Source organism: Mustela erminea, chromosome 1, assembly GCF_009829155.1.
Source record: "Mustela erminea isolate mMusErm1 chromosome 1, mMusErm1.Pri, whole genome shotgun sequence".
NCBI lineage: Eukaryota > Metazoa > Chordata > Mammalia > Carnivora > Mustelidae > Mustela > Mustela erminea.
In genome coordinates this window covers 124,424,601-124,496,689 of record NC_045614.1, presented here as the reverse complement: position 1 = coordinate 124,496,689, position 72,089 = coordinate 124,424,601, and the positions used below count along the sequence as shown (strand labels likewise).

At 40.5% G+C, this 72,089-nt stretch overlaps 2 protein-coding genes across 2 annotated transcripts; both read right to left on the bottom strand.

Annotated features, from left to right (window-relative positions):
• Nucleotides 1–6,486: 6,486 nt before the first annotated feature.
• On the bottom strand, nucleotides 6,487–10,600 carry GHSR (growth hormone secretagogue receptor). Its single transcript, XM_032361602.1, has 3 exons — nucleotides 10,523–10,600; nucleotides 9,366–10,291; nucleotides 6,487–7,161 (listed from the first exon to the last, which is right to left on the bottom strand). Exons 2-3 carry the CDS (start codon nucleotides 10,159–10,161, stop codon nucleotides 6,857–6,859), a joined length of 1,101 nt encoding a protein of 366 aa, XP_032217493.1. The 5' UTR covers nucleotides 10,162–10,291; nucleotides 10,523–10,600; the 3' UTR covers nucleotides 6,487–6,856.
• Nucleotides 10,601–41,151: 30,551 nt separating this feature from the next.
• TNFSF10 (TNF superfamily member 10) lies at nucleotides 41,152–60,723 on the bottom strand. The gene is made up of 5 exons (XM_032341155.1): nucleotides 60,484–60,723; nucleotides 54,427–54,564; nucleotides 51,548–51,590; nucleotides 45,168–45,272; nucleotides 41,152–43,468 (listed from the first exon to the last, which is right to left on the bottom strand). The coding sequence occupies exons 1-5, from the start codon at nucleotides 60,706–60,708 to the stop codon at nucleotides 43,017–43,019; spliced, it is 963 nt and encodes a 320-aa protein (XP_032197046.1). The 5' UTR covers nucleotides 60,709–60,723; the 3' UTR covers nucleotides 41,152–43,016.
• Between the last annotated feature and the right edge of the window lie 11,366 nt (nucleotides 60,724–72,089).

The following is a 72,089-nucleotide window of genomic DNA, read 5'->3' as shown; positions in this document are numbered from 1 at the left end:
GGGGGAAGTCAATCTCTGAACTGCAGCCGTGTGGTTTGCCATTTATCACTATTACAAGAATAATATACATTCTTTGTAGAAGCATTTGAAACCATGGGAAAATAGAGGAAAATATTTCCATGGACCAGATAATACTGTTAATACTTTCTATGCTGGATCTTTTCAGTCTTTGGTTCTGTGGACATCTTTTTTTCTTTTCTTTTCTTTACAGGATGGGACTTTTTTTTTTTTTTAACTTACAAATATCAGATAAATGTTTTCCCACATTATTAAAATTCTCCTACAAATCATTTTTAATGCCTGCATGGTACTCTAGATTAGAGAAAGTGAAAGCACTAGAACCTAGCTGGTCTGGGATCAAATTCCAGCTCTGCCATTTCCTGGTCACCTGACAAAACTCTCAGTTACCCCTTCACCCCCCCCCCCCCCCCCCGCCACGGGGATAATAATAAAACCTCCTCCTATGTATGTTGGGATGTTTACGTGAGAACAGGAACTGAAAGCCCTTATTACAGTACTGTATAAATATTAAGTGTTATTTTAAAAAGTTAACTGTTATCATTTCTGGAATTTATTTAACCAATTCCCTATTCTCCGACATTTGGGTTTTTTCAGGTTTTCAAAATCATGAATAAGAAGCAATGAGCACGGTTATGGAAAAAATCTTTGTGTACCTCTGTAATGATGTCTGGATGTGAAATGCCTGGATCAAGAAGTATGCAAAATTTACATGTATTCGATGCATACAGTCAAACTATTCTTCAGGAGATGTGTGTTAATTTATAATTATTTTGATGACCCCTTGAATGAAGCTGGCTATGGGATCGGGAGTTGATGATGAGCTAGGAGTCAGGAACCAAGGAACAAGCCACATTGGAACACTAGCCTCAGAATGTGAGACCTGCCAAGTCCCAGGGAGGCCTGCTGACCTCTCCTCTTTTGACCTCAGGATACCTGCCACAGGAATAAATGTGAGAGAAGGTGAGGGGAACTGGCTGGCACTGAATTCAAGGAGAGATGGACAGAAAGGATTGGAAGATATTGGAAAGGGCCTCAGCAGATCAGTAAAAATAAATCCCATGTTGGATAAGTTTACTGTGTTAGTAATCACTGCCGAGTGTTATTTATACATTTTAATTTAGGTACTGCCTTAAAGTTGTAATGAACTCATGTTAATAGCATATATATATATGATTTTGTGGTATGTAGAATACATTGAAATTTCACACCCTGATTATGCTTTATTCACTTCAAATGTTCTTCTTAAGTAGAAGTGATGGTGGCAATAGGTAGTAGGGTATTTGAAGGTCTTTTAATCCACAAATTAAAGTTGGCCAATTTATTGGTCCTCCCATTTTAGTTTTCAATTTTATTGGTACCTGGAATCCATATGCCTAGAAGCTAATGCCCAGGAGACATATAATCCAGTCTTTAAACCTTCATTTATCCAACCAACATTCATTATATGCTGACTACTGCATATAAGAGGTATAGGAACCCTTCCTTTGACTCAAAGAGCTTGTGGTCTTTGGGCCCCATGTTGCAAACTGTCACACCATTGGCTCTGGGGCGTGACAGGTTGTCAGGGAAGAGAGGTGAAGAGGGCATGGGGGTCACAGTCCCTCACAGGGTCCTTGACTTTTCTTAATATGGAAGCCACTTCTTCTTTTAGAAATTGCTTAACTCATTATTCAATATTGGAGCCCTTGGGGAAATAAAATTCACTGTAGCAAACACCTCCTCACAGTGGCAGAATACATATTTCAGAAATTAAAAGACAAAATAGAACTGAATCTGGGAGAGAAGTAGAGCTGAAATATCCCAGGCACCAAGATTTATAACTGTGCATGGGAGAAATTTTCTATAGGCTTTAAAAATATATTTATTAAGCCATTGTTTGGTTTAAGACATCCAAATGAAGGAAAAACAGTGTTTAATTTCACAAAACATGACAACTATAAACCCTTTAACATTCACAAAAAACTTAAGTAAAAAGGAATCACAAATCAAAATGTCATTAGTGACATTTATGACACATTGTAACAACACACATCAACAAAGATGTAAATTCTGTAATACCTAGAATAGAGCAGGTGTCTGAAATAGGAGACGATGCTATTTGGGTATGTTTATATGAGCAAGGGCTCTCCTGTAGGCTAAATCTGCAGTGCTCCAAGTGTTAGCTCTGAATGTTTTGTGGTTTGAGCCAGAGAAATATTTGGATTGGAGATGTTAAAAATCATAGAAAATCTTTCAAATTGTTCTCTTCATACTGCGAGGAGAGGTTGGGCGTGGGGAGTCTTCTTTTGGGAGGAACATCTGTAAAGTTTCGGCAGAACCTCTGAGCAGTTACATGAAGCAAGTTTTCTGGGGGCTTCACTGTTTTGCCAGTTTGGGGGTTAGTTGATAACCCCTTGTGTAATGAGTATACTATATCATAGCATAAAATAGTAACTGGAAATCTAGCAAATATCCAGGCAACTGGAAGGGCCATAAACCAGGAAGCTTTTTTTTTTTTTTTTTTTTTTTTTTTAAAGGGGATGATAATTCTCTCAACCAATATGGCTAGCTTCCAACACCCAGCAAGAGTTTGCATTCAAGGGGCGCCTGGGTGGCTCAGTGGGTTAAGCCTCTACCTTTGGCTCAAGTCATGATCTCAGGGTCCTGGGATTGAGCCCCACATCAGGCTCTCTGCTCAGCAGAGAGCCTGCTTCCTCCTCTCTCTCTGCTTGCCTCTCTGCCTACTTGTAATCTCTCTGTCAAATAAATAAATAAAATATTTTTAAAAAAAGAGTTTGCATTCAAAAGAAAAAACACAAAATAAGCCTCATGCAAACTTTCTCCCTCACCTTTTTCAAACTTTTTCTTGGCAATCATTTATTGCCAAGAATCAACATAACTGAATTCATTTAATATGAATAAATAAGTGAGCTGAAAGGGGCCAGTGCTTGCCACCAGCACATCACTTTCTGCCTATTTTGACTGACAGTTCGTTCTCTAGATAAAAATTGTGTTATCAACTCACTGAATTAACATGGATTAATAATAATCTAGTTAAGTTATAACTGGAGAGATCCTGGCCGGTGTTGCAATTTAAATTGCAAAGAAATCAGAGGAGGATCTTTGGATACACATTATTTTTATCTTTAATGATGTTGTTTACATTAGATACAGTGTTTCTGAAAGCAGAAAGCTCTATTCTACTCATTTAGACAATGTGAAAAAAAACTTTGATGTATGTATATATGTATGTCATGTTTTAAAGATGTACATAATGTTTTTTAAAAGATAAGTGAGTCTTTTCAGGCACCAGTCTTGCAAAAAATCTCACAGATTGTTTTTTTTTTAAAACTATATATAAGTATATCAATAACTGAAAAACAGCAAAAAAAATTATAGCTAAATTGTAATGGTTTCACCCTCTTAAGAAAAGCATTAGAGTGAAAAAGCTGGAGTTTCAGGTCAAATCCCATCACGATGACCTTCACTACAATAAGAAGTTGCCTATAAAGAATTGGTTTCCAAGTCTGACCAGTCACTGAAAGTGTTTCTAAATGTCATTGCCACAAAACTGTAACTTTAAATCATCCATGGCAAGAATGTTTTCTTTAAAGAAATTACTGAAAATTTCGTACTCATATAACAGTCACCTTGTATAATGAAAAAGACCCTACCCCTGATTCTGTGACCTGGGGTCAGGTGTGGTGGCAGATACCTCATTGCTGATATTACCAGGAAAATGGAAACATGAATTACAAGTGAAACCAATTCCTTTACTTTCTTCACATTAACAAAGCAAGCTGTGAGTGTCTTTATCACTGGCAGACATGCTAATCACATCTACAAATTTGACTGGTTTGTATAGGAACAGCCCATTTTAAATTTATTTTAAGCCAAATACACAAGAACACAGGGGAGATAAATAGGCAGCCCTTAAAACGCTAGAGCATCATTTGATCCATGGTCAACTGGAGATGTTTCTTTCATAGCCTAAAGTATTTATTATTACCTACTGCATCATAACACAGAAGTGATCATGAGCTCATTAAAGATAAAATCCTTGGCTGATTAGTCTCTAGAGCTTAGAACATAGCAAGCAGATACTAACTGCTTGTGAAATGATGGACTTTCAGAAACAATTTTCCTCCTTGTAAGTTCCTCTTTTCCCTGAGTCTTAAACATTTAGGATGACACAAAGATGTTACAAAGAATAAAAAGGCAATGATGGGAGGGCAAATTCAAGATCCATTTCTCTAAATATTATCTCTGAGTTCTCTCATCAACACCAGTAAAGGACATTGGTGTCCTTGCTATGTAAACTATGCCCCATAACTGATTTAGGCTGAGACTTTAGACCTGAACTCACCAGAAAGGGGAGACCATTGAATAGGCAGGCAACTAACTGAAAGTTAGGTTTGGTTTTCTCCAAAGCAACCAACTGTCTGATGGAAATCAAGCTTTCTTTGCTTATTTTCTCTCAGGTAGGATATACTTGTAAACAAAAACTCTTAGATTTCAGGAAAGTGAATTACCTCTTTGGGATTTGCTGGGCCCTATTTAAGATAATAATGCTGAATGACCTAATTAGTACTTCACAGGCTTAAATGAATGAGAGCATTTTTTAAAATGTTGATGCTGGGATGCCTGGGTGACTCCATGGGTTAAGCCTCTGCCTTCAGCTCAGGTCATGATCTCAGGGTCCTGGGATCGAGCCCTGTGTCAGGCTCTCTGTTCAGCGGGAGCCTGCTTCCTCCTCTCTCTCCCTCTGCCTACTTGTGATCTCTGTCTGTCAAATAAATAAATTAAATCTTTAAAAAAATGTTGATGCCTTTTCAAGAATTAACCGAATAAACAATTTGCTAAAGTTCTGAATTCAGATTAACTGGATAGTGCAGTTTTAGTGACAGGAAGGATTTTGAACATACCTTCCCCCAGAAATCTTTCTAATTATGATTATGTTTTTCATTTTTCTAATATAGTCAATTATTTCTGCATAGTAATCTTTATTTTTGGTAGAGGAGAAAAATCATTCTTGGCAATAATCTCCCCAACTGGTTCATTCAGTTCCACAGTTGAACCAATAACTTATGTAGGAATTCCTTGTCTGACTTAATAGTGTACAGGATTGTGAAGAAATCATTTTTAGAACAATATGCTTAATAATGCAAAAAGTTGACTATGGGAGGAGCAAGGTCAATAGGAAAGAAAATTTTAGTTTTATGACCAAAATGCTCAAAATTTAGCTGGAGGTGTCTAATCATTCATAAGTATGATTCAGAAGGAGACTGGGTATATAAGTAAACATATCCATCAGATAAGCAGTGGGATGTAAATAGCAAAACTAATTTGGAGACAGGACATGGCATAGGCATTTTGAAATAAATGGCTATAATATTTTTAAAAGCTTTGAATATCAATAAGCAGTAGCATTGAAGGAATTCTGAACTTTTCACCATTTGAAAAATGTCTATGTTCACTAAGTTCTTGTCAGCTTTCCAGAGTAAGTTATAAATTATCCCTTTATTCACAAAGCAAAGCCTAATGGTTGGCTTAAGCATTTTTGTTAAGCCAAATAAGGCAGTTTGTGATTTTCTATAATTTTTATAAAGTCTCATTTCCTGAATATTAACACCTATAATCCAACCTAATTTAAAAATTCGTCTTGGGGTGCCTGGATGGCTCAGTGGGTTAAGCCTCTACCTTCAGCTCAGGTCATGATCTCAGGGTCCTGGGATTGAGCCCCGCATCAGGCTCTTTGCTCAGTAGGGAGCCTGCTTCCCCCTCTCCCTCTGCCTGCCTCTCTGTGATCTCTGTGATCTCTCTCTCTCTCTCTCTGTCAAATCTTTAAAAAAAATTTGTCTTATATTTCATATCCATTTTCTTTGGAGCATGAAGAGCAGGGCATTTAGGTGTAATTTTGAGGATTTATTGCGCTAACATCCTACTACATTCACTATAAAGAACATTTCAGGGAATGAGTTTTATTTGTAAACATTTTTATAAGATTAACAATAATTTTACATATACTCTAGAACTACACTGTCCACTATGGTAACCATTAGTCGCATTTGGCTATTGAATACTTGAAAGGTGACTTGTGCAACTTGAAGAACTGAATTTTTTATTTTAACTCATTTTAAATGTAAAGAATTATAGTAGTGATTTTAGTTACGGGGAAACTTTTAGGTGTGTTTAGAAAGTTAGACTCATGAATCTACTTTCTCATCGGCAAATTTTACGAAACCTAAATCCATTAAGTATAAGTGGTGAAAACTTCAAATCCAAATAAGGTGTGCTGCAAATGTAAAGAACATTTCAGAGGCTCTGTACCCCACAAAAAAAGAAGGTAAAATTCTCATTAATAAGCTTTATATTGACTACTTAAGTGCCTTGCATTATATTTCTCTTGGACAGCACTGATCTGGAGCTATATGAAAATTTCTAGTATTTAAAAGTTATGTTTTAAATGTTTTATTTTAATGTCATTCTCTTAATCAAAATTTGTTATCATTATGAAAAAGTAAATCAGATTTAGTATTTACTCAGTAAGAAGTGCCCTAATCGTTCTCTCTGCCCATTCTCCTTTCTCCAAGTTGCAGAATCCTTGCTAGCACCACCAGCAGAATGCAAAATCATAAGACAGTGAATATACAGAAATAGTACATGAGAGCACTGATGAGTGTGCAATCAATCCAACTGCTCACACAGTACAAGTTCCATCTTTTCTTTCTTCCCAATTGTTTCCAAAGCTGTGTATTCCTAATTCCAAAATTAACCTTCAACTTCTTCCCAAGTTCTGCTGTGCTATGGCTTCTGGTTTAGAATAAGCGATGACTTTGCTCAGCAATGTGCATGGTCATGTATTAATACTAGATTCTGTCCAGGCCCGAGAGCTTTCATCCTTCAGAGTGGAGAGCTTCCTCTGGGAGAAGGGTTCAAATCCCAGAAGCTTGAACACTGCCACCCGGTACTTCTTGGACATGATGTTGTACAGAATGGGATTGATGGCAGCGCTGAGGTAGAAGAGGACAAAGGATACCAGATTGCAGTATTGGCTGATCTGCGCAATCTCCAAGGAGCCAGGCTCGAAGGACTTGGAAAATAAATATCGCCCTACATGGAAGGGCAGCCAGCAGAGGATGAAAGCAAACACCACGACAGCTAAAAGGACAACAGGAGAGAGAGTGTGAGCTCAAGAAATGTCATAGCAAGTCACATTCTATTTTGAAGCCATGGTTTTGTTTTATGTATAGTATCACCGTTGACTTCAGAGAAACATTATGTTCTGCTTGTCCCTATTTCTACTTTTTACCAAGATTGGGTCTGTCTGTACTAACAGTTCATCCATTTTTATTGAGCTTCCTAATCATTTCTACTTAACAACTATTTGAGTGGTTTTTATGACTAGACTGACCTATTGACTCAACCATTTATTCACAATAGTCTCCATTTCACCTGTGCCAGATACTACCAAACAAATACAAAGTACAGGGCCATACTCAACCACAGCTACATAGCAGAGTTTCCTGTGGGCACAGATTCCTTGTATATAATACAGACTTGTAAAGTTAGGATCTTTAGGAAGGAGACCAGGACAACTGCTTTTCTCTTTTCTTTTTTCTTTTTAAAAGTTTCACGAAAGACTGAATATGCAGTCAGGATGGAGAGTCACTGAAATGCATGATACCTTGCCACCTACGATAGACATAAGTAAGTTACAAAAGACCATAACACCCACTAATATTAATTATCATCCATCCGAGTCTTCATTTTACGCAGGGAAGAGAATTTTTGTCCAAGCCCTCTGAATTTCTAGATAAGTTTTTAAAATGCAGAAATCAAAGGAAAAATGACAGAAAATAATACTTCAGTCCTCGTACCATTTTAGCAATTCCCTTCATAAGGTCAAGGCAAAAGAAAATTAACATCGGTGTTGAGACACCAGTGAGGACAATGAACAGCTTAAAAATAAAATTGGAGGAGATTATTAAACTTATTCTCAAAACTAAGTTGCATGGTAACAACTGTTGGCCACCGTAGCAACAGGAATATTAGAATTCCCAGGAGGGCACTAGCAGGTTTACAATCTTTTAGTCATGTTGTGAGAATCACTGGCCTAGCAAATAAAATTTTTTTTGCATTCTTTGAAAAAGCTGTATCACCTTAATATACAAGATTCCAGGAGCTGTAAAATTACAAACACAAAAATCAACCTAGAACGACTTCTAAGAAGCACTAACTAAGCAAATAAATACAAAATGTTGGACTATAAGGAGGAATAATAAAATGTACAGAATCCGGCTTTGAAAAAGCCAATAGAATTAATGTTTTGCGTGGATGTGAACACATTTTGTATTACTTCACCTGTCCATTAAACTTGTGTAGCAAATATGCAGTACACGCCAGTCATGATGCTATGTGTTTTTTGAAGGACCATTTAGGGAGAGATAGTAAGTCCCGTCAGCTTACAAAGTCTTTTTTTTTTTTTTTTTCCTCATGTTGGGAGAAGCCTACCTATCTCAGTTATCCTGTATTATCCTGGACTATCCTACAGGCAGAAACAGGGGGTCATGAAAACAAATGCAGACTCCAGCAGGGATTTGCCATTGACTTCCTTTCAAAGCTTTCTAAACAGCAGCAGGGTAAACAGAAGGAATGCAATTACCTGGGGAAAAATGCAGGTCAGAAAGCACACCACAATGCTGAGAGAAGGGTGAATCATCTCTGGCAGAATTATCCACACTGATCATACCTTTGATTCAATTTACCACCAAATGCTTTCTAGATCCAATGGCTACTCCTCCCCCAAGCCCATGCCTGTTTTTGTCATGCAACTTAGGTATCCACAAATTGAGGCAGGAAGCTTAACCTCGTCTTTAACACTTAAAGACTACAGGAGACTTTTATGAAGTATCTCAGTTTTGAAGCAATGTCTCTGGGCTGATAAAACTCACTGAAGGGAAATATAAGGGGGGGGGCACCTTTCCCTGAAAAAGGAGAAATCAGAAGAAAAAGACACTAAGAAGTAGAGAGAATAGAGAGTGAAAACAATGATAAAGGGGATGGGGGAAGACAGATAAAGACAGAAACAGCAACAAACAAACCAACAAAACCAACACACACACACACACACACACACACACACACACACACACACACACACACACGGAGTGGGGCGGGCATACACCACGGAGAAACTGAGAAACCAAAGAGCAAGCTCAAGACAGAAACTGATGAAGACATGCAGATAGAGACCGAGAAGAACAGGGGAAGGAGGTAGAGGCTCAGGGAGAAAGGGAAGGGAGGGAAGGCGAAGGGAGAGGGAGAACCCGGGAGAGCGCGGCCGAGGGCGCCCTGAGACCCACCCAGCATTTTCACGGTTTGCTTGTGGTTCTGGTCCCTTAGCGAGGCGCCCACCGCCGCCTCGCCCCGCTTTCTTCGCCACAGCTTCCTGCCGATGAGGCTGTAGAGCACAGTGAGGCAGAAGACGGGCAGGAAGAAGAAGACGCTGGATACCCACACCATGACGGTGAGCAGTCCCGAGCGCACCGCGAACTCTGTGGCGCGACACTCGTTAGTGTCTCGAGGGTCGGTGCCGTTCTCGTGCTCCACCCCGACCAGCACGAAGATGGGCCCGGCGCTGCAGAAGGCCACGGCCCAGATGATCAGGATGACCAGCTTCACCCGGCCCTTGGTGACTACCACCTTGGCCCGCAGCGGGAAGCAGATGGCGAAGTAGCGCTCGACGCTCAGCGCGGTGATGGTGAGCACCGTGGCGTAGGTGCAGCTCTCGCTGACGAACTGGAAGAGTTTGCAGAGCAGGTCACCGAAGTTCCAGGGCCGGTACTGCCACAGGCGGACTAGGTCGAGGGGCATGCAGAGGAAGATAAGTAGGTCGGAGAAGGCCATGCTGGACAGGTAGAGGTTGGTGGTGGTGCGCAGCTCGCGGAAGCGCGACACCACCAGCATGGTGAGCAGGTTGCCCGCGATGCCCACCACAAAGAGTGCCACGCAGGTGGCGGTGACGCCGGCCAGCAGTGGCGCGGGGAAGAGCGGCAGGAGCTCGTCGGTCAGGGAGTCGTTGTCGGCGGGAGCGTCCCAGCTCAGGTCCGGCAGCGTGAGGTTGTACCCGGGCTCCTCGCTCGGCGTCGCGTTCCACATGCTGCCGCCTCGGCTTAACTGGCTCTGGGATACGACTGCGCTCAGAAGCTGGCCACGGCTGGCCTCAGAAGGTCCCCTTAGGCGCGGGAGAGTGCGAACGAGGAGCCGCCGCTGGGTCTCAGGGAGGATGCTTGGAGAGGAAAGAGAGGGAAGTGAGAGGCAGAAGCTTAGGGAGAAAGTGAGATTGAGAGCTTGGGGCGAAAACGGGGGGAAGGGAGGGACACACACACAGACACACACGCACACATGCACACGCACGCACTGGTGGTGAGGACAGTGTGACCCACCGGTCTTTCTGGCACCTCTGTTTTTCCCCATGATCTCACCCAAGCTAGCCCCTAGCTGGACCGTACTCACGTACCTGTCACCGGGGCAGCCCCGCCAGTCCTGGCTCGCCTGCGCCTGCCTCTTGCTCCAACCGCATCTCGCAGTTCTAAAGTGTCCTGGCGCGCGGCGGCCTCGGAGACCCCGCACTGCAAAATGAGAGAGAAAGGAGCTCTCTTTCCAGCTTTGAGCGCCGTCTGTTAGTGTGGTCCAGAAGGGCAGGTCACACCCGGAGGTGGGGGCGGGGATGGTGGGAGTGGCGGGGAGAACAAGGTCTTCGGTTGCCAGAACCCGAGTTCTTCCTCAAAAAGGAGTAAGAGTTGGTAATGGACCTGGTGGGAGAGGAAGCAACCGTGCCCCACCCGACTTGCAGAAGGGCGAGAGGACGGGGAATAAAGGACCCAGTGTTTGTATGCTGACCTGAGATGGGACCGGTGCACACCTGGGAAGAACCTCGGGCAGTTCTAGAACCTTTGGTCTTTTTAACAAAGAGAAACAGGCTCAGAGTCGTGTGCCACTTGTCCAAGGTCACTCAGTTATTTGGGGGTTCAGGGACTAAACTTGGGTCTCCCTCCGGATTTGGACTTCTGAGAGTGAAGGGCAAGATAATGTGAATAAACTCTGTTCTGAATCCCAGCCCTTTGTACAGTCCTTCACCTCGGCGGTGGTAAGGGGTATGTTGTGTAAGAGATTATTTGCCTTCTGCAAATCTCCGGGTGGAGCAAGAAGGAGCAAAAGGAACGGGACCTGGTGGGAGAGTGTAGCAGGCAAAGCAGGAGGAGCGCAGGCTGTGAGGCTGGCAGGTAGAGGGTGAACAGTAAACATTTTTTTGAGGCATCACTGAGTTTTGTGTAGCTGTGTTCGCATGGGCAAGGTCAACAACCTTTTTATTTTAAACTGCGACGATGTTTTGAGGGCCACTGGGAGTGGGTGTCAAGTGACGGGGACACAGCTGGATCTCAATGAAAAAATATATGGGCTGCATTACTGTTATTGGGTTTGCTGTTGAAGGGCAGGATCTGTGCCCGGTGGAAATGCGTCCGAGGCCACTTGCAAGGTGACGCCCCTGAGGGCGACCTGTATGTCCCCTGCCCGGAGCTAGGAAATCGACAGCCTAAGATCTGAGGCTAGCGTCTGCCAGGTTCTCACGAACCCCCTTGGTCCCTTCTGGCCCGGCATCTTGGCAAGAATCCAAGAGCGTGTTCAGCACCGCGGCCAGCGGCCGGTCCCTCCTCACATCTCTCCAAGACTCTGGCAGCTGCGGCCAAGACATCTCACCTCTTTCCACTTGCGCCTCAGCACGTCAGTCCTGCTCCACGCAGATTCCCGAGAAAAAGGCACATGAAGCGGCCGCGCCTACCGCACCTATTGTGCTCACCTGCCCCCGGCCTAAATGAGAATCCTTTCATTGTGTTAGAGAGGCTTTCCTGAAGCACTTTAGTGGATTTGCACATGACTTTGACAGATGTTTTACATCATATCTAGTCAATTGTTAATGCTTAGAAGTCCACAAAGATCTAAGTCTGGATATTTCCACACATACATGAAAGATTGCATGCATAGTGAGAGACTGCATGAAGGAGGTTTGACACAGGCAAGCTACTAGAGAACACACTGCGGAGGTGCGTTACAGATATTGTACTAAACCGACATTTTAAAAAATTTACTTCAAACTACTAACTACTATCTTCAAAAAGATTACAACTAGGTCAGGCCACCAGTTACAGTCGACTTCAACACTTCCTACCCTTCATTATCAGTAGATCTATGTGTGCAGACAGATCTTTAGAAGGAGAAAATAGACTGGGATAAATAAAAATAGTGTAGGAAGTTACTGTCTAAGAATAAAAATCAGAAGAAGACGGTGGGGGCATATTTCTAGCCTATATAGGGCTGAAGCAATTGATGATAGATGGAGAAATCTTTTTCAAAAATCTATGGTGATAAATATTGGGCATGTTGACTAAAATAGCTAGCTGTTTAACTGCACCCAATCATTTTCTAAAATACAGACAAATCTGGATTATGCGAAGAAGAAGAAACAAGGGATAATATTGAAATTGGTCCTTTCATTCACAACACATAATGTTATATAATAGATAAAATTGTCTATAAGTGTGTGCTAGGCAGGAGGAATAACAAAGTAAATAACACCCAGACAGGTCTTGTATTTATTTACTTATAGTCTAGAGAAAAAAATATAATTAAATGAGCAATTCCAGTACAGTCTGTACATGTATTTGAAGAAGCAGATACAACAAGCTCTGTTGAAATATGGAGAAACTACAAACTACAGAGAGATTTAGAGAAGGCTTCTTAGAGAAAGTGGTATCTGAGTGGGATCTTGAAAGTTGAGTTCTGGGGCACCTGGGTGGCTCAGTAAGTTAAGCATCTGCCTTCATCTCAGTTTATGATCCAGAAGAGTGCCCAGATCGAGCACCCCATAAGGCTCCCTGCTTAGAGGAGAACCTGTTTCTCCCTCTGCCCCTTCACCCTGCTGGGTTATCTCTCTCAAATAAATAAATTGAATCTAGAAAGAAAGAAAGAAAGAAGGATGAGGTTGAGTTTTGTCAGATTAAGCAAAACATGCTCAACTGTTCAGGCAAGGACACAAAGGCACACTGGAGCAAATAAGCACAGCATCCTTGTCCTTTGAATGGTGTATTATCATGGATTTTTGGATTTTTCTTATAGTCAATGAATGCCAACCAATTATGGTTATTTCTTTTTTTCTTTTTGATGCCCCAATTCTCAAAATTTAAATGAGTCATGTCAAAAGACTCTGGGACCAGCTTGAAAGGTTCCAGAGTCTTTTGACATGACTCACTTAAATTTTGAGAACTTCCTTGCTTTGTGGTACAATAAGATACCCCAGCCCACCTTATAAATTCCCTACTCTAGATCTGGGCGTAGCTGTTTCTCCAAGAATTTCTGGTACCTTCTATTGGGGATTGGCATTTAGAGACCTAAATTTGGCCAGTAGCGGTGGTTATTGCCTCTGGAGTGTTAGGGACCAAACCCTGTATGTGGACAGAGCTAAAATATGTTTGTTTTTTTTTTTTAATCGTGAGATGATAATGATGATGATACAGTAGAGAAATCAAAAGTGCCTTTATCAAGTAATTAAAATTAATACCACTCATGTGATATTCTGGGAAGGACAGAAAGTCACTTATATAATATGCCAGGTAGGAATGTACAACCTCAATCTAATCATAAGGTACAACAGACAAATTCAAACTGAGGAATATTCTATTCTAAAAATTCTCCCCAATAGTCAGTTTTTTACAAAACAAAGAGAGACTGAGAAAATATTCCAGACTGGGCCCCCTGGGTGCCTCGGTCTGTTAGCATCTGCCTTCCACTTAGGTCATGATCCCGGGGTTCTGGGATCAAGCTCCGGGGGGAAGGGGAGGCAATGATTCCCTGCTCAGTGGGGAGTCTGCTTTTCCATCTCCCTCTGCCCCTCTCCCTGCTTGTGCTCTTTCCCTGTCAAATAAATAAATAAAATCTTAAAAAAGAAAGAAAGAAAGAAAAGACTAGAGGAGACCAAAGAGGTGTAACCTCTGACTCTAATTCCTGATTCTAGACTGGAAGCTAAGCCGGAGGGGGGAAAAACCTGCAGTGAAGGACAATATTGGGTCAATTGACAAACTTCAGAGTATTGCGTGTTGATTAAATAGAAGTATTGAATCCATGTCAAGTTTACTGAAGTTGGTAATTATGTGAAAGAAAATATCCTTGTTCTTAAAAATATACACTCAACCATGATTTGTATACATGCTTCTGAAAAATATATATGTGTGTGTAGATAGATAGAGCAAATGATAAAGCAAATAGAGTGAAATATTAATAAAGAATTGAGAAATGGGTTAAAAGATTTTCTTTATACTATTCTTACAACTTTAATTTTGAAAATTTTCCATATAAAAATGAAGAAGTCATGTTTATATAGATACTTCAATTTCTAATTATTTACTCAATCTATTTGATTTTGTATTTACACTAACCATCCTGGTTTCTAACACCATAAGCATAATTATTTATTATAATATTCACTAAATTATTTCAAGTTGATAACATCAACATTACCACTAATAGTTAACTTGACAAATAAAGTTTGAGATTTTCTTTCAGTTTTCTTTGTCCTTGAAATATATCCCAAGTGTATATGGCTACTATGTTCTAGAATTACTTGAAATTATGGTTTTCTATTTGTGATTATGTTACTAATTTGACATATGGTTAGACTTATTTGTTCCATTTACTCTCAATTTTAGTATTATTATATTGTTTAAAGATTTTATTTATTTATTAGAGAGAGGAAGAGAGAGAATGAGCAGGGAAAGGGACAAAGGGAGAGGGAGAAACAGACTCCCATGCTGAGCAGGAAGCCTAATGTGGGGTTCAATCCCAGGACTCTGGGATGATGACCTGAACCAAAGGCAGACAATCACCTGAACCACTCAGGCACTCAATTTTAATACTATTTTAAAATTAAAATTTATTTTTTTAAAGTAAACCCTACACCCAATGTGGGGCTCAGAACTCACAACTCAGAGATCAAGAGCCTCATGCTCTACTAACTGAGCCAGCCAGGTGCCCTAAATTTCATTTTTTAATATGTAAAATGTGTATATGATTTGACAGTTAAAACTTTAAAATGAAGCATGGTCCTAAATTTAAAACTTCAAACCAAGGAATATTCAGGAAAACATTACTTATTTTCCATATTCCCCAATAGACACCATTTAAAAAATTTAGCTTCTTGTCTTATGTGTGTTTCTCTCTGTGTGTGTGTATGTGTGTGTAGCCTGCATAAAAGTTATTATGCTATATACGCTCTTTACTATCATGATTTTTTAAGATATTTTATTTATTCATTTGAGAGAGACAGAGAGAGACAAGGAGAGCATAATCTGGGAAAGAGGCAGAGGGAGAGGGAAAAGCAGACTCCTCACTGACCTGGGGGCCTGACATGAAGCTTGATCCAAGGACCTGGAGATCATGACCTGAGCTAAAGGCAGATGCTTAACCATCTGAGCCACCCAGGTGCTCCATACTATCTTGATTTATTATCATAACAGTACATCCTAGATTTCTCTCATATAAATACTTTTTAAAGTGGGTTTATAGTACCATATCTTGAGAAAGTTACAGAGTTTCTATTATGGAGATGTGCTTTACTTCAATTCTTCTAGTGTTTTACTGTTTTTATTTGTTTGTATGTTTCAATAGTCTTTTATGGTTATAAATAATGTTGCATATGTCATTTTTATGTCTACAGGTATATTACAGAATAATATAAAATAAAATTACAGTTTAATAAAAGAAGAAATGGACCATGTAATTCACTGAATAGCACAAATAAAGAAAGCATAAAAAGGCAGTATATAGTGTCCGAGTATTGATTCAGAGCTCTGAAAACCCATATGGAAATTTAGTATAAAATAACAAGTATAACACGACATTTTTAAAAGTGGGATTGCTGAATCAAAAAATAAAAGTGTCTATAGTCTGGTTATACAGTAACCCCCATTATACATTCCAAGACCCCTAGGGGATACCTGAAAGCGGGGATAGTATTGAGCTGTATATATACTATGTTTTATTCTATACATACCTATGATAAACTTCAGTTCATACATTAAGCACAGTAAAAGATTAACAATTACTGCTAATCAAATGAGGCAATTATAATAATATGCTGTAATAAAAATTATATGTATGCTGTCTATTTCAAAATATCTTATTAAACTTCTCTCTCTTCTTGGGATGAGGTGAGATGATAAAATGCCAGTGTGATAAGGTGAATGAGGTGGCCATTGTGACACAGCATTAGGCTACTGTTGACCTTCTGCCTACACCCAAAAGAAGGATCATGTGCTATGGACTGCAGTTCATCGTGGGTGACTGAAACCACAGGAGATGACACTGTCACCTGGGGGAATACTGTAGATCGCCACGTTTCTCTCCATGAGGTTATACTAAATTGTGTCTCCATTAATATTGAGTAAGAGTCCTTGGTTTCTCCCAACCTCTACAACAGTTTTAGCAGCTCTTAGATTTTTGCCAATTTGTTGAAAGAGAAATGGTTTCTCAGTGTGTTTTTAATTTATATTCTTTTCATTAGAAGTGAGGTGAAACATCTTTTAATATGGTAAACCTGGTGATTCACAGACCTGTACCCCTGGGGATAAAAACATATGTTTATAAAAAATAAAAAATTAAAAAATAATAAATAAAAAATAAAATGTTTAAGGGCTATATGCCTTTCTTTTTGTATGAGATTCAGGCTATGACTTTCGCTCATTTTTCTATTGGGTTGCTGTTTTATTTGGGGCCCCTGGATAGTGCAGTCTGTTGAGTGTGGGACTCTTGATTTCTGCTCAGGTCATGATCTCAAGGTTGTGAGACTGAGCCTTCAGTAGGGTTCCTAACTGGGTATGGAGACTGCTTAAGATTCTCTCCCCCACTGTGTGCCCCTGCTCTGCCCCTCTCCTTCTCTAATTAAATTAAATTAATTTAAATTAAATAGATTTTTAGGGGCTCTTTTTGTATTAGGGAGACATCTCCTTGAAATAATAAAAATTTAAAATATTTTCTCCAGTCATTCATTTGTCTTTTAATATTGCTTATGGGATTTTTACTTTGACATTCAAAAGTTAAAAATTTTGATGTCATCAAGTTTGTCAGTCTTTTTTATTGCTTTTTTTAAATTGCTCCTGGATTTTGAATTATATTTATAAAAACTTTACTCATTGCCAAGTTGTGAAGGAATACGTCCATGTTTTCTTCTATTATTTTGTGCTTTTGTTTTTTAACACTTGTATTTCTGATCCACTTGCAATTTATCCTGGAACATGAAGCAATATATGGATCCAATTTTATCTTTTCCAAATGATTATCCAGTTGTTTCAACATTGGTTATTAAAATGTCCACTTTTCCTTAATCATTTGAGTGATTCCTTTATCTCATATAAAATATCTGTATTTTCAGGGTCAAGATTCAACACCTGGACACTTATACTGCCTTTCCAAGCTTTATTTGTGCTTTTCAATAAATTATGTCCTGCCCTGTGTCATTTCTTCTTTTGGTGAACTGGAATTGTATATTTTTCTTGAACATTTTGCTTGATTATATCTTATTTCCTGTACTAATTGGAACTAGAATTGGCTACATCAGGAAAAGGGAGAGACTGAAACATGATTCAAGTTCATGGATTTATTTTTTTTTTCTAATAGAAATCAGAATATAGAATGTGCACGGCTAGTATGATGTGATTGGGAGGAGTGCTCCTTCTGCTTTTCTGCTCTATCATATTTTGTGAGTGGCTTTCAGTATCAAAATTGCTTCATGATCCGAGATTGCAGCTGGAACTATAGCCATTCAAATGATTTCTAGGCAATAAGAAGTGGAAGAGGAGAGGAAAATGGTTTACTTAGAAGGCCAACTCAAAAAACTCCCACTTGTATCACATTGGCTAAATCCTCTTCAGGAGAGCCTGGAAAATATCCATTTATAGTAGGACACATTATCACTCCCAAGGTTCTAGATTTGGGTAAGCAATTTGCATGTAATCTCTGTCATATTTCCCAGCCAGATTGTAATTTCAGAACAAAAATATTTCTTTCCTTAAATGGCCCATAATACTTAAGTATATAGTGTCTTATATGTAGAAGATCATTTAAAATAAACATTTACTGACTTGATTAAATTTATATTTCATTTGAAATCATATCTATAAACACAGGACACATAAGAAGGCTCATATAGAAATTTAAGTGTAACCTTGTACCTTCAATAAAATATATAATTTTTTTCACATTTCATTCAAACTTTGTGTGCAATGTAGTAATATATTTGGCTTTGTCACTTTTACTTTTTCTATCACATCATGTAGCCTCATTAAAGGAATATCATGCACATATTTCAGGCTAAGAAATGCACTCTTTTCAAATAAGCAAACTGTAATAATTGAGATTTAATATCAAGTACATCAGTAGAGGAGAAAAATTACATTTCAACAAAAAAATTAACCTTAGCATCCAGGCACCTAAAAAGCATTTTCTAGCTATTAAATGAGATACATTATCATGAAGGATCACTGTGAATAATTAAATAATTATGCATTTTAGAAATTCAGCTAAAAATATTTATGCTTTTCTGATTATTGAAGTAACATATACTGCTTCAGAAAGTTAGAGAAGCTTACTAGAAATTTAAAAAGGCAACTTAAGAAAGGAGTTGGATTTACTAGTATGGAGTTCAGAGCTAGAGATAGAAATCTGGGAATAGTCAGCAGCAGGTAGCATTTAAATTTAGGATACCAGATGAGATAACCTAGGGAGGGATCAGCTAGAAAAGAGAAGAGGTTTAAGAGTCTTGAGATTTGGAGCCCTTAAACATTTAGAGATGGGACTAACATAAGGAGGAACTAGCAAAACATACTCATTAGTGGTCAGTAGAATAGAATTACAAATTTGGAGGATGTGATGTTCTAGAAGACAAATGAAGAAAGTATATCCAGGAAGAAGGAGTGATCAATTGTATCTGATACCTCTATGGGTGAAGTAAGATGAGAATTGATCATTGTATTTAACAACATGGAGGAAGTCGTTAATTGGTGATCCTGATGCCATGTTGAGGATGAATCTATTTAGTTCAAGTAAACATAGGAGAAAATACTTTGGAGACAGTGAGTATAGTTTCCAAAGAGTTTTATTATAAAGGAAAGGAAGCCAAAGGAGTGGTAGGTAAAGGAGGATGTGGTCCAGGGAATTTCTTTTTAAAGCAGTGAACAATAATAGTAGTTTGTGTGCTGTTGAGAATAATATGCTCCAAAGGGGGAACTTGAAAGTGTGATAAAATATGAAGGCGGGCGGGGGGGGGAAGGCGGGGAAGGATGGCTAGAGTGGTATTTCTAAGAAAAGTTGGACCTAGTAAGGACTGAGCAAAAGGGATGGCTTTAGTGGAAGTGTGGGTTAGTTCATTCCCAGGACAGGAGAGAATACAGAATATATGAGCACAGATGTAGGAGGGTAGGTAGGTGTGCAAGGTGAGACTCATGGGAATTCTTTGACAGCTTCGTTTCTTCAGCAATATAGAAAGCAAGGGCAGCAGTGGATAATGGGTGGGGAAGGTGGTAGTGGAGGACGGAGGAAAGAGATGCAACTATGCAATAGTGGTCTATGAAAGTGGGAAAGTGAACTCATGAGGGTGATATCGTCTGATTTCTGGGCAGCAGGAAGGGCCCACTTGAGGTTAATGATGATGAATTTAAAATGACACCATTGACATGGCTCTTTGTTTTCTCATCTTTATGTTCAGTTGCACAGGTGCAGAAGTGGAGTGGAAGGAAAATTTCCTTTAACCAGAGTTGTGATTTTGTCAGGACAGATGAGAAAGCAAAAGAAGGACAGAGATGTGGAGGTTCTATCCAAGGAATTGATTAGAAGTATTGACAATTGAGTTTAAGCTGAAGGAAAGAAGAAAATACAAGAGGAGGATAAGGAACTGCGAAAAGATGATTAGCTCAGTGAATTATCTCTTTGTTTCCCAGCTATCAAAATTTCATGAATGTGTCTTAGTGTAGGTCTTTCTCTATTCATTACGCTTCATGATCTCTTAGCTTTTCAGTTTATGTCCTTCAGTTCCCAAAAATGTTATTGAATTATTTTTTGTTATTTACCCCCCCTCCACTTTCTCTAGTTGCCTTTTTAAGACTCCTGTAATTCACATATTGGACCTCTGGAAGAATATTTTGCTCTTTTTATTTCTCATTCTTATTATATAAATACAATATAATCTCATAGTGCCCTAAAAATGTTAATTCTAATTTTTGGAAGTTTTCTTTTGCTTCAATGTTTTGTTTTTTCTAAGTTCTTATATTCCAATATAATGAAATCCTATGCACCCATCCTCCACCTTCAAATTTTGCCAATTTTGCTTCACCTGTTTCATCTACTTTTGCATAAATATCTTTCAGTACAAAATAAAACAAAAATCCCAAATGCAATAACAATAGGGGAAGTATTAAATAACCCTACAAAGAAATATTAAAAGAGTGAGAGAACCAGTAGAGGAAGGGAGCCCTGGGAGCAGTGGATTTTATGAGACCACCTCTGAAATGTGTGAATGACATCTCTTGGACACTAAGTGTATTTGTGACCTTTTAGAGGTAATATTTTATTCTTTTAAATAATTGACTATAATGCTCATTATTTTAAATGGTAGGGAATAATGGCAAATCTACATACAACACTATATCTATCTATCTATCTATCTATCTATCATCTATCTATGTCTCATGATGATGTGAAAGAGTAAGATCCTAATATTTTAAATCTACTTTGTGTTCATGATATGACATAGTACTCTACACTTGTAATTCATTTAACCTTTTAGCTTCAAAATCCCCAACAATGTATCAAAAGCATGAGGGAAAACCCCCAACCGCCCACAGTAACCTCTGTGTAGTAGGATTACAGGTTTTCCTCTATTCTCTTCTAAATTTTCAAATTTCTACAGTGGAAAAGTATTACATTTATAACAATAGCATATGTAACACATACTTTTAGATTTTCTTATTTTTTTAAGATTTTATTTATTTATTTGACAGAAAGAGACAGAGAACAGGTGGGGGGAGGGATGAAGGGAGAGGGAGAAACAGACTCTAGGCTGAGCTGGGAACCCAGTGTGGGACTCAATCCCAAGCCCCTGGGACCATGGCCTGAGCTGAAGGCAAACATAAGCCACCCAGGCACCCCTGTAACATGTACTTAAATCCCTTTGTCTATTTTCTTAACAAGGAAAAAGTTGAACCATAAAATATGTGTTCCAAGGATAAGAGTGGAATGATGGAGTTACCCTCAGCGTAGTCTCCATTCTGAAGTCTCCCTTAGCTACTTTTCCAGATGATTTTCTTGGCCCTGTCTGGAAGAAAAGTGAAGGGCCATTCTTGGGCAGACATTCCTATAGCCCTGCTCCTCAAGGCTCCCCTGAATGACCCCCTTTCTTCCTTGCTTCCACCCTTTGGCTCCATGAAGTCTGTCATACTGACTCTGCAGTGTGAGGAACACAGGACACCCAGTCTCTGATGGGGTAGTTGTGCAGCGTGAAGCACAGTTCAATTGCTTGACTCAACTTTAAGCCATTTATTTGGTTCTTTCAGTCATTAGAATTCTCCTCTGGGTCCCTTTATCTCTCACTGTGCTAAAATGTGTGTGTGTGTGTGTGTGTGTGTGTGTGTGTGTGTGTGTTTCTAACCATTTTTGAGTATCCAGTTCAGTGACATTAAGTACATAGTCACGGCTGTGCAACAATCACCACCATCCATCTCCAGAACTTTTTTCATCTTCCTAAACTGAAACTCTATACCCATTACATACTCTCCATTCCCCCCTCTCCCCAGCACCTGACAGCCACCATTTATATTCTATCTCTATGAATTTGACTATCCTAGTAACTCATATCATTGGAATTGAGCAATATTTGCTCTTTTATGATTGGGTTATTTCATTCAACATAATACCCCTGAGTTCATTTATGTTGTAGCATGTGCCAGAATTTCTTTCCTTTTCAAGGCTGAGTAATATTCTATTGTATGTATATACCACATATTGCTTATTTGATCATCTGTCAATGGGCATTTGAGTTGCTTCCACCTTTAGTCTATTGTAAATAATGCTGCTATGAGTATTGGTGTACAAATATCTGCTTGAATCCTTGCTATTAATTCTTTTAGGTATATGCCCAGAAGTGGAATTGCTGGATCATATGGCTCTTTTTATTTGTTTGAGGAAATGCCATACAGTTTTCCTTAGAAGCCTCACCATTTTACTTTCCCACCAGCAGTGCATATGGTTCCAACATCTTCGTGGCCCTGCCAACACTTAGTATCTGTTTTTTGGTTGGTTGGTTTGTTTTCTTATTTTATAATAGCCACCCTAATGGGTGTGAAGTGGTATTTCATTGTGTTTTTGATTTGCATTTCCCTAATGATGAGTGATGCTGGGCATCCTTTCATGGTTTTTTTGGCCATTTGTATGTCTTTGGAAAAGTTTCTATTCAAGTCCTTTGTCCATTTCTTAATCAGGTTGTTTGTCCTTTTATTGTTGAGTTGCCCATTTGACTCTTGAGATTGTGTTTTTTCTTACTAATTTATCCTCTAATGATTCTAATAGCATAGGAAAATAAAAGGACAGATGAAAAGTTAGTAAAGAGAAGGATTCCATCTTAATGGCTATAATTGTTACATCCGGTTCTATAGAAGCAAGGCAATTTCAAAGCCACAACAGATGGTACATAGCAATTGTACTTGACTGATGGAGTTATAACAAATTCCATTAAATTAAAAATCCCACTTAGCAGATGCCTTCAACAGTTGTTACCCACTCTGAAGCTAATTTCTGTAGTAAAGACATTGTTCTTTTGGAGTTTCTAATTTGTAGTGTTTGGATCTTTGAAGTTTGAGACTTTCCACAAAATGTTCTATTAGTATTTTGATAGTGGTTCATTTCAGAAGAGTTGAGGGGCAGAAAAACAGAAGGGTAAAGATTACTTTCATCTCTGACAAAAAGGCACAATGGACGTGGGGGATTAATAAAGTAGAGAAGATTAGTAAATAAGATTTGATTATATGAGTTTCTCTGTAAAAGTCAACAATGCATCCAGAAACTGTTTTACTCTAGATTGTAATATACATTAATTTTAATGGAAGTAAAAAACTGTTATTTTTCTGTCTCCCCAAGCTTATTTAAATAGGATTCTATTCATAGTTCAAGTTTTCTAAAAACCAGTAATTACTTATTAAAACTGGTAAAGAATACAAACAATTACTATTTGGGAAATTCAATTTTGTTAGGTCAAAATACTATTTAATATGAAATTAAAATGATATATTAAAATATTTCATTCTGTAAAGCCTTGAAAGTACTTTAGAAGGCAGAAATTTCCCTTGAGCAAATTATGGAACATTCCTTTTGGGAACACCAATGATGAAAGACAATATGGGATTGTAAACAGTGCAAAAGAATGCAAAGAAAATCACCCAGTCTATATTGCCTACTGGACATTTATTACTGAGCACTCATCATCATCATTTTTTTTTAAAGATTTTACTTATTTATTTGAGAAAGAGAGCCTGCTCTGAGAAGGAGGGGCAGATGGGGAGGGGTAGAGAGAGAGTGATAAGCAGACTCCCTGCCGCACAGGGAGCCCCATACAGGACTTGATTCCAAGACGCCAGGATCAATACCTGAGCCGAAGTTAGCCACTTAAATGGACTGAGCCACCCGGGCATCCCCACTCAGCATCATTTCAAGCTTACTGTTTGTCTAAAGCAAATTCATCATCTCCAACCTGATGGGTGTTCCTAATATCCATCCATCCCTCATCTCCATACCTCATTGCTACCACCTAAGTCCAGTGTACTATTCAACACCCACATAGGCAGCAAGTTTTTCTCAGTCTAATTCTCCGTAAGAGTTTAGTTAAACTAAACTTTTTAAAATGTTGCTTTCATCTTGTATTCTTCCTATGTAAACCATTTGTAATAGCTCATTCTTTAATCTCACACCAAGTCTTTCAAACTCTGGCTTCTTCATGTCCTCATAATTTGGCCTTTCCCTCCCAATCCAACAAGAGTTGTGCTTCCCCACAATGTGCCGTATCTCCATAGACCTCTCCCCTCACTGTCCTGCATCTTCCTGCCTTTTGCATCTGGCTTCTTTCTCTAAATCCTAACCATTGGAGTGCTGACCCATTTTTCACTCTCAATTCCTACATCCCTCAAAGTTTGAACTTCTCAGTATACTTCCTAATTATACACTGTTTCTGTGATTTCATACCTGTGAGTCACCTATTTAGTTACATTATAAGCTCCTTGAAGTGTTTCATGGGAACCCCAGTAAGTTCAGATGTGGTTCCAGACACTTCTCACTATTTCTTCTGCCAATGCCCTGGTTTGAGCTTCGATTTTTCCCCACCAGAATGGCTGCAACAGCCAAAGTACTTACCTCTTTCTGTTCATTCTTCCCATTGCACAATTCATTGTCATCCGCAGCCAGTGGTCTTTTGAAAAGGCAAATCTAATCCTGATAGTCCCTTGTTTAAAACCCTTCACATGGGTTCCCATTATTCCTAGGCGGCTGGCATGTTTTCCCAGGATCTCTTGGAAAACAGATTTCCCTAAAATACAGATTTCAGATTGGAAGTCTCTCCCTCTTACTCTCTGCAATCCAGATACAGAGATCGTCTCTCAGTTCGTCTCAGGGTTGGCTGGTTTTCCCTGCTTGTAAAGATCTCTCTTTCTTTCCTTCTGTTCTACTGTTGATTTTGTACTCACTTATGTGATTATTTGTTTAACTTCTATCTCTTCCACTAGAATGTTAAGGCTCAAGTGAGCAGGGCTCAGGTCTTTTGTGAGTCATTATTGCCTGGGACTTAATAAATGCTTAATAAATATTTGTTTAAATGATGCACTTTTTATACTAAGACAAGCCTCTTCTAACCTAGGGCTTTGCTTTGGATCTCAGTAAACACTACGGTTATCCCAGAACAAAGTGAGAGGTCAAAGTTAATTGACCAATTTGATATATATGGGATATATATATATATACATATATATATATGGGGGGGAGATACTATGAGAAATTGGCTCATGTAATTATGGAGGCTAAATCCCACAATCTGCCATCTTCAATCTGCAAGCTGGAAACCTAGGAAAGTCAGTGGTATAATTCAGGCAGAATCTGAAGTCCCAAGAACCAAGGGAGCTGACAGTATAAACCCTAGTCCAAGGGAAGGAGCTGATGATATAGGATGTTCTAGCTCAAAACTGGCAAGGAAAAAAGTGTGAATTCTTCCTTCTCTGCCTTTTGGTCTATTCAGATCCTCAATGGATTGGAGGATGCCGACTAACAATGGGGAGGGCGATCTACATTATTTAAAACTTGCCATTTTCAGAAGATAGTTTAAAGCAAATAAAAGGAAGTACTGCAGTTGACTCTAGATCAGAGTTGGCAAACTTTTTCTTTTCTAAAAATCAGATAAAAAATATTTTTAGGCTTTGCCGACCATATGGTCTCTGTTACAAGTACTCAAGTTCTCAACTCTGCCATTGTAGCGTGAAAGCAGAGATCAACAACACATAAAGAAATCAGTGGGGGTGCGTTCAATAAAAGTTTATTTACAAAAACATGTGGTGGGCCAGATTAGTTTGTAGCCCACTCATCTAGATTAACTAGAGTTATAGAGGTAGGAGGTATTGATTATCCCTCAGAATTCTCACACTCTACATGTTGGCTAAGCCCATCCTCCTGGGAGTGATGGAGTCAGGGGCAGACATATGACCTCTCTGGCTGGTGACACAGGAGAGGAAGTATGCTGAGGGGCATCTGGGAAAAATCTTGCCATTCCTAATGGGCAGCTGCTGTTCTGCCCCTTTTGGAACATTGCCTTGAGTAGCTGTGATGCCTAGAGTCTGCTAGAGCCACCAGCCCAAGGCTGAAGCCAGCACGGAAGAACGCAGAACCAAGAGATGGAAAGAGCCCAGTCGACCAACACTGGAGCCTGCCCCACCTCTGGAATTTCTGTGATGAAAGAATTTTCCTCTTCTGAAAGCCTGTCATGCATGGGGTTTCAATACACTGAACTGAGAGTATTCTAATTGATTCAATTACGCTTCCCACTGAATTTCTGTTAGTTACAAATTTAATACTGAATTACTGACTCCTCCATACAGGGAATTTCTTGCCTCTTTTAAGAGACATAATCACGCAGTGTTTTATCTTTCCCTAAAAAATCACCAGGTGTTGAGGTTGCCATCTCAAATCAGAAAAAAAGGAACAGTATTGCCCAGTTATTCTTTAAACTTTTTTCTCCTCCCACAAGGCAAAGAGCCCGAAAGCACCAGCCCTGCTTTTGAGACAGATTCCTTTTAGGCTCTTTCTCTGACCCAGCATAACAGACACAGTTGACCCCCCACTTTGCCGCCATTCCATCCACTAATCTTCCCTTTGATCAGAACCTTGATTTTGTTCAGTGACCAGGAGACCACATAGTTTAGAAAAGGGTGGACCTTTCCCCAGCCCTATAGAGGATGATAATTAATCTAATCCAATCATGGAAATTCCACTTTCCTTGCCAGGGAATGATTTAGGAATGGACATGTCTATAATTCTGAAAGTGAGTGTAGAAGAGTTTTTCTCAGTCTTAAAAAGGAGTGCAAGGGGGCCTTTGGAAGTTGTAAAGTACAGTTGCATGGTCAAGTTCGGTTAACTCTTGAACAACAGGGCCGGGGGACAGGGGGCGGTGGGGGAGGGTGGAGAGGAGCTAGGGGCTCCAGCACTCCATGTGTAACTTTTGACTCCCCCCAGACTTAACTACTAATAGCCTACTATTGATCAGAGAACATAAACAGCCAATTAACACATATTTTGTATGTTATATATATTCTACACTATATTTTTACAATAGGGAAGCTAGAGAAAAGAAAGTGTTATTAAGAAAATCATAAAAGTGGGCGCCTGGGTGGCTCAGTGGGTTAAGCCGCTGCCTTCGGCTCAGGTCATGATCTCAGGGTCCTGGGATCGAGTCCCGCATCGGGCTCTCAGCTCAGCAGGGAGCCTGCTTCCTCCTCTCCTCTCTCTGCCTGCCTCTCTGCCTACTTGTGATCTCTCGCTGTCAAATAAATAAATAAATCTTAAAAAAAAAGAAAGAAAAAAGAAAATCATAAAAGAAAATACACTTTCAGTATTACTGTATTTATGTATTTTGAAAAATCCATGTGTGAGTGGACCCGTGCAGTTCAAACCTGTGTGTTTCAAGGGCCCACTGACTTGAATCTGGGGCAGCCCTCTTGCAAGGCTGTGGTGAAAAGCCAACCTGCAGCAGAAGAATGAAGAGAGAACCTGGGTCCTCGGGGATGGCAATGAGCCCCTGACTTAACCAAGACTGGAATCACCCACCCTCGGGCTTTTTACGGTATTGGCGCCGTAACTCATAATTGGTAAAATCATCAATTGGTGAATTGATCTTCTGTTAAATGCTGCTGAAACCAACTGGAACATTCCCTGATATGTTGCCTTGGGCAGACTGTGTCTGGATTCCTGCACTTGCCTGGACAGGTTACGAAGAAACAGCATGAAGCTTGTACTGCATTGATCTCTCTCTTGAGATAATATATATGCTCTTAATTGGGAAATGATTTTATGGATACTGTGAAGGCACTGTGGCTACAGATTATTTTAAAATAAAAGGCAAGCCTAATGAATAAGTCAGGTTGTTTGACCCTCCTCGGACAAATTCAAAACTGTATATAATTTAGATGATAGGCTATTAAATCAGTCCCTTTAAAATGTGCATCAGGAATTATATTAAAATAATCAGGTCTCCTAATAAATTTAGAAAAGTCACTATGAGGGGCAATAAGGTGGCTCAGTCAGTTAAATGTCCCACTCTTGATTTTGGCTCAGGCCATGATCTCAGAGTCATGAGATGGAGCCCGAATTGGGCTCCGTGCTCAGCTGGGTGTCTGCTGGAGATTCTCTTTCTCCTTCTCCCTCTGCCCCTCCCCCCACTCCCACCCTTGGCTTGCATTCTCCCTCTCTCTCTCTGTCTCTCTCTCTGTCTCTCTCTCTCTCTCTAAATAAATAAAATATTTTTTGAAAAAGTTGCCATGAGATAATTTGAGCTTTTGTCATTATTTCACTCGGATTTTTCTGAGGCAAGCTTGTTCTGTTGTTTGGCATTCTTCAACTGTTAAAGCAAAATATGAGACCAAGCTTTTGGTAAAGCAGTTTTGCTATTATTGCCCCATCTTTACCAGCAGAAAATATTTTATTTGTTTAAAAACCTCTTCTTTAATGTTCGGTAACATTCTTGTTTTTTTTTTTTCAAATGTGTTTGAACACATTTTAGAGTTCCCAAGATGTGGTGATTATGACTTTATAATGCATTGCCACAAAGAACAACAAAAATAGTGATCTCATTTGTATAAAGAATATAGAAAATCATCATTCTCTATAAAACCCCAAGGAATGACAGTCTACATTTCCTTTAGTGGATGTCCATGGAAATTAAAGAGAATGTGTTATGTCCTTACTATTTTGTTTAATTCTTTAGTGAAAAATTTTGGAGAATGAAACAAAAGTAATCATATACTTTTGATGATAAATAGAATAATTCACTATGACCAAGATAATATAAATGTACCATCTAACTTGCTCCATATTCTTAGATTTAAGGAAAACTTTTTCTAGAAGGGATCAGCATAATAAATGACGGGGAGGACTTTGCTGTTGAATCAGACAAAGCTAAGGTCAAGACATGGATCTTTAACCTACTAGGAGCTAGAGCTCTAGCTTGAGCTCCTCTTGGCTTCTTCATATGTAAATGGATGATTATCCCCATCCTTCCATTTTAAGGCTTTTACAGGGATTAAGTGAACATGCAAACAGGAGTACCCACAGTAGAGAGAGTATTCAAGAAACGGTTTCTCCTCCTCTTCCAAGTATTATCCCGCTAGGGTGAAAGGTGCCTCCAAGGAGAAGGCTGCCCCAAGAGCAGCGCATTCCGGTCACTTTCCACTTCCGGTTCCTGCGATGCGCTTCCTGCGAGGTGGGGTGGAGGGGAAGGGAGGCTGGAGTTTCCTTTCTTCCCAATCTTCATCCACTGTGTTTACTCCTCCCAGAGGGGACTGGAGGACGAGGGAGGGTGGACTGCACTCAGATAGCATGGGGAACTTTAGAGGAAAGGGACAATTTTATAAAGAGAAGGAAGCGAAGGATGCAGAAGCCAAATTGTCTGCTTCACAGTTTATCCTGAGGAATCGTTTATCTCACTTCATGTAGCAATTAGGAGCAAACGGAATTGAGTAAGTTGAACCAGGGGCGCCTGGGTGGCTCAGTCGGTTAAGCAACCATCTCCTGGTTCAGGCTCAGGTCATGATCTCAGGGTGGTGAGACTGAGCCATACTTGGAGTCCAAGCTCACTGTGGAGTCCTCCCTCTCTTCCCCTCCTCCTCTGCACTTCCTCCTCTGTCTGTGGTTTTGCTCCAAGAAACTTTCCTGGGGACACCCTCTCTCTCTCAAATAAATAAATAAAATCTTAGAAAAATAAGTTGAATCAAATTCTTAAGGCAGAAAGGCAACTTACTTTTTTTAAAAAAGATTTTATTTATTTATTTGACAGACAGAGAGAGAGATCACAAGTAGGCAGAGAGGCAGGCAGAAACAGAGGGAAGCAGGCTTCTCACTGAGCAGAGAGCCCGATGTGGGGCTCAATCCCAGGACCCTGGGATCATGACCTGAGCCGAAGGCAGAGGCTTTAACCCACTGAGCCACCCAGGCACCCCGGCAACTTACTTTTTAAGGAAGTCCATGATGCATCTCTTCTTAAAATAAAGAATCTTGCAATGTTTTGAACTTATTTGTCTGCTTTATAAACTTGGGAGGTTTGTACATTGATTTTTCTCAAAACAGTATTTGGACTTGAACTGTTTTCTACTTGAACTGTTTTAAACTAGGTCATTTTCTTTCTTTCTTTCTTTTTTTTTTTTTTTTTGGTGAGCGAGAAAGAGTTCATGTGTGCCACGTAGGAGGAGGGGCAGAGGAAGAGGAGAGATAATCTCAAGCAGGCTCTATGCCCAGCACTGAGCCTAAAGTGGGGCTCTATCTCACAACTTTGAGATCCTGACCTGAGCCAAAATCAAGGGTCAGATGCTTAACCAACTGAACCACCCATCCCCTTTTCAATTTTGACAGAAATATGATTTTGCAGGGGATTTTAGGACAGGTAGGAATCTAGAGAGCAAACTGATGGTTGCTCCTCGGGAGTGAAGGGATGGGCCAAACGGGAAAGAAGAGTGGGAGGTCCAGTCTTCCAGTTAGGAAATGAACAAGCCACGGGGATAAAAGGCACGACGTACAGAATACAGTCAACGCCAGCGTGATAGCACTGTAGGGGACAGATGATAGCTACCCCTGTGAGACTCACATAACGTGCAGAATTGTTGAACCCCTCTGTTGTACACTTCAATTTAAAACAAAAGAACAAGCAGACGTCTGAAGTGGAACTCGACATAAAAGCAATCGAAATGAGGTTGCTGTACCAGAGGCTTTATTTATTTCAACTTTTCATTTTTCAAAAAGAAGCTTCTCGAGTGCTTACGACTTGCCAAGTGGGGTGGTCTTAGCACTTCACACCTATTAAGTGTGTCCTCGCAGCCTCCCTGCAAGGTGGGTGATAGTGTCTGAGACACAGGGAGGCGATGACGGGACTATGGAAGCCACGCTTCCTTGTCCCCTTCACTTTTGTTTTATCCAAGTAGAGAAATTAAAGTCATTTATTCCCGCCCACTTGGAAGGCACGTTGGACTTTGAGGAAAATGAGGGAACCTCGCCATCTGGTGGCTTCTTATGGTATGTGACAATAAGGTGACCCCTTGCTGCTCTCAAGGAGGTAGATGGTGCGATCTCCCCCTTGCTACCCAAACCTTCAAGGCACCTCTCAAACAGCTGAGCTGGCCTCGACTGAAGGGTCCTTGTCCAGATCCATCCTAAGGAAAACTGAAATAGCAGGTTTTTTCCATATTTTTCCTGGGAAGAGGTTTCATGGGACAGAGTCCAGCAACAATGGGCCATAACCCCCCCGCCCCCCAACCCTGATTTCATTTCATTTTCAAAAAGATCAAATATTCAGTGTTCATGCCTTCTAGGAAGGGATTCACAGTTGGCCAGAAAATTCTTATGCTAAAATACTGACATCATAGTTGCCTCCTATATCTTGGGCTTTATCTCTATAGAAGAGAAAGGAACACACAGGCATCCCTTGTTTTAAACAAGTCGTGGAAATAAAATGTCACATGGAAGCTGAATATTTGAATTTCTAACCACAAGGAATCTCTGGGCACATTGTTTTCTTAAATACTTGATTCATAAAGCATAGCTCTTGAAATTTGAGTTTCTCAACCCTAGATAGTTTCTGTTCATGATTTTCAATTGCCTGTCTATATGTGTGCCCAGCTAACCATATCAGGATCACTTGGGAAAGTTAAAACACAAATAAAAAAAGATCCCTGGGCTTTTCTTCAAAGGTTCTGACTCAGGGGGTCTGTGGTGAAGCCCAGGCCCCTGTGTTTTTAGATGCTGCCCAGGAGTTACTGAAGACCCAGGAGCTCAAGGAGAACTCCAAGTCCTACACCACCTTTGCTGATCATAATAAGGAATATTAGTGGACAACACAGAAACTGGTTACCATTTTCACTCATCAGGTTGGCAAACCAGAAAAATTGTTAAACTAACACCTTCCAATGATGCTGTAGGGACCAGGGTGTTCTCACTTCCTGCTACTGAGCATCTGAGCTGTGACCAAAGTTGAAGAAAGTCATCAGACATTTTTTAACATCTAAAATATTAAATTAGCATTACATTCCCAATTTTGGACCCAAAACACAAGGATTAAGACCAAAGACATTTCTTTTAGTATTATTTGTAGCGACAAACTGGGAACAAGCTTGTGGTGGAATAAAGACTTAGGATTTAGTCATTCAGTAAGGCAGTGAGGCAGTAGTTTTTAAAAAATCAATTAGACCTGAATGTTGGAAAGGGGTCCAAATACTATTAAGTCAAAGAGCTGCTGAATTTTTGTGTGGTTTTCAAAGATTTTATTTATTTATCTGACAGAGAGAGAGAGAGAGAGAGAGAAAGCATACAGGGGGGAGCAGCAGCAGGCAGAGGGAGAGGGAGAAGCAGGCTCCACTGAGCAGGGACCTCGATGCAGGGCTCGATTCCAGGACCCAGGAATCATGACCCAAGCCAAAGACAGACGATTAACTGACGAGCACCCATGTGCCCCTATTCTTCATGGTGGGAGAAGCGTGGGAGGGTCTTTGATTTTTACCTTTTTTTTCATACAATTCTACATTTCATTCATCATAAACAGCATGAATTTCTTTATCATTTTAAAAGGCCAGATAAAGTTTTCTTTTAAAACATGCTGGAGGACCAAAGAATACTGTATCGCCTTCCAAAACCTCTGCTTTGGCACGATTATCCACACCATTCAGATAAAATTTCATTTATAAAATATTAGTAATATCTGTTCAAGATGTAAAGAATGATAGCAAAGAAAACCCCAACTGCGAGCCTAGATTCAGAAACAGATTCCTAGATTTCTCCCCTCTGATGCTTCCTTGAGACCCTCAATACTCCCAATCCCCTCCCTTTGCCCTGGAATTTTGCCTCTTTTTTACTCGTGATTTTCATTACAGACTCATAGATAAGTATCCTAAACAACGTATACCTGGCTGAGTAATTGTCCATTGTGTACATACCACATTTTGTTTATTCATTCGTCTGGATAAAAAAAATGCATATATGGTTCTTTGTTCCTTTATGAACAGTGCTGCTATGAACATGTAGGTACAAGTGATTGTTTAAGTATCTGTTTTCATTTCTCCTAGAACTACACTTAGGAAGGGGAAGTGCTGGGTCATATAGTAATTCTATGTTTAACTTTTTGAGGAACCACCAAATTGGTTTCCGCGGCATCTGCACCGTTTACATTCTTACCCAGAGCAATGTACGATGACGTCAATTTCTCCACATTCTCACCATAGTTGTTACTGTCTGCTGTGCTGGTGGTTTGCATACAGTAGCTATCCCAATGAGCAGAACGTGACATCTCCCTGTGGTTTTAGCTTTTGTCCAGTTTTTGATTGTGCTGTTTTGTCTTTTTGTTGTTAAGCTGTAAGAGTTCTTTACATATTCTGGATATAAGTGGCTTATCAGACACATAAATTGCAAATATCTTTTCACATTTTGAACACTGGCCTTTCACTTTCCTGATGTCTTGCCACTTTCTTGACAATATTCTTTGATGTACAAGAGTTTATTTTTTAAAGATTTTATTTATTTATTTGACAGACAGAGATCACAAGTAGGCAGAGAGGCAGGCAGAGAGAGAGGAGGAAGCAGGCTTCCCGCAGAGCAGAGAGCCCAATGTGGGGCTCGATCCCAGGACTCTAGGATCATGACCTGGCCTAAAGGCAGAGGCTTTAATCCACTGAGCCACCCAGGTACCCCTGATGTACAAGAGTTTTAAATTTCACATCCACTTTCTCTGTTTTTTCTTCTCTTGTTCATACTATTGGTGTCATAGCTAAAATCTATTGCCAAGTATAAGGTCATGATGATTCACTCCTATTTTTTTTTCTAAGAGTAAGACACTTTTTGTTTTTATGTATAGGTCTGTGATCCATTTTGTTAAGTTTGTAGATGTCATGAGGTACAAGTCCAACTTCATTCTTTTGCATGTGAATATCCAGTCGTTCTAGTGCCATTTACTGAGAGACTGTTTTTTCTCCCATTGAAGGACATTGGCAACTTCATCAAAAATCCACTGGACAAAGATACATGGGCTTATCACTAGACTCTCAGTTTGATTCCACTGTTCTACCAGTCTATTCATAAGCCAGTGCCACAGTTTTTGATTCCTGTAGCTTTGTAATATATTTTTGCATTTAGGAAGCGTGATGCCTCCACCTTTGTTCTTCTCACTCAGACTTACTTCAGCTATTCAGGGTCTTCTATGGTTCCTTATGAATTTTAGATTTTTTTTCATATTTCTGTAAAGAATGCCATAAAGATTTTGATAGAAATTACATTGAATCTGTAGATCACGTAGCACAATAGAAACCTTGTAACAAAGCACAATAGGAACATTTAAACAATATTAATTCTTCCCCTCCATGAACACAGAATATCTTTCTATTTATCTGTGTCTTCTTTGATTTCCTTCATCTTCCTGCTTTATAATTTCCAGTATAGAAATCTTTCAACTCTTTGGTTAAGTTTTTATTCCCAAGTATTTTATTAATTTTGTTCCTATTGTAAATGTAAATGTTTTCTTAATTTTCTCTTTGAATACTTTGTTGCTTGTGTATAGAAATGTGACTTAATTTTTTATGTTCATTTTGTATCCTGCAGCTTTATAGAACTCATTTTATTAGTTCCAACAACTTTTTTGTTGAATCTTTAGGATTTTCTACATATATGATCATATCACCTATAGAGATGATTTTACTTCTTTCTTTCCATTTTGGATGCCTTTTATTTGTTTTTCTTCTCTGATTGCTATGGCCAGTACTTTCTGTACTCTGTTAAATAGATGTGGTAAGAATGGGCCTCCTTGCCTGGTACTGGATCTTTTTTTTTTTTTTTTTTAAAGATTTTATTTATTTATTTATTTGACAGAGAGAGAGATCACAAGTAGGCAGAGAGGTAGGCAGAGAGAGAGAGGAGGAAGCAGGCTCCCTGCTGAGCAGAGAGCCCGATGTGGGGCTCGATCCCAGGACCCTGAGATCATGACCTGAGCTGAAGGCAGAGGCTTTAACCCACTGAGCCACCCAGGCGCCCCTGGTACTGGATCTTAAAGGGAAAGCTCTCAGTTTGTTCCCATTGATCATGATGTTACAGTTTGTTTTCACATATGGCCTTTATGCTGTTGAGATAAATTTCTTTTATGCCTATTCTGTTGAGAGTTTAATCATGAATGGATACTGAACTTTGTCAAATGCTTTTTTGTGTCTATTGACATGGCCATGTTTTGTTTTTTTCCCATTTTGTTAATATGGTATATCACATGGGTATTGAACCATTCTTGCAATTTTTAAATTGTTGAATTTAGTTGCAAATATTTTGATGAGGATTTTTGCATCTACATTCATCAGGGATATTGACTTGTAGTTTTGTTTTTTTTTTTTTCTTATGGTATCTTTGGTTTTGTCATTAGGGTGCTACCAGCCTCATAAAATGAATTTGGAAGTGGTTCCTCTTCTCTATTTTTGAAGAGTTTAGGAAGGATTAGAATTAATTCTTCTTGAACCTTTGGTAAAATTTACCTCTGAAGTCATCTGGTCCTGGGCTTTTCTTTGTTTTTGATTACTGATTTACTCTCCTTATTTATTATTAGTCTGTTTAGGCTTTTTATTTTTTCTTGATGCAGTTTCAGTAGGTTGAATGAATTATTTATTCATTCTAGGTTATCCAGTTTGTTGGCATATAATTGTTAATGAGTGTATCTAATGACCCTTTTTTATTTCAGAGACATTATTGTAGTGTTTTCTCTTTATTTTCTGAGTTTATTTGAGTCTTGTCTGTTTTCAGTGGATCTAGCTAGGGGTTTGTTGACTTTGTTTATCTTAGGTTTTATTCCCTCTATCCTTCTATACTGTAGTTGATTTATTTCTGCTCTAATATTTATGATTTCCTCCCTTTTGCTAATTTTGTGTATAGTTTGTTCTTTGTTCTATTTCCTTGAGGTATATAGGTAGGTTGTTTGAGATTTTTTTTTTTAGTTTTTTTTTTTTGGTTACAAATTCTCCTTTTCGTACTATTTTGGCCTTGATCTATAAACATTGGTGTATTGTGTTTTCATTTTCATTTGTGTCAAGGTACTTTCTAATTTTCCTTTTGATTTCCTCTTTGACTCAGTAGTTGTTCAAGAGTGTGTTGTTTATTCCTACATGTTTGTGAATTTTCCCATTTTCTTAACATTTGCAACTTTTATCCATTTCTAGTTTCATTCTACTGTGATTGGAAAAGATACTTGGAATGATTTAAATTTCAAAAAATTTGTAAAGAATTGTTTTATAATCAAACATGTGCTCTACCCTGGAAAATGTTAATGTGTATTCTTCTTCTGTTGGCTGGAAAGTTCCGTATATGTTAAGTAGGTCAATTTGGCATATTGCGTTTTTCAAATCAATTGTTTCCTTATTGATATTCTAAGCGTTCTACCATTATTGTAAATGCAATATCGAAGTCCCTACTATTATCGTATCACTGTCAATTTCTTCCTTCAGATCTGTCAGTATTTACTTTCTATATAGGGGTTCTGATATTGAATGTGTATACATTTATAATTGTTATACCTTCCTGTTGAATGGAACTTTTATCATTATATAGTGACTTTCTTTGTCTCTAGAGACAATCTTTGACTTAAAACCTATTTTGCCTTATATATGTATAGCCACTCCTGCTTTTCTTGGGGTTACTGTTTGCATGGAATATCTTTCTCCTTCCCTCCATTTTCAGTCTACCTGTGTCTTTCAATCTAAAGTTAGTCTCTTGTAGACAGCATATCATAGCACTGGATCTTATTTCTTTTTAAATTTTTTTTATTAACATATAGTATATTTTAGCCTCAGGGGTACAGGTCTGTGAATCACCAGGTTTACACAATTCACAGCACTCACCATAGCACATATCTCCCTAATGTCCATAACCCAGCCACCCTATCCCTACCCCCACATCCCCCCCAGCAAACCTCAGTTTGTTTTGTGAGATTAAGAGTCTCTTACGGTTTGTCTCCTTCCTGATCCCATCTTGTTTCATTTATTCCTTTCCAACTCTCCAAACCACCCACATTGCCACTCAACTTCCTCATATCAGGGATGGATCTTATTTTTTCAACCTATTCATCCACCCCATGTCTTTTCATAGGAGAGCATCTGAGTTCGTCTGGGCTGCTCTGACAAAATGCCACAGATTAGTGACTTACAAACAATGGAAATTCATTTATCACAGTTCTGGAGGTTGTAAGTCAAGATATTGGTCTTGCCAATGGGGTCAGGTGAGGGTCTTCTTCTGGGTCTAAGGCTTCTCAGTGTGTTCTCACATCACAAAAGGGGCAAGGAACTGCTCTCAGGCCTTTTATATGAGGACATTTACCTCATCCCTGGAGGTGGAGCCCTCATGACTTGGCCCGCCAAATTCATGTCCTTGCTGCATGCAAAATTCATTCACTCCATCTCAACAGTCCTAAAAACCTTAATTTGTTCTAGCATCGACTCAAAATTCTGAAGTTCAAAATCTCATATAAATATCATCTAAATCAGATATGATTTAAGGTCAGTTCATTCCAAGGCTAATCGCTCTCCAGCTGTGAATCTGTGAAATAAAGTAAGTCATGGGCTTCCAAAATATAATGGTGGGACAGGCATAGGGTAAATTCCCCATTTCATAAAGGAGAAATAGGGAAGAAAGAGGCAATCTTGTGAGTCCAAATCCAACAGGACAAACATCAAATTTTAAGGCTTAAATAATCTTAAATTAGATGTTCTGCCTGCCAGGCCCAGTGTGGTGAGGGTAGCATATTCTGGGAATATTGGGGTCTCCTTGCCCCCATGGCTTTTCTGGGGTGGCTCAGATGGCAGCTCTCATGGGTTGAGTTTGTGTACCTGCAGCTTCCCTGTCTGAAATTACACACTGGTGGCTCTGCTGGTCTGGGGTTCTGGGGGCATGACTCCAGCAGGCATTTTGCTAGCAGGGGGCTCACTTCGACCTCACCCTCTCTGTGATCTTCTGTCTGATTTGGATATCATAGATTTTGGTGGGTCCATTCTTTGAAATCTAGGTGGAGACAGCCATACCCCATCACTCTGCTGGTCAAGGGTCTGCCCTCTATGGCTTTGGGTGGTCTGACCCCACAGCATTTGTAGGCACCAATCCTACAGCTATGAGCACAGGTTGTCTGGTCTGCTGAAACTCAGGCAAATGATTTCTGTATTTTAACACCAAGGAGGCAGACTTCATCATCTCTGAATCACTTTGGGGGGTCTTTTTCTCTTGACTTGGAGAACATTGTGTATTCACAGCTGAATAACTCTATAGTCCCATCCTATAAAATCTAAGAAATCTCACAGCTTTTCTTCATTCTTCTTATGTCTGTCTCCTGCAGTCAAATTGGCTGCTTTCCTTCTGGGGGTGACTGCTGTATCTATCCACATGTTTATTCCATCCCTTTTGATTAGGTAGTTAATCCAATATAGTTAAAAATGCCATTTATTTGTTTTCTGTATGTCTTAAAATGTTTGGTTCCTCACTTCCTCCATTACTGCCTTCCTTTGTGTTTAGTTAAATTTTTACAGTGGCATGTTTTGATTCCCTTCTCATTTTGTTTTGTGTATATTCTATAGATATTTTCTTTGTGGTTACCATGGGGATTACATTTAATATCCTAGAATTATAACAATCTAATTTGATTTGATTCCAACTTAACCTCAACTGCATACAAAAATTATTCTTTTACAGTTCTGTCACCCTACCACTTCATGTTATTGATGTCACAAATTACATCTTTATATATTTTGGACCCATGAACATAGATTTATGATTATCTTATGCATTCAACTTTAAATACCATAGAAAATCAAAACGAATTTTACAAACTAAAATTTGTAAAGTAAAGAGGTCCATACCAAGATATATTGTAATCAAACTGTCAAAGACAAAGAGAGAATCTTGAAAGCAGTAAAAAAAAAAAGACTTATCACATAGAAGATGCTCAATAAGGTAACAAGTCAATTTCCCAGCAGAAACAGCAGGGACCCTAAGATGGTGGGATAATGTATAAAAAATACTGAAATCAAAACAAAGTCAACAGAGAATTCTGTACCCAGTGAAGCTGTCCTTCAAAAATGAGGGAGAAATTAAGATATTCCTAGATAAACAAAAGCTGAACAAGCTCATTACCACTATACTTGCCCTCCCAGAAGTGCTAAAGGGAATGCTTCAGGTTGACATAAAGGGACACAAGACAGAAATTTGAAGCCACATGAGTGTATGTGTGTGTGTGTGTGTGTGCGTGTGTGTGTGTATATATATATATCTGGTAAAAGAAAATATATGAGAAAAATACCAAAACCACTAGTGTTATAATTTTAGTTTGTAAAATTCGTTTTGATTTTCTACTTCAATATGGATGAATCTTGACGATATTATGCTAAGTGAAATAAGCCAGACACAAAAGGACGAATATTGTATACTTCTATTTACATGAGGTACCTAAAATAGTCAAAGTCATAGAGAAAGAAAGCAGCATGGTGGTTACTAGGGCTTGAGGGAAGGGAGAATGTTTAATGGGTACAAAGTTTTGATTTGGGATGATAAAAACATTCTGGAGATGTATAGTGTTGATGGTGGCACAACAAAGTGAATGTACTTTATATCACTGAATTTTACACACAAAAGTGGTTAAAATGGTAAAATTTATGTATATTTTACCACAATTTAAAAAACCCAATGGTATGGATACAAAGATGGACAGTTAGATCAATAGGGGAAAAAAAAAAAAAAGAAAAAAAGCCTAGCCCTTGGAGAGCCTGCTCTATGATAGAAGAAACATTAAGATCAGTAGGGAAGAAAATGGACTCTCCAATGAACAGTGTTGGACAACTGGCTACTAATCCTTATCTCACATCACACGTAAGTTAGAGTTGAATGCTACTATTGAACTATGAAAGGCCAAACTGTAAAGCCTTTAGAAAAAAATATATGTCAATGCCTGCGTAGCACCATTTGGAAAGATTTTTTCTGGTTGCCCGGGTGGTTCAGTTGTTAAGCATCTTGCCTTCGGCTCACGTCATGATCCCAGGGTCCTGGGATCCAGTCCCACATCAGGCCCCCTGTTCTACGGGGAGCCTGCTTCTCTCCCTCCAACTCCCCCTGCTTGTGTTCCCTCTCTTGCTGTGTTTCTTTGCCAAATAAGTAAATAATATCTTTTTAAAAAAGATTTCTTGGAAATAGTATGAAAATCCATATTAGCTTTCTAAGGTTGTTGGACCAAAGTGCCACAAACTGAGTGGCTTTCAACAACAGAAATTCATTCTCTCACAGCTCTGGAGGCCAGGAGTTCAAAATCAAGGTGTCAGCAGAGTTCCGAGACTCTAGGTCTCTGATCCTTCCTCTGAGACTGGATGGAATCTTTCCTTGTCTCTCCCCAGCTTCTGGTGACGGCCATCATTCCAATCTCTGCCTCTGTTGTTACATGGTCTTCTCTCTGTGTGCCTGTTTCTAAATTTCCTTCCCTTTTTTTTTTTTTTTAAGATTTTATTTATTTATTTACAGACAGAGATCACAAGTAGGCAGAGAGGCAGGCAGAGAGAGAGGAGGAAGCAGGCTCCCTGCTGAGAAGAGAGCCCGATGCAGGGCTCAATCCCAGCACCCCGGAATCATGATCTGAGCTGAAGACAGAGGCTTTAACCCACTGAGCCACCCAGGCACCCCAATTTTCTTCTTTTAATATGATTACCAGTCTTGGGGTACGTGGGTGACTCAGTTAGTTGAGTGTCCCTTCTTATTTCAGCTCAGGTCATGATCTCAGGGTCATGAGATTGAGCCTTGCATCAGGCTCGGTGTTCAATGTGGAGTCATCCTATCTCTCTCCCTCTGCTTATTCCCCCACTCCCTCTCTCTCTCTTTCTCTCAAATAAATAAATAAAATCCTAAAAAAAAAAAAAGAGAGAGAGAGAATACAAGTCTTATTATTATAAAGACCCTCATTTTTGCATATGACCTCATCATAAGTAATTATATCTGCAACAACCCTATTTTCAAATAAGTTTACATTTTGAGGTAATGGGGAGTGGGACTTCAACATACCTTTTTTGGGGGGACACAATTCAACCCATAACAAAAGCATTAGCTATAAAGGAAAAGACTGACATATTTAACACATTAAATAAAAAGTGAGAAATTAATTCCTTTCTTCTGTAAGAGACATCAGATAAAAGATATCATGAAAAAGATTAGAAGTCCTTTTTTCCATTTTAATAATCTTGGTACCATAAGACAAATGCAAATATTAAACAAAACTACACATTTTAATATGTCATCTTTATTGAAAAAGTAACATCTTAAAAATTTAGTATAAAAATATAGAGCAAAAATGTTCTCTTTCAAGATTTTATGGAACACACATTGTAGTCTTTTTTCTTTCACTTTTAAATCCTTGTTTAAAAGGTCTTTTTCTGGGTTCTTGCCTGGCTCAGTCGGTAGGGTATGCGGCTCTTGATGTTGGGGTTGTAAGCTGGAGCCCCACATTGGGTGTAGAGATTACTTAAAAGTTAAATCTTTAAAATTTTTTTAAAAAGAAGGTCTTCACTTGGAGATTACTTTTGAAATTCCTCAAAGTTTTTTTCAGTATAAGGGATAAGGCAGAGGATGCTTTTAAAATTTTTCCCCATATGATTAAGAATTCATTCACTCAGTCATTCATCGATTCACAAACGTATTTTGTGTGGGTGTTGTGTTAAGGCACTGTCCCAGGGACTGAGGTTACAGATGGGGATGGGACAAAACATGCCCTGTGATCACCGTGCTTATATTCTGGTGAAAGGAGGCAGGCTTTAAAACACAGAGTAACAAATATGCCAATTTGTCAGTATGTAAAAACTTAACTAGTGTTATAGAAAATAGAGTGAGAGGGGCCAGAAGTGCCAGGTGTCTGCAGGGTGTTGTAAATTTAAGTTTAAAGGAAACTTTTTTGAGAAAGACCTATTGGATCAGACACGTTTAAATGAACGTTTGAGCAGACAACCCCAAAGTATAAATTATGCTGCGTTTAGAGCAACAATTAGAAGAGATTAGACAAATACTCCAACTAATTTTTTTTTCCAACTGGTTAGATTAAATGGTGAAATAAAATGTTTTGTGTCACAATTTTGGCAGATAAAAGCAATTGCTCCTCTTCTGGCTGAGGCAAATAACTGATTCAACCTTAAGCAGATGTATACTAGACAAAGACATTTGGTAGTGGAGGATGGGGTAGGGGGTGGGAGGTGAGGATTAGATCTCTCCTAGGCTCTTCTCTGCGAATTTACCTGTGTTTGGTGTTTCCACTTTCCCATTTCTCTTCCTGCTCCCATGAGGCCAAATTCCCTTGTCCTGATTCGCTGTTCACTCGTTATGGAATCCTTTATCAAAAATATTATTAGTACTTTGGGTCAGCTTGACTTTTGTAGTGAAAATCACAAGTCACTCAGAAGTAATTCTTTATTCACTGAGCATAAATTTAGTTTAGTTTTTTTTTTTTAAACAAAATGATATTATTTTGAGTAGAATGTTCTTATCTCCATCAAATCCAGGTGTATGAGATAACTCCTGTAAGGTCAAACATGATGCAAACACCCTTTGCACATCCCATATATTGACAGAGGCTACCTCCCAAGATCATGACCTTTTAGTGGTTCTCCTTGTTGTCTGTTATGATAACCTGGAAATGACCAAAGTGATATATTACTTACGAGATGGATCACTGGGTGCCTGGGTGGCTCAGTTGGTTAAATATCTGACTCTTGATCTCAGCTCAGATGTTGATCTCAGGGTTGTGAGTTCAAGCCCCGTGTTGGGCTCCACAGAGCCAGTGTGGAGCCTCCAAAAAAAGAGATGGATCATTAATCTTTCTTCTGGAATCCTCACAAGAGTAGATAATAAAGACAGCTGTTTATTGCTACACAAGTGTTTGGAAACAGAATCTTCTAGGTTTCTGAGAGCAAACTGATATCTTGTAGACCCCTGAAAGGTCTTTGGGAATTTCGCTTTCTTAAAATGACTTGGTCATTTTCAGAGATATTAGAGAAGCGTGTGTTGCTTTTTAGGTCTTCTGGTTGAAGCGGCTTTGCTCAGATTTCCTTACTTTTTGTGAAGAGTCACTTTGGGAATATTGTTTTTTCTTTGCAGATTAATTAGCCAACTAAAAAGGCCCCGAAAAAACTGGCTTCTCGGTCCATGTCAATCAATTGCTTATTATTTACAGAGACAAAAATTGTATCATTTTCCTTAAGCTCAAATATCCCACCTTGATAGATGGAATAGAGTCCATATTCAGAATCTTTAGACCAACAACTATTTCTAGCACTTTTCATCAGCAGTATAGGGTCAGGATAATTTGTGTATTTGTAAATATATTGTACCATTTGTTTGTTTTTCTTTTTGTTCTGTTCTGTTGAACTTGTTCCTGAAATTTCCTCAGGTTCCTGAAACCGAAAGTATGTTTGGGAATAGATGTAATAAAATCCCCTTCGATGGATAACCAGCTCTCCATTCCTCAAGAGCAAATTATTCAAGAATGAGTGTCCTTTTCTCGATGACTCCCAGGAGTTTAGTTTCTGGCCCAAAGCTTTTTCATTCTTGGAGCCTGTATGAATTTCAGGGAGAAAGAAAATTAAAAGAAAGAAGTTTGTAACAAAGGTAAGAATGATCTCAGTAGCTGTGCCTAGCCAATTTTGGGGTTGGGATTTTGAAGACTTTCAATCTAATACAAACTGCTTGTTCCTTCAATCTTATAAGGATTCCAAATTTCAGTCATATAGGAATCTGAGGGTATTGCATGATTCTGATCTGTTGGAAGTCCCTTACTTTCCACCTCATCCACCACTTAGGCCACATCTGCCACACTCAGCTCTAAACTGCAGCATGGGAGATGATTAACCCAAATGGCAATCTTGACTCTTGGGCAGAACTTCTATCCCGCATCCCTACCGACCTTCTTATGCTGGTGAGTTCAAATGAGTAACAAATAAGGAAACCCAAAGAAACATATCTATTTCCTTAAGCCTGGAGCTCAGAACTTATTGCAGTTTCTTTGGGTCTCTTTGGGGTCCTTCTTGGTCTTTCTCCACAATCCAGAGTCAATGGCACTATTCAAGCAGAAAGCATTTCTAGTCCACAGTAAGACAGGGCACACAGCTGGGCAAAGAGAGCCCAGATTTAAAGATCTTCAGACCCTTGGATCTTTAACTCCCAAAGACTTTGAGTGAAAAAGGGCCCTACTAAAATACTATATTCCTTTAAACTTTGGACCCATCTCCAGGATTGGTGCAAAATTTAGTTTTTCAATAGTGTAAAAACAACTATTGTGTTTCTTGTTGAGTAGTAAATAGTAACATTATAATAACGATCTCACTCATAGGCAGAACATGTCAATCATTCATAAAGCAAGAATTCAGGAATACCAGGAAGGCAACTGTCCTCTCCAAAAATTGAAGAAAAAAAAAAATCCCACAGTCTTTTCATATTTTAAGTGACATCTGAAATTTCTTTAACTTGGGATGAAACCTTTCATAATAGGAAAAGCCACTATTTATGGAGTACTTAAAATTCCCAGGAATTTCACCTGTGCTAATCTTCAGCATTTTATGATATAAAGATTATCTCTACTTTGTATATGAAGAAACTGAAGCTTGATTTGATTAGGTAATTTGCTCAAAACATATATCTAGGTAAAGAGGAGCTGGTATTCCAGCATGGCGATTTAGACCACAGGACTCCTTCACCGTTACAGCACTGCGTAGACAACAGTTCTTCAGGTAAGAAATAGACTTATCATATTTGGCTGAACCTTATGAAACTGACATGTCTGTGAGTGAAAAATGGTCAAATATTGGCAGCTTCCCCTAATTCAACCAAATACAAATGCCACAAGGAATACCTAGTGACTCATGGTGAAAGTAAATAACTGATTTAGAACTTTTGAAGAGGAGGAAGATTTGATAAGAGTGAGAGAGAGAAATTACTTTGAGGAAGAAGAAGAAAAGCACAAATAGGGGTGTGGGAAACTCAAAGACAAAGTTCTCCCACCACAGAATTTTCCATTTGTCTTGTAATCTTGCTTCTGAAAAGAAGAAATCTGAGCCCTCATTACCACCGAGCATTTTGTAGCTAGCCATATCAACATTTCATAGACAAGTTAAAAGAATAAACTAGTGTGTAAACCTGGTGATTCACAGCCCTGTACCCCTGGGGACTAAAAATATATGTTTATAAAAAGAATAAACTATCTGGAACGAATTTTTCCAGTGCCTTCCTTTTAGCCATATATTTGTTTTTTCTCTTACTTGCAAATGGAGACAAGCTTCTTCTCCGGCTACTTCCAGTTATGTGAGCTGCTGCTCTCTGAAGACTCCTTTCACTTAGTAGGCTAGGAATATTTAGCCGTTTTTCTAAAAAGAAAAATGATAAAGAATTTTAGCAGTTATCAAACCTACTTTTCAAAAACATGGTTATTCAGAACTGCTGTCGGTCAGACACTGTAAGCACACTGGGCTTCCAAAGTTGATCGTATGGGCTTTCATCAAAATAGCCTACATTTTAATATGATCATCCATCGATTCCTGCTTATGTTTAATTTTGAAAGTATTTTAGATGAGAAGAATAAGCAGTAGCTTGGGTTAGAATTCACCAGCATCTCAAAGGTGAGGCCCATCCAGAATATAACAAAATGAAGATTCTGGCCCTTTCTAAGTCAAACAAACAAACAAATAAATAAATCGCTGGGGACATGTAATAATTCTGCTGAGTCATTGAATGTACCCAAATAACCAAGCACTGATGAATTTCCACTTTGAGTTATATATAGAAACTGAGCGATCCTGATTCTAAAGGAGCAATGGTGAGAACAATGGTCTATAGATGCTACAAACTGGTGTCCAACAGTCATCCCCCACGCCTGCCCCTCTAAAAGGAAACATGAATTGGCATACTGGTCATGATAATCAGTATATAAAAATAAAGTCACTAATTCACTAGATAATAATAAGCAAATAAGACTTATCGATCACTTTCTGCAGTATTTTGGAGCAGCCTTTAAATACACAAATTCAGCAAACTCCCCTTTTCAGAAAATCAGTTCCAACTTCCCCAGTGTGCTTACACTGGTTACAATAAATGATATTTTATCATCAAGAAAATATTGCCAAGGGGCGCTTAGGTGGCTCAGTCATTAAACATCTATCTGCCTTCGGCTCAAGTCATGATCCCAGAGTCCTGGGATCGAGCCCCACATAGGACTCCCTGCTCTGCGGGAAGCCTGCTTCTCCCTTTCCCACTTCTCCTGCTTGTATTCCTTCTCTCACTGTCTCTCTCTCTCTGTCTCTCTCTCTATGTTAAATAAATAAATAAAATCTTAAGAGAAAGAAAGAAAGAAAGAAAGAAAGAAAACATTGCCAGCAATGAATTACTGCACTGTAATAGAGAGGGGTTGCAAATCACTGTTTAAACACTAATTACACAGACTGAGCCCTCAAAAGACTTACTATCTTTTAGGAGAGATATGAACTAGACAGTGAAAATTTACTTGTGAGAAATACAAATACACACACACACACACACACACACACACACATAATACATAATAATAAATATAAATAAAGGGTGATGGGCGTTCCAAAGAGGGAAAGAGTCCTCTTTATTGGAGGACTGAGGTCAGCGGAGGGTTTTGTGCTAAGGCTTACTCCAACAAACCAAGGTACTCTTCACATCTATGCCAGGTGCTCCTTTAGAAGCAAGGAGAAAGATCTAGAGACAAATGAATGCAAGCAAATATTTGAGGTGTGAGGATAACGCTCTAAAGAGGATGAGCATGGGCAGACTTGGGAAAGAATGGAAGAAGGGCATTTTCAGAGATCGAGGACAGGGGCCACAGGCAGGATACACAAAGCATTCCTGGGCTGCAGCATAGAAGGAGTTCAGATTCGGGCTTAAATGGGGAGCCAAATGATGGAGGGTTTGAATGTTAAGCTAAGAGATTTGGATTATATAGGACACGGTAGGACTCTGAAAGATTTTGGTAGGGGAAATGGAGAGATAATGTGTTGTGCTTTAGGCTATCCTATCTCAAAGTAAGGTTTGATGGGTAGAAGTTGGAAGGGTTGGAGACTGGCAAGTTACCAGACTATAACTGATCAGGACTGAGAACAGGAGGTCTTAATCAAGGCTAGGAGGAGAAGGAACAGAAAGGAGGTGGTAAAATTTCACAGGAAAGGAATGAATAGGAAATAAGAATCTCTTCCATCCATCTTGTACAAGTTGTTACTTAATTCAGGATAGACAGGCATTTGTACAGTCCTGAAGACCAAACGTATCATGGGGATGCATGGACAATTACATAATACTCCCAGAATGCTCAGCTTTCAAGGATGATGTGTCCATTCACCTTTAACTTCTACTGTTTAATAATTCATAATGCTTTGCCTGCCCTTAGACCTTGACACCTTGTTTTAAAATATGCAGAAGATGAATTTAATTATAAATATCTTACATTTAGAGGTCATTGTGAAGATTCAGGGAAGCCTAAACACAAAAGCAAATTCTAAAGAGGACATTTCTAAAAATAAACAAACAAAGACAAGATTTCCTACTGGCTATAGCAGACTACATGTGGAAAAGGAACCCGTGAATATGTCTGTTTGTGTGTCATGAATGCACCTTCATATACTGAATTAGTACCTAATTTCTACATCTTAGTGTGATAAATAGAGAAGAGTATTCCTCTTACACACTGAAAATAGTACATGCTTCTTCTGTAGACCAGGGATCGGTTTTGCCTCATCAGAAGAAGGGGAGTGTTCACTGTTCTGATTACCACTTTCACGGAAATTTCCAGAAGAATGCGTAGATCCTGGGAACAGATCTTATCCTTCATGTTTCATAAAGTGTATTTAATAAAGAAAAATGGGAGTTGTTAAGCAATGAAGAAGCTTACGGTATCGAAAAAGGAGAGTTGAAAAGTAGAAAGACACCTTTGCAACACTTAGAGAACAGTTTCTTCTCTGCCAGGCTGGTGGGCCCCAGGACAGCAGTCTCCAGTATGTGTATTCAGGTCTCCATGGCCATTAGTATGGGAAAATGGGGTTACAGTGAGCCAAATGTGAAAAAGTAGCAAATTCTATCCAGTAGTTTTATAGACTTATGTATTCATTTAAAAATACGTATTAAGAGCCTTCTATGTGGAGAGATAGGGAGGTGACACAATATTGTGAATGCGCTATCTGCCACTAAATTGGGCCTTCAAAATGGTTGACCATAACATTCTTGAAGGTGATGGAGTAGGAGAATCCTGAGCTCACATCCTCCCATGGACACATCAAGGCTACAACTGATAAGGGAAATCTGTGTTCTAAGGCCCCCGACCAATCCAGCAGAGGAATCCCAGTCCTGGCCCAAGGGCCATTCTGGGTTTTTCTTCCTGCCTGGCCGCCAAGCAAACAGAAGTGGCACAGATACAGAAGTAAAAGTGTATAAACTACCCCCTTTGTTTGTGCTGGCGGCTGACCTTGGGAGATTACTCTCCTCTGAACCTGCCAGTATTAAATAAATCTCCCATCTTCCGAGGTCTCCAGTGCCTGGTTCTTCCACTAGGATCCAGTCGAGATTCCATAAGACAACTACATATAGAGTAATTCTCTCTGAGAAGGACCTGAAGACGAGCAGAACAGCTCTTCCATAGTCAAAGATATAAAGAAAAAGCCACATGGAGAAGAGTTGAAAGGGGCAGGGTCAAGGTCTCATCAGGACTCACCTGCAAGGCAAGGTGATCTACAAGCGGTAAGGAGATACATAGGTATGGAAACTCCCCCTGGGGAGCGAGGGATTCAAGCCCCACATGGGACACTGTCCCCCCTGCCCAGGGCCTGCCCTGGGAAGACCAGCTCTCACAATGTCCAGCTTTGAAAATCAGTGGGTCTCACCTCCAGGAGAGCCAGAGGGCTGGAGGAAACCGAGACTCTGCTTTCAAAGGGCTTGCACACAAACTTACTCCAAAACCCAGCACAGAGGCAGTGGATTCAAAAGTGCCTGGGCCATATGTGAAGGATATTTCTTCCTAACTTCAGGGCATGTGATAGAAAGGCAAGGATCTACAAGAAGATTCTTTGGGAACAGAAGTGCTGGCGGCCTTTTCTCTTGCCTTCCTTCTCTCTGGCCAACTTGACCAGTGCCAGTTCTGACTCTCTCCACAAACCTTGCTAGCACCTCGCCTGGTCCTGGCATTGCCCTGTGGACCTGCCCCACCCAATCTGTCCCTCCTGGTAGAAGCCCCTCTACAGCAGCTCGGCTGAGACCAGCGTCCCCCCACACTTGTTCCTGCTCTGCCGTGGAAAGATGCTCAGCATCACTTATCATCAGGGAAATGCAAATCATAACCACCATGAGCTGTCTGCACACTTGTCAGAACAGCTAATAACAAAAAGACAAGCAACAAGTGTTGGCCAGGATGTGGAGGAAAGGGAGCCCCACAGCACTGCTGGTAAATCAGGGCAGCCCCTCTGGAAAATAGCATGGAAGTGCCTCAAAAAAACTAAAAATAGAAAAGCCGTACAATCCAGCAATTCCACCTCTGGATACTTATCCCAAGAAAAGGCAAATGAAATCACTATTTTTGAAAAGATATATGCTCCCTTATGTTCACTGCAACATGAGTACAATGGCCAAGATCTGGAAGCAACCCAAGTGTCCACCCGTAGATGAGTGGATAAAGAAGCTGTGGTAAACACACAATGGAACATTACTCAGCCGTAAAAGACCATGAAACTGAGCCATTTGGGACAACATGGATGGACCTGGAGGGTATTATGCTGAGTGAAATAAGTCAGACAGAAAGACAAATAATGTAAAATTTCACTTGTATGTGAAATCTAAGAACAAACGAACAAGCAAAACAAGACAGACACATAAATACAGAGAACAAACTAGTGGCTGCCAGAGGGAGTGGGTTGGGGAGATGGGTGAGACAGGTGAAGGAGATTAAGAGGTACAGTTATAAAACAAGTAAGCTGGGTGCCTGGGTGGCTCAGTGGGTTAAGTCGCTGCCTTCGGCTCAGGTCATGATCTCAGGGTCCTGGGATCGAGGCCCGCATCGGGCTCTCTGCTCAGCGGGGAGCCTGCTTCCTCCTCTCTCTCTCTGCCTGCCTCTCTGCCTGCTTGTGATCTCTCTCTGTCAAATAAATAAATAAAATCTTTAAAAAAAATAAAAAATAAAAAAATAAAACAAGTAAGCTACAGCGACATAAAGTACAGTATAGGGAAGATAGTCACTAATACTGTAATTAGTATTAGTGACTATGGTCACTATGGTATGGTGATAGTTAGTAATCATACCTATTATAGTCAGCATTTTGTAATGTATGTAAATGTCAACTCACTATGGTATACACCTGAAATATAATATTGTATGTCAACTATATTTCAATAAAAAATAAAATGAGAATGATACCTCAAAAAAGAGTTACTTGTTTGTTTGTTTGTTTTAGATTTTTATTTGCTTATTTATTTGACACAGAGAAAGAGATAGAGATAGAGAGCACAAGCAAGGGGAGCGGCAGGCAGGCAGAGGAAGAGGGAGAAGCAGGCACCCCAATGAGCAAGGAGCCTGATGTGGGGCTCTATCTCAGGAACCTGGGATCATGACCTGAGCTGAAGGCAGCCACTTAACCAACTGAGCCACTCAGGTGCCCCCCAAAATTATTTGTGTGTTATGTGAATTTCATCTCAATCATAATACAGACAGGCAGACAGACAGACAGACACACACACACATACACACACACGAAAGGTGTTATCTCTCAAAGCCAGAAAGATAAAGAATCTCCTAGGTTTCAAGCATCAAGTTAGGTGCTAGGTATAGACATATGAGAGAGACAGACATGCATTCAATCTTTGCAGATCTTTAATCTAGTAGGGAATCAGAGAGCACACGGATAAAAAAATATATATAAAAATAAAAGAAAATACACAAGAAAATGTGATAGAAATAGCAGGGTGTGGGGGAACTTACTTAGAAAGGTAGGCAGAGGAATATTCCCTGAAGAGGTAACGAGATGATAAGATGAGAATGACAAGGGTTAGTTATATGAGAAGCCAGGAAGAAGGCAGCCTGGGTAATAGCCCTCAAAGAGAATGTGGGTTGAAGCAGGCTGCTGACTGCGAACAGGAAGGTGGCCGTGGCTGAGAGACCACAGGATGAGAAGTGTGTGTGGGGGGGTGGTAAACGATTGCTGAGAAAGGTGACAAAGCGAGAGGCCTTGCGTAAAGAAAGTCATAGAACCTCGTAGTGGTCAGAAGCAGAGAAGATAGGTCATGTTGGGTTCTCATTTATCTTACTTTCAGCCATATTCCAGAAAGAATTTAGATGACTTACTTACAACACATTGGAAAGTAAAAAATAAATAACTGAAGAAATCGAGGTGAAAGGGAAATTCATGGTGGGAAAACAAGATTCAGAAGAAATAAAGTTTTGACCGCAGTTGGGGCCCCAGGTTTGGCTCTAAGCTTCCTAATGGCCAATGCAAAGAGAAAGATAGAATCAAGTGGCTTGAGACACTGAATCACAGTCTGAGGGAGGATGCGTGGAAGGGAGTGGAGGAGTAGGGCTGGAGAGCCATTCACCCCATCATGAAGTCGACAGCAGAAAATTAAAATAATAAACAAAAAAAAATACTACCTGGAACTGTAGGAATGGTTTCCTCATAGGTTTTCAAAATCATCTGCAAACAGTATTGAATAAAGCTTGTTAATTTCCCTAAAAATTTCAACTGACTACAGAATGTCTATGGCCCTTCTTGCTGATGTCTAAGATGTCCTTTCTACGCCAGAGAGGAACCTCGGAAGCTTTAGATGTCCAAGCACAGGGTGGACATCTAACGGGAGGGAGCTGGGGTGAACACTGAGGCAGAGGGAGCTGTGGAAAGTTCTGTTTCTGGAAGGGGCCTTCAGAGGCCACACCTGGAGCTGCCCAGGAAGAAGGTGCCATCTAGCAAGGTAGATGAGGCTAATGTTGCCCAAACTTCCTTGTGGCTACTGGATGTGGTCCCCAGGCCTCCTCGCTTTCTCCATGTGGGGCGTGAGTCTGCCGGCAAGTGTGTGGGTTAAGTGCACTGCGGAACAGTGTTCAGGGGCTTTGAATGGCTGGGCAGACCCAAGCCTCAAGGTGTAAGACATATTGGACATACAGAGCCCACCAAGGCAGGACTTGGCAACACTGTGCCATTCTCTCGTTTCTGACCTGTGGCCAGGGCGTTCTTCACATAAACATGTTTTACCACATGCCAATACCTTTTTTAAACAGCTAGCATCACCTTCTTTGTACTAACCTGTGGGGAAAATCAGTAAGAAAGAGGGAAACCTTAACCTTTCTATTAGATGAGCTAATACTGAGCGCAGCTGTGGCTTCTGAAGTTCCCTCCATTTAGTTCTGTCCCCTGGGCCTTTGTCCATCCTTTCCTGCCACTGACCTCCTTTCCTGCCACTGTTGTCCCTTTTGAAACTGCCAGAAACTCTCCTTCTCTGTACTCCCACCCCAAACCAGAAGCTCTCTGTTTTTCCCTTGGTCTCAAGCCCTGACCCAATAAGGGCAGGTCCACCTCTGGCACAATGGGCATTGGGGGGAGGAGGGAAGCCAGCAGTGGCCTCAGCATGGTCTCCTTATCTCTCTCATTCTGGGGTAGAAGGAAGGAAGGAAGGAAGGAGGAGGAGCAGCAGGAAAAGAGAAGGGTAATTCTTGTAGTGTGAGAAGCAGAATCAAAGAATGGTAACAGTCTGGTCAGATGGTCCGGATGCAAATGTGTCAATCACTAGCTCTGGGAGACTTTGCTCAAGTTACTTAACTGATGTGAACTTTAATTTCTTCATCTAATTAAAAAAAAAAAAAAAAAAAAGGAGAAGAGTAAGAGGGGGCCCAGTCAGTTGAGTGTCAGACTCCTGATTTCAGGTTCAGGGTCATGGGATCCAGCCCCAAGTCAGGCTCTACACTCAGTGGTGAGTCTGCTGGAGAGTCTACCCCACCCCCTCAGATTCTCTCTCTCTAAAATAAATGAATACATTTTAAAAAGAGAGAGAGGGGAAGATAATAGTTTTGATTCCTTCCTCAGAGAGCTGTTCTGAGGATTAAATGGCATACCATATGGAATTTTAGGATGTTTACTGGAAAATAATCTGTTCCATTAATGGCACCTGAAAAAAGTGGGAAATCATTCCCCCCTACCCTGACCACCCATCTGTGTCCTCTCCCAGCCTCTCCCTATTCTAGTGAGTGGTGGTGCGGGAGAATGGGAGGGAGACAGAGAGAGAACAGCAGGAAGAGGTATGTATGTGAAGTCTACCCCCACTACTTCTCTACCCTCCCCCAACTCCCTGCCCCAGCATCCAGCCCCCTCCTCAGGCTCCAGATTTCTGCTCTTCTCTGAGTTTCTCTCCCCTGCCACCCATGGGTTTGCCCCCACCAACCCCAGGGACTTTTGAGTCCCATTCCTCAGTCTTCTCAGGATGCCCCCGCTCCCCACCCACCAGCCGGCACCGCCCACCCCCGCCCCCGCCCCAGGCTTCTTGGTCCTCAACACCTGACCACCTGCGGCAATGGAGTCAAGCTGCTTCTGTACAGCTTGTATGCAGTGGGCGCCCTGCCGTGGCCTTCGGGTGAGGTCAGATTCCATTTCTCATAGAAATGGCATCCTAGAGGACATCTGGGCTCCACTGTGAGGATTGCGTGGCTCATAAATTGGAGCCCTAACCACAAGCATGACAGTTTCTATGCAAAGACAGACCGAGCACCAAACAATGGGCTTGCAATCATATCTTCAAAACACACCTCCTTCCTGCCCTGGGAATGTCCCCAGCATTTTTTTTTTTTTAAATAATGATGTTGTATCACGGAGTTATTTTCATATCCATGTTCTCATCCTGACCTTTCTGGATAGGCAGGAGTTAAAATTATGTAATTTAATGAAACAAACTCTTTGCTGACAGAGAGTTTTTGCTAGGGATCCTGTTTAAGCAACTTCTACAAACATATTTTGTAATTGGTTATTTATTAACTATAAATTGAGATGTCATCACCTTCAATTTCTCAGTTTCTCTTTCTTCCCTCTTCCTTTCCTCTTTCTTCATCTCTATATGTATACAAAAATAAATAGATGTTTAATTCCAGAGATCAACAAGGTTGGAAGAGTATAAAAACATCAGTACACGGCTTTGTCTGTCTTCTGAACAACAAAAGAAAGTCACACACGTCTTTTATTGTGGTGTGACCTTGAACACACTGCCCTGTCTGTGCCTCAATTTCTACGATGGGAGATGAAAAGTTTAGACTAGATGGGGAGGCTCGAGTAGAGGAGTGAACTCAAGACCAAGGAGTCAGCCAGGACCCACTGTTTGGTGCTGTTCCACTTTCTCCTAGTTCTATGAATTTGGGGACAAATCACTTAAACACTCTGGGCCTCAGTTTCCTCCTTTGCAAAATGCAGCACCTCCACTCAATGCTCTTAAGTGTTCTCTGTCCTGTGACCTTCCACACCTGCTGGTGGAGGGACCTGGTGGCCCACCTACCTTTCTAACAACCTGATGGAGTTGCCACTTCACTTGCCCGCAGGGGCTGTTCATACTGTCCTCATCATAGGGGTCCCACGGGATGTCATCTTCCTTTAAGAAACAGGCGATGCCACTTCGGGAGTACTTGTCCTGCATCTGGGTTAAGATGGAGTAGAACACAATATTAGGCTCAAGAGCTTTTTATTTTTGTTCATTTACAAATTAAGTGATAGGAACTGATGGATGACAGATTCAAAGATGTCTTGGCACCTGAGATAAGCTCATGGCTTGAAATAGAAGTAGCCATGCTGTCCTTTGTTTAGTGAATACAAGGAAGCAGCTGGATATGGTGGAAAGGTTACAGGTGTGGGCCAGACATCCTGGGTCACAATGCCCTTCACTGCCCCAGTGTGTCCCTCAACAAACTGCTTCTTCTCTTCTCTGTTTTTCATTTGATCTTTGAGCTGGTTCATTGTGGTGATCTTTGAGATCATTTCCAACTCTGGGATGGGGAGGATCCCATTCCAAAGATGGGAAACCACCTAGGTATAAAGTATGCAATAGAGGGGCACCTGGTTGACTCAGTCTGTTAAGCGTCTGACTCTTGATTTTGGCTCAGGTCATGATCTCAGGGTTGTGAGATCAAGCCCTGTGCTGGGCTCTGGGCTCAGCGTGGAGCCTGCTTAAGATTCTCTCTCTCACTCTGCCCCTTCTCACTCAAATTCTCTCTTTCTCAAATTAAAAAAAAAAAAAAAAAGAAAGAAAAGAAACGAACAGTAGGCAATAGAGTCCATTTAAATTCCAGGATCCTAAATAAAAAAGTAAACAAATCCTTCAGGGCCTTCGGGGTGCAGGTAATGTTCTTTTTCTCAATCTGAGCTTCTGGTATTGAGTAAATTCTAGTTACTTTTGTGAATTCTACTCCTCTGAATGGTAGAATCTAGAATATATTTCCACGGGAAATCTTAACACTGTTTTATTAAATGTCCACGCTAGTTAGGGATTCATCTACAGACACTTGAAATACCATTTGAAGGTTCACCCCTCCTTCCAATTGAGAACAAGCATTTATAATGGCCAGGTAACTGTCAACAAAGTACTAGCCTGATATCAAATACACACACACACACACACACACACACACACACACACACAAACGCGTGCACGCACACACCCCAAACTATCCAGCACATTCTAGGCTGACAACTGGTTAATTTTACAAAGGAAAACGGGAAGTCCATTCGAGGTCAGACATTAGGTTTTTTTTCTTTTTTCCTGTTTTTGTTTTTAACAACTGGGATCGAGGAGCTGTTATTTCCCTGTGCAAATCTGAATTGCTTTTCTCTGGAGAAATAAATGGCCATTTTTATCTATTGTTTGAACTTAGGGGACACCAAAGCCTGAAGGAAAGATCAAACTTAATGATGCTCCTTCCTATAAAAAGACAATCTCATTCCAAATCAAAATAATTTGTTTGTGTGCGGTCCCAGTCAGAGTCACATTGTTCTGGGCCCAGCCATGTGCCCCTTGGACATTTGACGAAGCTCCCTCAAGTGCAAAAGCACAAATCTGAGTTGATGAATTCCTTCCACAGACTCTGGCACAGAACATTCATTTACTTTCTAAATAAATGTTTACTTTCTTTCTTCCTGCCTTTAATTACAAGAGTCAAACTTTCTCCAGTTAGTAGATGTGCTAGCGGTGACAGCTGGGGCCGCCTAAGCTGTGTGGAGTTAACAACACTGATTTGCTCCCTCCCCACCATGCTCGTCTCCTATAGACATCTACTTGCACCTCCAATATATGTGGGAGCTAAAACGCATTTCCTAGGAACTCGATTAGGTATGCTTTAGAAATAGGAGAACATATCCCGCAACTGGGGGTGGGGAGGGTCAGAGAGGAGGAGCTGGATTCAATACAAAGCCCAGAGGGTGGTTCCAGGAAGAGCAAGTTAGCTACATTGGACCCTGTCCCGGGACAACCAGTATGGGTGTTCTCTGGCCAGACATTGGTCTGATGAAACTGAATAAACAGGCTCACAAACCCCTATAACTAGTGGACATGAAAAGACGTGCCTGACACAGAGAGGAGGAGGATGTCTTTTCTTACTTCACAGCAGCTGGAAGCTCTCTCATCACAAAAAGATGAAGAACAGGAGAAGCTAGGACCAGGGGCAGGAGAAGGAAGAGCTGAGAGCTGCCTGGGGCCCCGCAGTCATGGTAGCTGGAAGCTTCTTGGGAACTGAAGGGGAGTCTGAGAGGGTGGAAATGCCACAGGGCCCAGCCCAGGCCAGAACCAGCTGCGGCTGAGTGGTTCTGGACACCCTCTGGGGATTTTCCAGAAACACCTCCAGAGGGTGGGAGGAAAAACCCTGAAAATTATGTAAGATCCTAGGCCTACATGGGAGGGAGGCTGACTAGCTAATGTGACTCCACTCTTACCCCCAATTTTTAAAAAAAAATATTTTATTTATTTATTTGACAGAGGGAGAGAGATCACAAGTAGGCAGAGCAGCAGGCAGAGGCAAAGGGGGAAGCAGGCTCCCTGCTGAGCCGAGAGCCAGATGTGGGGCTTGATCCGAGGACCCTGAGAACATGACCTGGGCCGAAGGCAGAGGCTTAACCCACTGAGCCACCCAGGCGCCCCTGTTACCCTAAATTTAATGAACCCTAGAACCATTGGTGGTATATGGGCAACCTGCAAAATATAAAAAAGCAAAGAACACTTTTCTAAATTAAAAATCAACAAAAAGCCCACTAAAATCACCCTGATCCTAGTTCTTAAATAACCTCTCGATGATCTCTCTTGTTTTCAGGGTTGTATGTAGGCAATTGCGTGTATGGTTGTTTTCTCTTAAGACTGTATAAAAATGCCACATTTTTAAAGCCTACCTAAAAATCATATATAGACAGCATAGATATTTTTATGGCATTCATGGTAGAAAATTTATAAAACATAGAAAAGGAAAAAAGACATCCTTAACCATACAGTCTAGAGATCACAATTATCAACGATCAACATTTTGGTATTTCACCTTCTACACATTTTATGCATGAATACTGGTTTCTGAATAATTGAAGGCCCGAGGGAAAGCCCAGCCCTCCTCCCCAGCCCCACATGTTTCTTGCATTTTCATATTTGGTGGTTTCTTCTCCAGACTTTGGCCAGGGATGGTTACTAGCTGCGTGAGTGAGGGGGTACCATGGTTGTTTCGAGAATGATTCATGATGGTTAATGTGATGAGTCCCTCTCTGTCCTTTTTTACCACCTCCTTCCCACTTCAAAGCATGAATTTCCTGAAGCATGCTTCAGACCAGAGCTAGTTTCGCATTAGCCACATCTGGGTGTTGGAGGCCGGGGAGTCACGTGTGCTATTTTCATCTGCACGCCACTCGGAGAGCTTTTGCACCTAGCATCTGCTCTTCTGACCCAGAAGCCCTGACAGGTGGTTTCCACCATGACTGCAGTTGGTGCCATCACAAACATGGTGATTGTCTAGGCCAAGGCCAACCTTGTCAGTCCTTGGCAGGGCTTGTGGTCTACAGGTTGGACTCCTTTGCCAGCTGGCTGGGAGACTTTGAGGTGGAGACACTGGTTTTCTCTCCTGCCCTGACATGAGTTTCTAAGGAATCATTTTCCGCGAACCACAAGCAGCATAAAGAACCATTTATGGAGAATGGTGGCTAAGCCTCCCCTTCTCCCTTGTCTTTCCCATCTATGATGCCAAAGTGGTAGGCAGTTCCTTGTCACGAGATATTCTCAGAGAGACATAAACTTTTGAGGCTAAGCCCATATTTAGCGTCTAGGCTTGCTAGTCTACAGGCTTCTTTGTGCTTATGTGTGAAGGTCAGCTCAGAGCTCCTCAGCCCTGCTTAGGTCATGCTCTCTATAATCCTTGCTCAGCTTACCTTCTGGGAACTTTCATCAACCCAAGTGGAATCTCTGATCTGTTTAAGGAAATTAATTCTTCCATTAAATATGCTTTTCCAAATTTTACACGGTCAACCAAAGAGACGCAGAGTCACTTTTCCTTGCAAGCATTCCTGACAAAGAGGGTGATGGCGGCAGGAGACTTCTCAACACTAGTTACAACGACTGTAGTTTATGGAGCACTACTTTAATACCAAGGCTCAAAACTGGGCTTTCCCTTTAACCTGTTTTATAATCTTGGGCAAATCATCTAATTCCTTGTGCTCTATGTATCTGTAAAATAGGGCAATTCTATTTACAAGTTCGTTACAAGCTCAGTAATTCTATTTACAAGTTTAAGGATCAAATAGAGCAATATTTTGCCAAGTTTCTGGAACACAGTATTGGCTGAAGATCTGTTCACTCTCCTCACTTTCTGGCACTTTCCATGAATTCTTCCATATGGCTATACGTATATGTATCCATATATAACTATGCAATCAAGAAAAATGTATGCATGTGGGGAGATGTTAAGCTTTATTCAAAATTTCCATTTTATAGTTGAATAAAAAATACTTGATCATATACACAGAGAAGTGCATGAGTCAATAATTAGTTAATTCAGTCTTAAAACTTGGCCAACTTGTAATGTCAGCAAACCGAGGTAATGGCTTGCGCAATAGAGACAGACTCATTCTGTTTATCCTGCAAAATTAACAACAGTTAGGACATGCTAGCTCCAAACTCACGAACGCAGCTGTATTCCAGACTCTCAGGTGGACTTAGAGCTAGAGGCATGTTTATAGTTACACAGATGTTTTAGTTACAAATATCCAGGGCTCTTCTGAATGTGCCCTAGAGCAAAGCTGGCTTCACAGGTCATCTAAGGATAGCCCCTCATTTTCATAATTCCTTGCAAATCAAACAAGAGTCTACTTCATCCAACTCCAAAGGAAAATTTTGCAACTATTTGAGATAACCAGATGTATACTTCACAGGGTATGCAAACAGCCTTTCCATAACAGATACTCACTCTATGGCATTTAGATAATTTATATTTTTCTGAGACCCTTCTACTTGCATTTCCTAGCCAGCCGGCAGATGCAATGTTGCTTTATCATAATGTGGCAGGATGCAGGGGGCATCCGAGGGTGCAAATATGTTAACTCTATAGACACCCCGTAGAGGAGGAAGGTGTGTTTTAGGAGCCCAAAGACTTGAGTTCTCCTCCGCTTCCAAAGCCCTGTCTGAGCTTAGGTATGTCATTTTGTCTGGGGGTCTCTAGTCTCCTTATCTATAAAACGGGGGGGGGGTGTCCAAATTTCCTTCCAACTCACAGTTCTCTACTATATAATACACAATTAGTCAAAACATACATTAGAACCCAAAAGCTGGCTTGGTTTATTTTCAGCAATTTTGCATTCATGGTTCCAAAAGTTCTATATAGTTGAGAAATGCAGGAACTAAAATGGTACTAAGGTTTTTTCCCCCCTCTGTCAAATGTACCTGCATTCACACTTGGACCACCCACAGACATAGAGCAGTCATTTTATTTTCAATTATTTTATCAGGAACATAAAATGTGAAGTCCTTATGGTAACAGACTTAATTCTAGACTCTAGAATTAAGAATATAAGAATTAAGAATCTAAGTCTTAATTCTAGACTCTAGACTCTATGCATGACATGTCAGGGGCCAGGGAACAGACCAATGCCAGTCCTTCCTATCCTCACTGTTGTCCACACAGAAATGCCACAGATCTCAAACTAAAACATGTTTCAAAGATCAGACTTACCCTCCACCCCGTGTCTTGGAGGAAAAAGACAAACCTGATGACACTCCAAGACTTAGTGCCGATTTTAGTTCAATTGCTAGTATTATAAAATGCACAAACTGATGAAGAGGGAAAAAACAACTATGCTAGGAGTTTTGCTTTTGCATCTGCCAGGAGCTGGTAGAACGAGTTCTGTAACCCCACTCTGTTCATACAGTCCTTTCAACTTAAACTTTTGCAAGGTCCTCAGTAATCATATGCATTAGCAGTTAGGGTCCACAGGCAGAGAGAGGGATCTTTTTTTTTTTTTTCCCAGAAGAGGAAACAGAGGCAGTTACCCCCCCCCAGGGTGGCTGAGCGCCTCTGTCAGGGACCGTGTGCATGGTACTGACCTGCTTCAGCTCCCTGGTGAAGTACATGTAAGTCACGGCCACACAGAGGGACTGCAGGAGCACGGTGAAAATCAGAATCAGCACGCAAGTCTGCCCAGGGCTGGGGCCCCCCGGGGCCTGCATCTCGCTGTGATCCTGTTCAAGTCTCACTGTGGCAAAGGCAGCCGACAGCAGGTTATTGCTGTTGAACCAACAATCAGGGGTGGAGCTCTTCTTGGGTTTCATTTATTTAAAAACAGTCAAAACGAAACTGAAAACAACAGGCTAAGGAAAGGAGCATTCCAGGAAGCTCTCTCCATTCTATGGGAATATCAGGGACTAAGGAAGGAAACAGACATTAAAACTGTTTTCAAAACTGGCAGGGCTGTGTGTTAGGGCAAACAGCTGCTTTCCCAGTGCTCGGGGCCCATTGGGGGTCCTGTGGCTGTGCCCTTGCCCAGGGACTGTGCTCATTCCTGGGCCCCGAGGCTGCATCTCATCCCAGCAGCTGGTGCCTGAGAGCCAGACCACAGATCTGACCATCCGCAGAGGCCACTCTAGTCGGAGATGCAGGCTGCATGGGGAGAAGTTTCCTTTGTTATCTCTCCAAGGTCACTCGGTGGCCCCATGCAGCAGTTCAGTGGTCCGGTAGGTATCTTCAGTTGGGAGGCCACGTGGTGTGGGGCTTAGCAAACAACCTCAGGGGCTCAGACTGCCTGCAGGCAGATGTTGGTTCTGCTGCCTCCTGATGTGAAACCCTACCTGGGTTTTTAAGGGCTTTGTCCTTAAACTTCAGCATCCATGAAGTAGGGATGATAGCAGCACCTACCCCCAAAGCGTAGCTGGTGGATGAAATGAATTAATTACTCATGCCTGGCTTCCTGGGGCTGCTTGGCAAATATAGCCCGTAACCTTTCTAGTTACAGACATGGAGAGTGGAGTGGACCAGAGGATGGAGCAAGGGCTGCTCACCAACTTGAAAATTAAGTCCCATTTAGTCCGAAGTGAGATTTTATTGACAGTGAGATATGGAATTCCAGAAAATGTCACCCAGAAAGACCAAGGAAATGTACCTGAGTGGTTTGGACAGGCCAAGTTCATACCCTTCAAGGATCAACAAGTTAAGAAATGCAAGGCATTTGACTTGGTCTCTCATCATGGCACCCTGACCCCAATTATGTATACCCATTTGGTTTTCCAACTTTATCTAGGTTATTATTTACACACGTTAAAATTCATCAGTGTCAAAGGTTTGGTATACCTTGGTAATTGGATATGAGGTGTAACCACCACAATCAAGTTATAGAATGGTTACTTCGCCTTAAAAACTTCCTTCAGGGGAGCCTTGGTGTCTCAGTCCTTAAGGGTCTGCCTTCGGCTCAGGTCATGATCCTGGGGGCCTGGGATGGAGCCCCATATCAGGCTCCCTTATCAGTGGGGAGTCTGCTTCTCCCTCCCCCTCTGCTGCTCCCCTGTTTGTGCTTTCTCTCTCAAATAAATACATAAAATCTAAAAAAATAAAATAAAATTTAAAAATAAATAAGTAAATAAAAAACGTTTTCATCCCCCCCCTTTGCCCGAGCTCAGTGTGGAAACACTTCATTGAGTTCTGTGGCTGTCTCTAATATTGACTCTCCAGGTGATTTTAGTTATGTTACCTCTGTGGATGTGCTTCCACTCTTATAAAACGAGGAGTGTTAATCAGATTTGTTCCTAGAGGCTCTCTCAGAGCACCTGGGTGGCTCATGGTTTAAGCCTCTGCCTTCGGCTCAGGTCATGATCCTGGGGTCTTGGGATCAAGCCCTGCATTGGGCTCTCTGCTCAGCGGGGATCCTGCTTCCTCCCCTCTCTCTCTGCTTGCTTCTCTGCCTGCTTGTGATCTCTCTCTGTCAAATAAATAAATAAAATCTTAAAAAAAAAAAAAAGAAATGGGAAGTATCCTAGGGGCTCTCCCATCCCAGTACATTCAGAAAACAAGGAGGTGGGGGCATGCGGGCAGGAATCTCAACTTTGCCTCTCAGCTCTCGAGAGAACACAGATGTGGCAGGCTCTAGGGAATAAAAGTCTATGGTCCCTTGAGACAGACTAGGTTTCTATTTCCTCTCTTGGTACCTTATAAATTTTTCTAAGCACCTGTTTCTTCATCCATGTCAGACTCTTTTTTTTTTTTTTAAGATTTTATTTATTTTTTTGACAGAGACAGCGAGAGAGGGAACGCAAGCAGGGGGAGTAAGAGAAGGAGAAGCAGGCTTCCCGCTGAGCAGGGAGCCCAATTCCAGGCTCAATCCCAGGACCCCGGGATCATGACTTGAGCTGAGGGCAGCTGCTTAACAACTGAGCCGCACAGGCACCCCCAGACTCCTTTTTTTTTTTTAAACTGAGATATAACTGACATGTAACTTTGTGTTAGTTTTAGGTGTACAACATAACTTGACATATTTGCATATATTGACATTATTATTTGCATATATTGTAAAATAGTCACCATAAGAGGTCTAGTTACAGTTCACCACCACACATAGGTACAAAATTATTTTTCATGTGATGAGAACTTTTATGAGTGACTCTCTTAGCAACTTTCAAATATATAGTACAATATTACTAACTATAATCACCATGCTGTACATGGCATCCCCAGGCCTTATTTGTCTTATAACTGAAAGTCTGTATCTATTTTTTTTTAATTTATTTGACACAGAGAGAGAGATCACAAGTAGGCAGAGAGGCAGGCAGAGAGAGAGGCAGAGGAAGCAGACTCCCTGCTGAGCAGAGAGCCTGATGTGGGCTCGATCCCAGGACCCTGAGACCATGATCTGAGCTGAAGAGAGAGGCTTAACCCACTGAGCCACCCATGTGCCCCCAAAAGTTTGTATTTTTTGATCACCTTCACGCATAATACCCACCTCTTCCCCTGGCAACAACAACCACCAATCTGTAATCTGCATCTATGCAGATTAGAATCTCAACTATCAAAAAACTATAAATATACTACTAATAAAATATAAATAAAAATAAAATAAAATAAAAATAAATATACTATAAAAACAAGGTTTTTCTTGTTTTTTTTTTCTTGTTTCTTTTTTGTTTGTTTTGCTTTGGTTTTGAGATTGCACATACGAGTGAGCTCATATAGTATTTATCTTTCTCTGTCTGACTTATTTCACTTAGCATAATACCTTCCAGGTCCATCTGTGTTGTCACAAATAGCAGGTTTTCCTTCCTTTTTTTTTAGGTGAATAATATTCCGTTGTGTACACATACCACCTTTCTGTATCCATTTATCCGTTGATGGATAGTTAGGTTGTTTTGGTATCTTGGCTACTATAAATAATGCTTCAATGAACATGGGGGTACGTCCTTCTTTCAAGAGAGTGATTTTGTTTCCTTTGGATAAATGCCCAGAAGTGAAATGGATGAATCATAGGGTAGCTCTATTTTTAATTTTTTGAGGAACCTCCACACTCTTTCCATAGTGGCTGCACCAATTTGCATTCCCATCAGCAGCGCACGGATGTTCCCTTTTCTCCTCAGCCTTGCCAACACTTGTCTCTTGTCTTTTTGATACTAACCATTTGGACAGGTATGAGGTGCCATCTCGCTGTACTTTTGATTTGCATTTCCCTGATGATGAATGATTAGCACATTTTCAGGTATCTGTTGATCAACTGTATGTCTTCTTTGGAAAAATGTCCATTTAGATCCTCTGCCCAGTTTTTGATCAGATTTTTTTTTTTTCTATTGAGTTGTTTGAGTTCATTATATATTTTGGGTATTAACCCTTTATCAGGTATATGATTTGCAAATCTTTTCTCTCATTCCAGATGTTGCCTTTTCCTTTTGTTGATGGTTTCCTATGCTGTTCATGAGCTGGGTGCATGTTAGCTACTCTCCTAGAAAACTTGCATCACATTATAAATGAAAGTAAGGCTCAGACTCATTTCTTCCACATGTGGAGCTATCACGAAGCAAGCATTTATTAGCATACTGAAACAACCAGGTCGCCTGTGCTGCAACTTTATGAAGTCCCAGTTGTTTGTTGTTTTGAAATGAGCAGTTCTCATTGTTTTCTGCCCACTGAAATCACCTGAAGAGATTTAGAAAATACCGATCCCTGGGTCCCACCCCAGAGACTAAGGTAAGTGGTTGGGGATGTACCCTGGCCATGTGAGGGTTAAGGTAAGTGGTTGGGGGTGTACCCTGGCCATGTGAGGGTTTTTATTCTCCCTCAGATGATTCTAGTATCAACCAGAGCTGAGAACAACTGATCTCTAAAAAATTTTAGATGCTCAGACTATTCACCTTATACAAAAGATTCGTTGAAGGCAGAAGTGACTGGATTTCGTTGACTCTTCTCTTAGTTAGCACCAGGCAATCAGAATCCTCTTAATTCACAGCCGGACTTAGAACAGGTTAGGAAACCTTAACTATCAATCATTTCAACAGACACCAGGTCTAATATTCATTATTAACAAGTCACTACTTCTACCAATGAAAACCGATTTCTGACTTTCCTTATGCCCATTAGCAGAGCTTATGGTATGGGTGTGGCATGAACAATAGGAAGTATGGTGGTTCAGAAGGCAGCTCTGTAATGAGAATGACAGAGACCACCCATAGGTGTCAATTCATAGACTTCAGGACCTTGGGGATAATTTAAACTAGTATGTTTTATTTTTTATTTTTTTCTTAAAGATGTATCTATTTATTTGAGAGAAAGAGAGAGAGAGAGAGAAGGCATGCATGCAAGTGGGGGAAAGGGAAGAGGGTGAAACTCTCACAGAGGCTCCTGTCTAGCGCAGAGCTGGCTGTGGGGTGAGGATGTAGGGCTCCATCCCGCCACCCATGAGATCATGACCTGAGCTATTGAGCCACCCGGGTACCCTTCACTAGTACATTTTAAAAATCGCACTGTGTTCGTGGTTCTCAATGCTAGCTGCATATTGGAATCATCTGAAAGCTTTTAAAAACATCAAAAACTGAGTCCCACCCCATAACTTTTAAATCAGAAGTTCTGGAGGTAGGACCCGGATATTGGTATGTTTTTAAAGTTTCCTCAGGTGACTCTTACGTGCAAGTATTCCTTTGTGATGAAGCCATTTGAAGTAAATTATTGGCGTCATAAAAGGTGGTTAGGCTAACATATTAGACATGACAATGAAGACTAGGAAAATCAAGTAGACAGTATCATCAATATCTACCTTTCATAGAATTTTTTATTAAAATTTTAGTACCAGCTCGTAACTACTCATTCTAAGAATGTATAAGTTTACAAATAGAACAAGAGCAAGATTTGAAGAAACACAACACTGAAATACTGGAAACACACTTTCCTGATTGAACCCCACCCTTTATCAAGACCTGAATAATTTAATCTAATAATGGGTGTGTTCCCAGCACTAAGGTGTCACGCCAAAGCACCTGAAATCTTCTACTCTGGAAAAAGGGTTGGCAAATATTTTCTGGAAAGGACTGGATCGTAAATATTCCAATCTTTGCGATCTCCGTTACAACGACTCGACTTTGCCATTGTAGTACAGAAGTGACCTGAGACACTATATCCCCAGTGTTTGTGCTCTAAGAAAATCACCTTCACCAAATCAAGAAATGGCCAGATTTGTGCTGACCGCCTGGCTGGCTAGCCCTCACCTCGGGACAGTTCTTCAAGCGTGGTCACCAGCAGGATCAGCAACCCCGGAGAGCTTGTTAGAAGTGCACATTCTCAGGCCCTGACCTCCAGAATCAGAAACTGTGCAGCAAGCTCTCCACCAACCCCTGCACCTCCCCCCCACCCCTGCTACCGCAAGCCCCTCCAGCTGATGCTGATGTGCACTAGAATCTGAGAACCACTGCTCTCAAATAATCCTTCCATGTGCACAGGGACATCCTGTGTGGCTGTTTGAAGTCTACCTCTGGCCATTCTTCTTCAGTAGGTCTACCACAGAACCTAGGTTTCTCTTAAGAATCCCAACAGAGGGATTCTTGGGTGGCTCAGTCAGTTAAGTGTTTGCTTTCAGCTCAGATCATGACCCTGGAGTCATGGGATCAAATCCCCCACCAGGCTCCCTGCTCCGTGCGGAGCCTGCTTCTCCCTCTCCCCGACTTGTGCACTCTCTGTCTCAAGTAAGTACGGTTTTTAAAATAATTTCAACAGAATTCTTAGATAAAGGGACTCCTAACCTTTCAGTAAAAGCATGTACTGAGGATTGTCTTCCCTCACACCAGCCTTTGTGAGTATACGGCAAACCATATAAACATGTCCATTTTACTTGTGAAACACAGGCTGCAAGAATTATACAAATATTCCAAAGTCACGCAGTTAGTAAGGGCAGATCCAGCATTCTAACCTTACTCATCCTGACTCCAGAGCCCTGGCTGTAACCACGACAATTCCACCTGCCACCTCCAATTCCAAAACCCTCCAGAATTGCAACTAGTAATCAATTACTTAAGAAAGGACTTTTGTTTGGCTAATATCACTTTGATTTAGGGAAAAGAAATTAATTTTATTCGAAGACGAACATTCACCTGGGCAGTGGGCATTTTAGCTAAAACCTGCATCTATTTTCATTTCCCAGGTTCCTGGAGTCCTAACCAAAAAACTCCTTTTCTACCGTGGGCTGCACCTTCGTTACAATAAGGCACATTTCCAGTACCTGGGTAGCTCAGTTGTTAAGTGTCTGCCTTTGGCTCAGGTCATGATCCCAGGGTCCTGGGATAGAGCCCTGCATCGGGCTCTTTTCTGGGTGGGAATCCTGCTTCTACTTCTCCCACTCCCTCTGCTTGTGTTCCCTCTCTCGCTGTGTCTCTCTCTCTGTCAAATAAATAAATAAAATATTTTAAAAATTGCAAATTTCCAGAGGAGAGCTCTTTATAATTTATAGAGTACTTTCTGTCACATGTTATGTGTGACAGATGAACCCATGCCCCAAATGTTCTACAAAATATTAACTTCTTTATTTTACCCATAATTAACCTCTGTTCTCATGAGGGCTTCATTCTGAGAAGCAGGTTAGAGGAATTCGCACGTTCATTCTTGTCTCTCTTTGACCTCAGTGGTTTTCAACCCAATACATATTAAAATCACCAGGAAGCCTGTTGAAAGCATGGCCTCCTGGGTCCCAGCTCAGATTAATTGAGTCTGCAGCTGTTCACCCCTGCCCCCCTGCCCCACAGCCCAAGCAGAACCTGAAATAAGGCTGCGTGAAGGAAAACAAGGGGACACAATGCACAACCTTCTTCCACTTCTGGAGGCTGGTATCCCTCTACAGTCCTCACCTCTGCCCCACTTGCTCTCTTTTTTGCTCTCCTTCTTTCTACAGTCCCCTCAAGATAAAAGGGGGTGGAATTTTCTTTAATTCATCATAACATATCCTCACTGTCTCATAGACCTCCAAGCCTACCATAGGCAGAAGGTTTGTTTTCTTAACTGTAAGAGAATTTATGTGAGTCGAAATTTTCACACTTGATTTTTCTATCTCTCTATGAATGACAGAGCAAGAGAGAGAGAGCACAAGCAAGGGGAGAAGTAGAGGGAGAGGGAGAAGGAGAACAGGCCCCCACCGAGCTGGGAGCCTGACACAGGGCTCAATCCCAGGACCCTGAGATCACCACCCAAGCAGAAGGCAGACGCTTAACTGACTGAGCCACCCAGGCGCCCCTTTACTTGATTTTTCTTATGCTACTGTGAGGTTGGAGAGGAGTGAGTTTGGAGCAGATAAAGGCAGGCAGTACTCTCTCCTAGCTATTGTCTTCCTGCATAATCTGTGTTGAACGTCAGAATCTGAATATAAATTATTTTTTCTCTTTGCAAACCTCCTGAAATGAATTATACTCTCCCTCCTCATCTTTACCCCCACCCCACTCTTACTCCCACCTCTATCCCTCTTCACCATTACCTTGTGTATGTATACACACACACGCACACACAGACACACACTTGGGTCAGGCCAGGGAAGTAGGGAGCATTCACACACTCAGGCAAAGAAGAAAAACACATTGATGTTTTTCCAAAATACGAACCCCACCACATTCAATGTGCATTCCAGTCATTCTTTTTCCATTTCCTAGCTGTATACCATGACCACATCACTCACATTTTGGGGCTTTCGTTTCCTTATCAATCAAGCAATGGACTTACTAAAGGGTCTTTAAGATCTTTAACAAACCATTCATTTATGATTCTGTCATTACCTGAGCATACAAAGATGATAGAGGTTCATTTCTTCCTCTGAAGGCAGTGTGTCCAAGACCTTTTCTGACAAGTGTTCAACACCTTTAAAACAGAAACGATGACACCATTGCCAGGTGTCACCTAACACTTCAGTTTTTTGTGGGGATAGGAATAGGCTGTAGGTTGACGTAGAAGATTTCATTATTGGGTATATAGTGTGGGACCAGATGCTATCCCTGGGTAGATAGTGTCAGAATTGAATTGAATTGCAGAGTACTCAGCTGATGTCATGGAGAATTGCTTGGGATGGCTCCCCCACATTTGGTGACTAGAAGTGGCAGAAGTGAGGTGTCGTGAGTTTTCTGTGTAAAGGAAAGAAAGACACCCACTAAGGAAGAACTGGGTTTTTACCTGCAAAGGAGGGAGAATCATGGGGTTTTCAAATTTGGTGATGTCCTCTGACACTCTACAATTTCTTCTTAGAGGATCATTGAGAGTATGTAGTAAGTTTCTAAATATTTATGGAATTTTCTAAACATATCATTGATAGTGACTTTCTAATATGATTCTATTGTGGGCAGAAAATGTGCTCTATATGATTTTAATTCTTTGAAATGAATTAAGATTTGTTTTATGAATCAACATATAATCTGTCTTGGAAATTCCATGTGCTCTTGTAAAGAAGTCAGTAATTGGTGTTGTGTTCTATAATATCAGATAAAGCAAGTTGGTTGTTGGTGTAGCTCAAAATTTTTATAACTACTTCAATTAATTGCTGAGAAGAGTATATTAAAATCTCAGTTATAATTGTGGGTTGCCTCTTTTTTTCACTTGTTTTCTGTTAGTTTTTTTTCCTTGGATTCTGAATCTTTTATTAAACATTATATATTCTTTATGAATTATTAAATTAAAATTATACAATTTCATATATAAGAATTTATAGCATTGGGGGTGCCTGGGTGGCTAGGTGGGTTAAGCCTTTGCCTTTGGTTCAGGTCATGATCTCAGGGTCCTGGGATCGAGCCCCACATCGGGCTCTCTGCTCATCGGGGAGCCTGTTTCCCTCTCTCTCTCTGCCTGCCTCTCTGCCTACTTGTGTTCTCTCTCTCTGTCAAATAAATAAATAAAATCTTAAAAAAAAAAAGAATTTGTAGCATTATACTATTTTTCCTTTTTCTTTTTTTTTGTGCTATTGTTGGCATATGTTTTACTTCTGCTTATTACATACCCCAATACATTATTATTATTTGACTTTAATAAGCCTACTGTCTTTATAAAAAATCTAAGAGGAAAAAGGGAAAATATGGTTTACATTTAACTGCATATTTACTATTTCTAGCCCTCTACATTATTTCCTATGGGTCTGAATTCCATCAGGTACCTTTCCATTACAGCCTGAAGAATTTCCTTTAGTAATTCTTTTTTTTTTTTAAGATTTTATTTATTTATTTAACAGAGAGAGAGAGACAGTGAGAGAGGGAACACAATTAGGGGGAGCAGGAAAGAGCGCTGAGCAGGGAGCCCAATATGGGGTTTGATCCCAGGACCCTGGGATCGTGACCTGAGCCAAAGTCAAGAGTCACTCAACTGACTGAGCCACCCAGGTGCCCCCAATCTATCTTTAAATGTATTTTCTCCTCCATTGTGTCTCCTCTTGTTCTGAGTCTTTAAATATAAGAATTCAAATCACTTGATACTGTCCCACAACCATTGAGCCTCTGTTCTCCCCTCCTCCTTCAGTTTTCCTTCTTTCTGTGGTTCAGTTTGTGTAATTTCTTTATTGACTTGTCAACAACTTTATCATCCAACTTTATCAAATTTCTTCTGCCATATCTTTCTATATTTCCCATTCGACAAATATTTGATTTTGACATTTTTTTAAAAGATTTATTTATTTATTTGACAGAGAGTGAGATCACAAGCAGGCAGAGTGGCAGACAGAGGGAGAGGCAGAAGCAGGCTCTCTCCCTGCTGAGCAGAAAGGCCATTGGGGGACTCAATCCTGGGACCCTGGGGTCATGACCCAAGCTGAAGGCTGACACTTAATCCACTAAGCCACCCAGGTGCTGCTAATTTCAACATTTTTTTTTTTTAACTTCTAGGATTTACATCTGGTTCTGTTTCAGATTTCATTTCTCTCTTGAAATTTCCTATTCCTTCACTGATGGTATCAATGTTTTCTATTGATTTTTAAATTATATTTTTAATTGTTTTAAGGTTCTTATCTACTAACTGAACATCTGGGTAATCCAGAGCTCTTTATCAACTTTTAAAAAATTTAATATGATCACATGTTCCTGTTTCTTCACACTTCTAGTAATTTTTGATTATATACCAGATATTGTCAATGACACATTGTAGAAACTGTGGATTCCACTATTCTCCTCTAAGGTGTGCTGATTTTTTTTTTTTCTAGCAGACAGTTAAATTACAGATAGAACACTTTGATCCTACAGAAGCTTGGTTTTGGTGGTTTTTTTTTTAAGATTTATTTATTTATTTGCTTGACAGAGATCACAAGTAAGCAGAGAGGTGGGCAGAGAGAGAGAGAGAAGGAAAGAGAATTCCCGCTGAGCAGAAAGCCCAACTCGGGACTCGATCCCAGGACTCTGGGATCATGACCCAGGCCAAAGGCAGAGGCTTTAACCCACTGAGCCACCCAGGTGCCCCTGGTTTTGGCTTTTTATAGCAGGTCTCTTTTATGTTTTCTGTTAGTTCTAGGATATAGCTGTTAGTCCTGGACTTTGGTTCTTACTCTCAATATCTGACCCTTGGGATTTCAGTGGAAAGACCAAAGTATCCAATTTAACATGATTTGAACTCCAAACTCAGGTTTTGTAACACTAAGTAATTGCTAAAATCCTTGCCCATCTCTTTCAGGTTTCCAGAATTTCTTTCTGGGTGGGCTTCCTGTAGTCTTGGTACAGACATGCATAATTTAAGAGTCCGCCAAGCATGTGAAGAAAGTTTGTATTCAGATTTTGGGATTCGCTTTTCTGTGACCCCCTCCTTTCTGGAATTTTCTCTTCAGTTTTGAGATACAATAACCCTAAAAACTCTCCTCTGGACTCTACAACCCAGTGAGACCGCTCGTGTATTTTTCAGATGAGGACATTATCTCAAGGGAAGTGCCAGTTAAATGTGATATCTTACTCAGTGTGATTCCCTTTTTTCAAGATTGTGTCCCTTTCAGTTTTTGCCTGCTTTTGGTTGCTTTCCAGTGCCTTAAAACAATTGTTCTTTCTTCTTCTATTTTGTTCAAAACTTATAACTGTTACCAGAGTAGTCCAATACGTGCTACTCTTCTATTAAGTTAGAAGTCCAATACTGACTTACTTTTAAGAACAAGGAAGAATTTTTCCAGATATATCTGGCAAGTTCTCCTAATAGTTCATTGGCTAAAATTGGGTCCCTATTTTTTCCTAAATATTCTGAGACTGTTCTTGAGCAATGAGCA

Coding starts and splice junctions, on each gene's coding strand:
- GHSR (XM_032361602.1), bottom strand. CDS start 10,161: ATGTGGAACGCGACGCCGAGCGAGGAGCCCGGGTACAACCTCACGCTG. Junction 7,162..9,365: donor GCAAACCGTGAAAATGCTGG/GTGGGTCTCAGG, acceptor TTGTCCTTTTAG/CTGTCGTGGTGTTTGCTTTC.
- TNFSF10 (XM_032341155.1), bottom strand. CDS start 60,708: ATGAAACCCAAGAAGAGCTCCACCCCTGATTGTTGGTTCAACAGCAAT. Junction 45,273..51,547: donor AACCATTCCTACAGTTCCAG/GTAGTATTTTTT, acceptor TTTTCTTTTTAG/AAAAACGGCTAAATATTCCT. Junction 43,469..45,167: donor AAGCTTGTCTCCATTTGCAA/GTAAGAGAAAAA, acceptor AAATTCATACAG/GCTCCAAGAATGAAAAAGCT.